General features: G+C 47.5%; 1 protein-coding gene across 2 annotated transcripts; it reads right to left on the bottom strand.

Annotated features, from left to right (window-relative positions):
* Positions 1-34,126: 34,126 nt before the first annotated feature.
* LOC116949321 (protein Wnt-7b-like) lies at positions 34,127-70,685 on the bottom strand. 2 transcript variants are annotated; one of them, XM_032966476.2, is made up of 4 exons: positions 67,096-70,685; positions 53,777-54,003; positions 40,855-41,129; positions 34,127-38,173 (listed from the first exon to the last, which is right to left on the bottom strand). In XM_032966476.2, exons 1-4 carry the CDS (start codon positions 67,164-67,166, stop codon positions 37,694-37,696), a joined length of 1,053 nt encoding a protein of 350 aa, XP_032822367.1. In that variant the 5' UTR covers positions 67,167-70,685; the 3' UTR covers positions 34,127-37,693. The 2 variants fall into 2 exon arrangements, with proteins under 2 accessions (XP_032822367.1, XP_032822368.1); XM_032966477.2 differs by having other exon boundaries at positions 40,855-41,126; positions 67,096-70,676.
* Positions 70,686-72,089: the final 1,404 nt, after the last annotated feature.

The following is a 72,089-nucleotide window of genomic DNA, read 5'->3' as shown; positions in this document are numbered from 1 at the left end:
CAGACTCTCCAATTAAACCAAAGGTGTAACACAATCAAAGGCGCGGTCCTGCAATGTCTTGCGCATGCTACTGAAGGCGCGACGGAAGAGTGGGCCAAATATCAACGAAAGGGAGCTTTCGAGAGCCCCTCGAGTGGATAATTCGCCTACTCCTCCACGCTGGCTGGACGTTTTGAACGAGGTGGGAGTACCCACACTTGAACCCACCACGCACGCCCTGCTATGAACACAGCTACCCGAGTTCGATTGCAGGCACATGGCAAACATCAGTGGTGAGTGACAGCCGAACCGGTCCTGGGCACCCTCCTCCATCAACCCGCATTGACCAGCACGATAAATAATGGCCACAAAGACAAAAGGAAAAATATCCCCCGTATAGCCTTAACATACTACTGGGGCAAGTGCTGTTAGCGAGCACCTATGAAGGCCGGAACGGTACACGAGGGGGTGGGTGGCCAGCACCACGCCCGACCGCCTTTGTCTCCCCAGTGGCGATGATTTTACACACCGCACCAGGAACTCATTGTAGGCTGAGTCGACCTAGGAAAGGCCCAGAACCGGTTCAGACAATCGCCACTGGTGTTGGGCCGTGAGCGGGAATCGAACTCGGGTCGTCGAAGTTCGTAGCGCGGTGCAGTGCCAACCGCCGCACACAACCCACAAGGCCGACGCGGCTTCGGGGAAGCTTCGTCGTCCGTCGGTGCGTTCACAAAGGGGCGCAACAGCAATCACATTGTCCATCATGCAACACATTGTCCATCATGCAACACATTGTCCATCGTGCAATACATTGTCCATCGTGCAATACATTGTCCATCATGCAACACATTGTCCATCATGCAACACATTGTCCATCATGCAATACATTGTCCATCATGCAACACATTGTCCATCATGCAATACATTGTCCATCATGCAACACATTGTCCATCATGCAACACATTGTCCATCGTGCAATACATTGTCCATCATGCAATACATTGTCCATCATGCAACACATTGTCCATCATGCAACACATTGTCCATCATGCAATACATTGTCCATCATGCAACACATTGTCCATCATGCAATACATTGTCCATCATGCAACACATTGTCCATCATGCAACACATTGTCCATCGTGCAATACATTGTCCATCGTGCAATACATTGTCCATCATGCAACACATTGTCCATCATGCAATACATTGTCCATCATGCAATACATTCTCCATCATGCAACACATTGTCCATCGTGCAATACATTGTCCATCATGCAACACATTGTCCATCATGCAACGCATTGTCCATCGTGCAATACATTGTCCATCATGCAATACATTGTCCATCATGCAATACATTGTCCATCATGCAATACATTGTCCATCATGCAACACATTGTCCATCGTGCAATACATTGTCCATCATGCAACACATTGTCCATCATGCAACACATTGTCCATCATGCAACACATTGTCCATCATGCAACACATTGTCTATCATGCAACACATTGTCCATCATGCAATACATTGTCCATCGTGCAATACATTGTCCATCATGCAACACATTGTCCATCATGCAAAACATTGTCCATCATGCAACACATTGTCCATCATGCAACGCATTGTCCATCGTGCAATACATTGTCCATCATGCAATACATTGTCCATCATGCAATACATTGTCCATCATGCAACACATTGTCCATCGTGCAATACATTGTCCATCATGCAACACATTGTCCATCATGCAACACATTGTCCATCGTGCAATACATTGTCCATCATGCAACACATTGTCCATCATGCAATACATTGTCCATCATGCAACACATTGTCCATCATGCAATACATTGTCCATAGTGCAATACATTGTCCATCATGCAACACATTGTCCATCATGCAATACATTGTCCATCATGCAACACATTGTCCATCATGCAACACATTGTCCATCATCCAACACATTGTCCATCATGCAATGCATTGTCCATCATGCAACGCATTGTCCATCATGCAACACATTGTCCATCATGCAACACATTGTCCATCATGCAATGCATTGTCCATCATGCAATACATTGTCCATCATGCAACACATTGTCCATCATGCAACACATTGTCCATCATGCAACACATTGTCCATCATGCAACACATTGTCTATCATGCAAAACATTGTCTATCATGCAACACATTGACATCATGCAACACATTGTCCATCATGCAATACATTGTCCATCATGCAACACATTGTCCATCATGCAACACATTGTCCATCATGCAACACATTGTCCATCATGCAATGCATTGTCCATCATGCAACGCATTGTCCATCATGCAACACATTGTCCATCATGCAACACATTGTCCATCATGCAATACATTGTCCATCATGCAACACATTGTCCATCATGCAATACATTGTCCATCATGCAATACATTGTCCATCAAGCAACACATTGTCCATCATGCAACACATTGTCCATCATGCAACACATTGTCCATCATGCAATACATTGTCCATCATGCAATGCATTGTCCATCATGCAACGCATTGTCCATCATGCAACACATTGTCCATCATGCAACACATTGTCCATCATGCAATGCATTGTCCATCATGCAATACATTGTCCATCATGCAACACATTGTCCATCATGCAACACATTGTCCATCATGCAACACATTGTCCATCATGCAACACATTGTCTATCATGCAACACATTGTCCATCATGCAACACATTGTCCATCATGCAACACATTGTCCATCATGCAACGCATTGTCCATCATGCAACACATTGTCCATCATGCAACACATTGTCCATCATGCAACACATTGTCCATCATGCAATGCATTGTCCATCATGCAACGCATTGTCCATCATGCAACACATTGTCCATCATGCAACACATTGTCCATCATGCAATACATTGTCCATCATGCAACACATTGTCCATCATGCAATACATTGTCCATTATGCAATACATTGTCCATCAAGCAACACATTGTCCATCATGCAACGCATTGTCCATCATGCAATACATTGTCCATCATGCAACACATTGTCCATCATGCAATACATTGTCCATCATGTAATACATTGTCCATCATGCAACACATTGTCTATCATGCAACACATTGTCCATCATGCAACACATTGTCCATCATGCAACACATTGTCCATCATGCAACGCATTGTCCATCATGCAACGCATTGTCCATCATGCAACACATTGTCCATCATGCAACACATTGTCCATCATGCAACGCATTGTCCATCATGCAACGCATTGTCCATCATGCAATACATTGTCCATCATGCAATACATTGTCCATCATGCAACACATTGTCCATCATGCAACACATTGTCCATCATGCAACACATTGTCCATCATGCAACACATTGTCTATCATGCAACACATTGTCCATCATGCAACACATTGTCCATCATGCAACACATTGTCCATCATGCAACACATTGTCCATCATGCAATGCATTGTCCATCATGCAACGCATTGTCCATCATGCAACACATTGTCCATCATGCAACACATTGTCCATCATGCAATACATTGTCCATCATGCAACACATTGTCCATCATGCAATACATTGTCCATCATGCAATACATTGTCCATCAAGCAACACATTGTCCATCATGCAACACATTGTCCATCATGCAACACATTGTCCATCATGAAATGCATTGTCCATCATGCAACGCATTGTCCATCATGCAACGCATTGTCCATCATGCAACACATTGTCCATCATGCAACACATTGTCCATCATGCAATACATTGTCCATCATGCAATACATTGTCCATCATGCAACACATTGTCCATCATGCAACACATTGTCCATCATGCAACGCATTGTCCATCATGTAATACATTGTCCATCATGCAACACATTGTCCATCATGCAATGCATTGTCCATCATGCAACGCATTGTCCATCATGCAACACATTGTCCATCATGCAATACATTGTCCATCATGCAATACATTGTCCATCATGCAACACATTGTCCATCATGCAACACATTGTCCATCATGCAATACATTGTCCATCATGTAATACATTGTCCATCATGCAATACATTGTCCATCATGCAATACATTGTCCATCATGCAACACATTGTCCATCATGTAATACATTGTCCATCATGCAACGCATTGTCCATCATGCAATACATTGTCCATCATGCAATACATTGTCATCATGCAACACATTGTCCATCATGCAATACATTGTCCATCATGTAATACATTGTCCATCATGCAATACATTGTCCATCATGCAACACATTGTCCATCATGTAATACATTGTCCATCATGCAATACATTGTCCATCATGCAACACATTGTCCATCATGCAACGCATTGTCCATCATGCAACACATTGTCCATCATGCAACACATTGTCCATCATGCAATACATTGTCCATCATGCAACACATTGTCCATCATGCAATACATTGTCCATCATGCAATACATTGTCCATCAAGCAACACATTGTCCATCATGCAACACATTGTCCATCATGCAACACATTGTCCATCATGAAATGCATTGTCCATCATCCAACGCATTGTCCATCATGCAATACATTGTCCATCATGCAACACATTGTCCATCATGCAATACATTGTCCATCATGTAATACATTGTCCATCATGCAACACATTGTCTATCATGCAACACATTGTCTATCATGCAACACATTGTCCATCATGCAATACATTGTCCATCATGCAACACATTGTCCATCATGCAACACATTGTCCATCATGCAACGCATTGTCCATCATGCAACGCATTGTCCATCATGCAACACATTGTCCATCATGCAATACATTGTCCATCATGCAATACATTGTCCATCATGCAATACATTGTCCATCATGCAACACATTGTCCATCATGCAACACATTGTCCATCATGCAACGCATTGTCCATCATGTAATACATTGTCCATCATGCAACACATTGTCCATCATGCAATGCATTGTCCATCATGCAACGCATTGTCCATCATGCAACACATTGTCCATCATGCAATACATTGTCCATCATGCAATACATTGTCCATCATGCAACACATTGTCCATCATGCAACACATTGTCCATCATGTAATACATTGTCCATCATGTAATACATTGTCCATCATGCAATACATTGTCCATCATGTAATACATTGTCCATCATGCAATACATTGTCCATCATGCAATACATTGTCCATCATGCAACACATTGTCCATCATGTAATACATTGTCCATCATGCAACGCATTGTCCATCATGCAATACATTGTCCATCATGCAATACATTGTCCATCATGCAACACATTGTCCATCATGCAATACATTGTCCATCATGTAATACATTGTCCATCATGCAATACATTGTCCATCATGCAACACATTGTCCATCATGTAATACATTGTCCATCGTGCAATACATTGTCCATCATGCAACACATTGTCCATCATGCAATACATTGTCCATCATGCAATACATTGTCCATCATGCAACACATTGTCCATCATGCAATACATTGTCCATCATGCAATACATTGTCCATCATGCAACACATTGTCCATCATGTAATACATTGTCCATCATGCAACACATTGTCCATCATGCAATACATTGTCCATCATGCAACACATTGTCCATCATGCAATACATTGTCCATAGTGCAATACATTGTCCATCATGTAATACATTGTCCATCATGCAACACATTGTCCATCATGCAATACATTGTCCATCATGCAACACATTGTCCATCATGCAATACATTGTCCATCATGTAATACATTGTCCATCATGTAATACATTGTCCATCATGCAACACATTGTCCATCATGCAACACATTGTCCATCATGCAATACATTGTCCATCATGCAACACATTGTCCATCATGCAATACATTGTCCATCATGTAATACATTGTCCATCATGTAATACATTGTCCATCATGCAACACATTGTCCATCATGCAATACATTGTCCATCATGCAATACATTGTCCATCATGCAACACATTGTCCATCATGCAACACATTGTCCATGATGCAATACATTGTCCATCAAGCAACACATTGTCCATCATGTAATACATTGTCCATCATGCAACACATTGTCCATCATGTAATACATTGTCCATCATGTAATACATTGTCCATCATGTAATACATTGTCCATCATGCAACACATTGTCCATCATGTAATACATTGTCCATCATGTAATACATTGTCCATCATGCAACACATTGTCCATCATGTAATACATTGTCCATCATGCAACACATTGTCCATCATGCAACACATTGTCCATCATGTAATACATTGTCCATCATGTAATACATTGTCCATCATGCAATACATTGTCCATCATGCAATACATTGTCCATCATGCAACACATTGTCCATCATGCAACACATTGTCCATCATGCAATACATTGTCCATCATGTAATACATTGTCCATCATGTAATACATTGTCCATCATGCAACACATTGTCCATCATGTAATACATTGTCCATCATGTAATACATTGTCCATCATGCAATACATTGTCCATCATGCAATACATTGTCCATCATGCAATACATTGTCCATCATGCAACACATTGTCCATCATGCAATACATTGTCCATCATGCAACACATTGTCCATCATGTAATACATTGTCCATCATGCAACACATTGTCCATCATGTAATACATTGTCCATCATGTAATACATTGTCCATCATGTAATACATTGTCCATCATGCAACACATTGTCCATCATGTAATACATTGTCCATCATGTAATACATTGTCCATCATGCAACACATTGTCCATCATGTAATACATTGTCCATCATGCAACACATTGTCCATCATGCAACACATTGTCCATCATGCAATACATTGTCCATCATGTAATACATTGTCCATCATGTAATACATTGTCCATCATGTAATACATTGTCCATCATGCAACACATTGTCCATCATGTAATACATTGTCCATCATGCAATACATTGTCCATCATGCAATACATTGTCCATCATGCAATACATTGTCCATCATGCAACACATTGTCCATCATGCAATACATTGTCCATCATGCAACACATTGTCCATCATGTAATACATTGTCCATCATGCAACACATTGTCCATCATGTAATACATTGTCCATCATGTAATACATTGTCCATCATGCAACACATTGTCCATCATGCAACACATTGTCCATCATGCAATACATTGTCCATCATGCAACACATTGTCCATCATGCAACACATTGTCCATCATGCAATACATTGTCCATCATGTAATACATTGTCCATCATGCAACACATTGTCCATCATGCAACACATTGTCCATCATGCAATACATTGTCCATCATGTAATACATTGTCCATCATGCAACACATTGTCCATCATGCAACACATTGTCCATCATGCAATACATTGTCCATCATGTAATACATTGTCCATCATGTAATACATTGTCCATCATGCAATACATTGTCCATCATGCAATACATTGTCCATCATGCAACACATTGTCCATCATGCAACACATTGTCCATCATGCAATACATTGTCCATCATGTAATACATTGTCCATCATGTAATACATTGTCCATCATGCAACACATTGTCCATCATGTAATACATTGTCCATCATGTAATACATTGTCCATTATGCAATACATTGTCCATCATGCAATACATTGTCCATCATGCAATACATTGTCCATCATGCAATACATTGTCCATCATGCAACACATTGTCCATCATGCAATACATTGTCCATCATGCAACACATTGTCCATCATGTAATACATTGTCCATCATGCAACACATTGTCCATCATGTAATACATTGTCCATCATGCAACACATTGTCCATCATGTAATACATTGTCCATCATGTAATACATTGTCCATCATGCAACACATTGTCCATCATGTAATACATTGTCCATCATGTAATACATTGTCCATCATGCAACACATTGTCCATCATGTAATACATTGTCCATCATGCAACACATTGTCCATCATGCAACACATTGTCCATCATGCAATACATTGTCCATCATGTAATACATTGTCCATCATGTAATACATTGTCCATCATGCAATACATTGTCCATCATGCAATACATTGTCCATCATGCAACACATTGTCCATCATGCAACACATTGTCCATCATGCAATACATTGTCCATCATGTAATACATTGTCCATCATGTAATACATTGTCCATCATGCAACACATTGTCCATCATGTAATACATTGTCCATCATGTAATACATTGTCCATCATGCAATACATTGTCCATCATGCAATACATTGTCCATCATGCAATACATTGTCCATCATGCAACACATTGTCCATCATGTAATACATTGTCCATCATGCAACACATTGTCCATCATGTAATACATTGTCCATCATGTAATACATTGTCCATCATGCAACACATTGTCCATCATGCAACACATTGTCCATCATGCAATACATTGTCCATCATGCAACACATTGTCCATCATGCAACACATTGTCCATCATGCAATACATTGTCCATCATGTAATACATTGTCCATCATGCAACACATTGTCCATCATGCAACACATTGTCCATCATGCAATACATTGTCCATCATGTAATACATTGTCCATCATGTAGCACATTGTCCATCATGCAACACATTGTCTATCATGCAAAACATTGTCTATCATGCAACACATTGACATCATGCAACACATTGTCCATCATGCAATACATTGTCCATCATGCAACACATTGTCCATCATGCAACACATTGTCCATCATGCAACACATTGTCCATCATGCAATGCATTGTCCATCATGCAACGCATTGTCCATCATGCAACACATTGTCCATCATGCAACACATTGTCCATCATGCAATACATTGTCCATCATGCAACACATTGTCCATCATGCAATACATTGTCCATCATGCAATACATTGTCCATCAAGCAACACATTGTCCATCATGCAACACATTGTCCATCATGCAACACATTGTCCATCATGCAATACATTGTCCATCATGCAATGCATTGTCCATCATGCAACGCATTGTCCATCATGCAACACATTGTCCATCATGCAACACATTGTCCATCATGCAATGCATTGTCCATCATGCAATACATTGTCCATCATGCAACACATTGTCCATCATGCAACACATTGTCCATCATGCAACACATTGTCCATCATGCAACACATTGTCTATCATGCAACACATTGTCCATCATGCAACACATTGTCCATCATGCAACACATTGTCCATCATGCAACACATTGTCCATCATGCAACGCATTGTCCATCATGCAACACATTGTCCATCATGCAACACATTGTCCATCATGCAACACATTGTCCATCATGCAATGCATTGTCCATCATGCAACGCATTGTCCATCATGCAACACATTGTCCATCATGCAACACATTGTCCATCATGCAATACATTGTCCATCATGCAACACATTGTCCATCATGCAATACATTGTCCATTATGCAATACATTGTCCATCAAGCAACACATTGTCCATCATGCAACGCATTGTCCATCATGCAATACATTGTCCATCATGCAACACATTGTCCATCATGTAATACATTGTCCATCATGCAACACATTGTCTATCATGCAACACATTGTCCATCATGCAACACAATGTCCATCATGCAACACATTGTCCATCATGCAACGCATTGTCCATCATGCAACGCATTGTCCATCATGCAACACATTGTCCATCATGCAACACATTGTCCATCATGCAACGCATTGTCCATCATGCAACGCATTGTCCATCATGCAATACATTGTCCATCATGCAATACATTGTCCATCATGCAACACATTGTCCATCATGCAACACATTGTCCATCATGCAACACATTGTCCATCATGCAACACATTGTCTATCATGCAAAACATTGTCTATCATGCAACACATTGTCCATCATGCAACACATTGTCCATCATGCAACACATTGTCCATCATGCAACACATTGTCCATCATGCAACACATTGTCCATCATGCAACGCATTGTCCATCATGCAACACATTGTCCATCATGCAACACATTGTCCATCATGCAATACATTGTCCATCATGCAACACATTGTCCATCATGCAATACATTGTCCATCATGCAATACATTGTCCATCAAGCAACACATTGTCCATCATGCAACACATTGTCCATCATGCAACACATTGTCCATCATGAAATGCATTGTCCATCATGCAACGCATTGTCCATCATGCAACGCATTGTCCATCATGCAACACATTGTCCATCATGCAATACATTGTCCATCATGCAATACATTGTCCATCATGCAACACATTGTCCATCATGCAACACATTGTCCATCATGCAACGCATTGTCCATCATGTAATACATTGTCCATCATGCAACACATTGTCCATCATGCAATGCATTGTCCATCATGCAACGCATTGTCCATCATGCAACACATTGTCCATCATGCAATACATTGTCCATCATGCAATACATTGTCCATCATGCAACACATTGTCCATCATGCAACACATTGTCCATCATGCAATACATTGTCCATCATGTAATACATTGTCCATCATGCAATACATTGTCCATCATGCAATACATTGTCCATCATGCAACACATTGTCCATCATGTAATACATTGTCCATCATGCAACGCATTGTCCATCATGCAATACATTGTCCATCATGCAATACATTGTCATCATGCAACACATTGTCCATCATGCAATACATTGTCCATCATGTAATACATTGTCCATCATGCAATACATTGTCCATCATGCAACACATTGTCCATCATGTAATACATTGTCCATCATGCAATACATTGTCCATCATGCAACACATTGTCCATCATGCAACGCATTGTCCATCATGCAACACATTGTCCATCATGCAACACATTGTCCATCATGCAATACATTGTCCATCATGCAACACATTGTCCATCATGCAATACATTGTCCATCATGCAATACATTGTCCATCAAGCAACACATTGTCCATCATGCAACACATTGTCCATCATGCAACACATTGTCCATCATGAAATGCATTGTCCATCATGCAACGCATTGTCCATCATGCAATACATTGTCCATCATGCAACACATTGTCCATCATGCAATACATTGTCAATCATGTAATACATTGTCCATCATGCAACACATTGTCTATCATGCAACACATTGTCTATCATGCAGCACATTGTCCATCATGCAATACATTGTCCATCATGCAACACATTGTCCATCATGCAACACACTGTCCATCATGCAACGCATTGTCCATCATGCAACGCATTGTCCATCATGCAACACATTGTCCATCATGCAATACATTGTCCATCATGCAATACATTGTCCATCATGCAATACATTGTCCATCATGCAACACATTGTCCATCATGCAACACATTGTCCATCATGCAACGCATTGTCCATCATGTAATACATTGTCCATCATGCAACACATTGTCCATCATGCAATGCATTGTCCATCATGCAACGCATTGTCCATCATGCAACACATTGTCCATCATGCAATACATTGTCCATCATGCAATACATTGTCCATCATGCAACACATTGTCCATCATGCAACACATTGTCCATCATGTAATACATTGTCCATCATGTAATACATTGTCCATCATGCAATACATTGTCCATCATGTAATACATTGTCCATCATGCAATACATTGTCCATCATGCAATACATTGTCCATCATGCAACACATTGTCCATCATGTAATACATTGTCCATCATGCAACGCATTGTCCATCATGCAATACATTGTCCATCATGCAATACATTGTCCATCATGCAACACATTGTCCATCATGCAATACATTGTCCATCATGTAATACATTGTCCATCATGCAATACATTGTCCATCATGCAACACATTGTCCATCATGTAATACATTGTCCATCGTGCAATACATTGTCCATCATGCAACACATTGTCCATCATGCAATACATTGTCCATCATGCAATACATTGTCCATCATGCAACACATTGTCCATCATGCAATACATTGTCCATCATGTAATACATTGTCCATCATGCAATACATTGTCCATCATGCAACACATTGTCCATCATGTAATACATTGTCCATCATGCAACACATTGTCCATCATGCAATACATTGTCCATCATGCAACACATTGTCCATCATGCAATACATTGTCCATAGTGCAATACATTGTCCATCATGTAATACATTGTCCATCATGCAACACATTGTCCATCATGCAATACATTGTCCATCATGCAACACATTGTCCATCATGCAATACATTGTCCATCATGTAATACATTGTCCATCATGTAATACATTGTCCATCATGCAACACATTGTCCATCATGCAACACATTGTCCATCATGCAATACATTGTCCATCATGCAACACATTGTCCATCATGCAATACATTGTCCATCATGTAATACATTGTCCATCATGTAATACATTGTCCATCATGCAACACATTGTCCATCATGCAATACATTGTCCATCATGCAATACATTGTCCATCATGCAACACATTGTCCATCATGCAACACATTGTCCATGATGCAATACATTGTCCATCAAGCAACACATTGTCCATCATGTAATACATTGTCCATCATGCAACACATTGTCCATCATGTAATACATTGTCCATCATGTAATACATTGTCCATCATGTAATACATTGTCCATCATGCAACACATTGTCCATCATGTAATACATTGTCCATCATGTAATACATTGTCCATCATGCAACACATTGTCCATCATGTAATACATTGTCCATCATGCAACACATTGTCCATCATGCAACACATTGTCCATCATGCAATACATTGTCCATCATGTAATACATTGTCCATCATGTAATACATTGTCCATCATGCAATACATTGTCCATCATGCAATACATTGTCCATCATGCAACACATTGTCCATCATGCAACACATTGTCCATCATGCAATACATTGTCCATCATGTAATACATTGTCCATCATGTAATACATTGTCCATCATGCAACACATTGTCCATCATGTAATACATTGTCCATCATGTAATACATTGTCCATCATGCAATACATTGTCCATCATGCAATACATTGTCCATCATGCAATACATTGTCCATCATGCAACACATTGTCCATCATGCAATACATTGTCCATCATGCAACACATTGTCCATCATGTAATACATTGTCCATCATGCAACACATTGTCCATCATGTAATACATTGTCCATCATGTAATACATTGTCCATCATGTAATACATTGTCCATCATGCAACACATTGTCCATCATGTAATACATTGTCCATCATGTAATACATTGTCCATCATGCAACACATTGTCCATCATGTAATACATTGTCCATCATGCAACACATTGTCCATCATGCAACACATTGTCCATCATGCAATACATTGTCCATCATGTAATACATTGTCCATCATGTAATACATTGTCCATCATGTAATACATTGTCCATCATGCAACACATTGTCCATCATGTAATACATTGTCCATCATGCAATACATTGTCCATCATGCAATACATTGTCCATCATGCAATACATTGTCCATCATGCAACACATTGTCCATCATGCAATACATTGTCCATCATGCAACACATTGTCCATCATGTAATACATTGTCCATCATGCAACACATTGTCCATCATGTAATACATTGTCCATCATGTAATACATTGTCCATCATGCAACACATTGTCCATCATGCAACACATTGTCCATCATGCAATACATTGTCCATCATGCAACACATTGTCCATCATGCAACACATTGTCCATCATGCAATACATTGTCCATCATGTAATACATTGTCCATCATGCAACACATTGTCCATCATGCAACACATTGTCCATCATGCAATACATTGTCCATCATGTAATACATTGTCCATCATGCAACACATTGTCCATCATGCAACACATTGTCCATCATGCAATACATTGTCCATCATGTAATACATTGTCCATCATGTAATACATTGTCCATCATGCAATACATTGTCCATCATGCAATACATTGTCCATCATGCAACACATTGTCCATCATGCAACACATTGTCCATCATGCAATACATTGTCCATCATGTAATACATTGTCCATCATGTAATACATTGTCCATCATGCAACACATTGTCCATCATGTAATACATTGTCCATCATGTAATACATTGTCCATTATGCAATACATTGTCCATCATGCAATACATTGTCCATCATGCAATACATTGTCCATCATGCAATACATTGTCCATCATGCAACACATTGTCCATCATGCAATACATTGTCCATCATGCAACACATTGTCCATCATGTAATACATTGTCCATCATGCAACACATTGTCCATCATGTAATACATTGTCCATCATGCAACACATTGTCCATCATGTAATACATTGTCCATCATGTAATACATTGTCCATCATGCAACACATTGTCCATCATGTAATACATTGTCCATCATGTAATACATTGTCCATCATGCAACACATTGTCCATCATGTAATACATTGTCCATCATGCAACACATTGTCCATCATGCAACACATTGTCCATCATGCAATACATTGTCCATCATGTAATACATTGTCCATCATGTAATACATTGTCCATCATGCAATACATTGTCCATCATGCAATACATTGTCCATCATGCAACACATTGTCCATCATGCAACACATTGTCCATCATGCAATACATTGTCCATCATGTAATACATTGTCCATCATGTAATACATTGTCCATTATGCAATACATTGTCCATCATGCAATACATTGTCCATCATGCAATACATTGTCCATCATGCAATACATTGTCCATCATGCAACACATTGTCCATCATGCAATACATTGTCCATCATGCAACACATTGTCCATCATGTAATACATTGTCCATCATGCAACACATTGTCCATCATGTAATACATTGTCCATCATGCAACACATTGTCCATCATGTAATACATTGTCCATCATGTAATACATTGTCCATCATGCAACACATTGTCCATCATGTAATACATTGTCCATCATGTAATACATTGTCCATCATGCAACACATTGTCCATCATGTAATACATTGTCCATCATGCAACACATTGTCCATCATGCAACACATTGTCCATCATGCAATACATTGTCCATCATGTAATACATTGTCCATCATGTAATACATTGTCCATCATGCAATACATTGTCCATCATGCAATACATTGTCCATCATGCAACACATTGTCCATCATGCAACACATTGTCCATCATGCAATACATTGTCCATCATGTAATACATTGTCCATCATGTAATACATTGTCCATCATGCAACACATTGTCCATCATGTAATACATTGTCCATCATGCAATGCATTGTCCATCATGCAATACATTGTCCATCATGCAATACATTGTCCATCATGCAATACATTGTCCATCATGCAACACATTGTCCATCATGTAATACATTGTCCATCATGTAATACATTGTCCATCATGTAATACATTGTCCATCATGCAACACATTGTCCATCATGCAACACATTGTCCATCATGCAATACATTGTCCATCATGCAACACATTGTCCATCATGCAACACATTGTCCATCATGCAATACATTGTCCATCATGTAATACATTGTCCATCATGCAACACATTGTCCATCATGCAACACATTGTCCATCATGCAATACATTGTCCATCATGTAATACATTGTCCATCATGTAGCACATTGTCCATCATGCAACACATTGTCCATCATGCAATACATTGTCCATCATGCAACACATTGTCCATCATGCAACACATTGTCCATCATGTAAAACATTGTCCATTATGCAACACATTGTCCATCATGCAACACATTGTCCATCATGCAATACATTGTCCATCATGTAATACATTGTCCATCATGTAACACATTGTCCATCATGTAACACATTGCTCACGACCCCTGAAGTTTTGCCACCTCAAGCGTTTTTTTTTTGCTGGAGGCCGCTGGGCCCCCGGGCCCGTCAGGGCCGCGACCGGCGCGAGAGCGTCGTGGGGTTCGCAGCTCAATCGAGCTCAGGGTGCCGTGACAACCCCCTCCTCTCCCACCCCGAGTGGCAATCAAAGGGCGAATGTCTGCGGTGCGTGGGATTGAGTGGCGGCCCACGGCGCAGAGAGGGTGCGTTGGCAGACATCGAGAGGGCTGTTGTTTGACGAGCGCCGGGGCTCACCCCTGCGACTTCACCGAGGCTCAGAGCCCAGCCCCAGGGGCCACGTTAGACCGGGGGCAACGTGCTGGCAGTCGTCACTGGCAACGGCGTTCAACCCGTGCGGCAAATTGGTACGGCAGAGGCGTAGGGTGACAGAGATGTGGCCAACGCAAACACGGCTTACTGCTGCCTAAGCTGCGCTGCGTAGCTCTCGGATGTGTGTTTGCTAGGGTGTAATGCGTGTTGTTCGGATCGTTGTCCGACGGTTTGACTCCACGTCCTGCAAAGAGTCGAACATAGCGCCGAACGTCGTGCGGTACAACGCAAAAAAAAAGAGTTTACTGAAGAGAGCGTTTGATGAATGAATGAAGATCGGTCTGGAGAGCACGCAACCTGGGGTAGTCACGTGACTGCCGTCTGTGATGACAGTGGAACTGAGTTGTCATTCCTGTGGCCAGATCGCTTCTGAAAAATAAGCTAATAGCTCAGTGGGCTTTACTTGGCAAGATTTTTTTTTAAATATATATAGTTTAGTTTTACGTGGATTTTTGTTTGTAAGTGCTTTGTTTATGTTTCCTATACGTTGCACGGCTGTCGTGTTTTTGTATGATGGGTTGCCGTAAGGTTCTCACCCGGTGCCCCTTACTGGACATCTGTGCACAAAGAGCCGTTATAGCCCATCGGATTCCTCCGGTATAAATACAGATTCTGACCCAGTCGTCCGCCGAGCAGAACCGGCGATCAAATTTCTTCCCAATGGCAACAACCACAACAACAACTGCCAATGGCTCGGCAAACCATTATCTGGCGACGGATTGCTCTGAATTGTAACCCCCCCCTCCCCCCCCCCGGTGCACCGCGGCCTTTGCGAGCAGAGCCCAGGGAGGGCACGCACGCTACAGGGTTGGGGATGGGGGGGTGCAGGGATGGGGTGGGAGCGGTAGCGTGGGGAGGGGAGGGGGTCACTCGTAAACACGAATCGTAGAGAGGACGGTCTCGGAGCGGGCGGGGTTCGGGCAGGCGGGCGAGCCCGTTAATGTGCGTGCTGGGATGTGGCCAAGACACCTGCCTGGCACTCCCAGGCCCCGCAGGTTTGTTCCACACATGCCAGGTGCATTACAGAGTGCATTTTCGTTAACCACAGGCCAGGCGTAGAGGAGGAGGTGGTGGGAGGGGGGGGGTGAAGCAAAAGGAAATAGAGGATGATTTATAAAACATTTTTTTTTTCAAACGTAAATCGCATAGCTCTCAGAATGTCAGCAAATAATTTAAATGTCCTCCAACGGGGCACGTTCAACACGACTTGATTTCGTTGTGCTTCTGTGCGCGGGGAGTTGATTGAGCTTGGCTGCGGCTTGCTTGGAGGCATCAGTTTCTGTCTTAGACGTGCCCAGTGGAGGCCCATGCTCTCACCGGACCCTGGGCGAGCGCAAATTGCCTCTCTTTGTTAATTTAGAAAATAAAAATATTACCCTATTTATACAGTAATGCGCTAAGTTAATGCCTTTAATTACAACATGTATTTCTCTTCGGTCGCGTTTAATTATGGGAATGTATTTTTTTTAAGTGCTCTGCAGAATGTGATTTATTACTTTAAATAAACGTTTTGGCAATGTATACGTGGTGGCGTTTCTAAAAATTGCACACACACGCACACTCACTTTGCCAGTTTCTATTTCATTTCACTTTGAACGTGTCAAATTAGTCTTATTTTCTGTATATTAGTTCGTACAGATTTTTAATTAAACTTTATTAAAATCAAATTTTTGCATTTGACGTGTGATGTCAGTGTTTTATATTGGTGCACTCAGATTTTTAAAGAATAAAAATTGCGGCATTTAGGCAACTTGTAGGAACGGTAATACTGCTTAACATTGCTTAACATTGTCACTACACAAGCAATATACAGTATCGCGATCCATTACATTTGCCGAGTACTATGTGTTGTGTTCACTACGAACTTCGCGAGCGACACGAGTTCCATTCCTGGCCATGGTCAACTTCAGTGGCGATTGATATTTGACATTGTAACCGTTCCTGGGGGCCTTTAACAGCGATGGCTGACCAACGTGGTAAAGTCTAGTCAAACAAGCCCCATGACCAAGATGGCACATGGAGACCTTCATCCAGAAATGGATGAGAAAGCTGGAAATTAGAAACCAGTTTAAATTATTATCATTATATTACATTTTCCTGTATCGAATGGACGTTTAAACTCCGTTCATCTCTACGCCTACCACCAGTTCACCACTTTTCCCCTGTCTGGTCATCGGATCTGGAAAGCTAAGCAGGCAGTTAAGCAGGGTTGAGTCAGGTTATCGTTGGGATGGGACACTGCCTGCGAATGCCAGCTGTTGTAGGTATGGGCTCTGAGTTGGCCTAGAGATGGCAGCACAGCAGTTGATTCATGAGCCTATCTGTGTGGAGCTTCGAGCGTTACCTCCGTAATACGCACGGTGATTTTTTTCTGGGTATGCCGGCTTCCTCTGGCATTAAGCAGTTCAACAGCAGAACTGGCCAAACAAATTCCAACGGGGCAGGACCCTTCTGTAAAAGGGTCTTGAGAATCACCGAGGCCTTCTTTGGTTAAATCAAGGGTATTACTGCAATTAGCACGGTTGGCTAAGTGCGGTGCGAAGTAAGTTAAACAAACATACCATCTGTCCACATGGCACAGTCGTTGCGTTCACATCGAGACGACATTTCAGTCGGCGCATCAGTTCGGTTCAGTTGCATCATCTCATCATATGTACCATGGTGGAGGATGGAGGGGAGGGGTGGACCAAGGGTAGAAAGTAACAGAGGAGGAGCAACAATCGTTATTATGAACAGAGTTGGGAACCACGAGTATGGAGAGCGCTTTGCTGGTAGGGATTGCGAGCCCCTGGTCCCCGGTAAGGTGATGGATCGTCACGATCTCAGGCTGCAAATCACTTCGAAAATTAGTTTTCACGCGTCCAATTTGAACCGCTTCTTGTGTTGTTTCTCTCTCTCATTTGTGCAGTTGAGTGCTACATTATTTGAAGCATGCAATGAACGTGTTCTGAAAATAGTATGAACACGGTGTCCCAAGATAAACATGCCAAAGAGAGAGGTGAATGGTTTTAATGTCATTCGAGATACTGACATGAATTTTAAATGAATATATGCATTTGACTTATAAGTTTTAGTTTGTTGCGAATATTGATTGGTACTTTATTTCTGTCTCAGGATAAACCCTACCGGTTCACCGACTTAACACCACTCATAAACCAAGGGACCTTGAATAACTTAAACATCTTATTGCTGATGCTGTCATCATACATCCCTACAGTTGTGTTGGAAAATGTTTTCTCAGAGTTTGAACGCCGAATTAGATTGATTGGAAGCTTATTAATAATGTTAGCATATCTAATCAATACCATAACAAATTAAATAAACTGAAAATTATCATAATATTACATGTATTCGTATTCAATGTATGTCTGTATCTCGAATTTGTAACAAAACTATTTAACGTTATTTTGCTATTTTCATGTTCGGACACCCTGCATATTTAAAACGTGCACAGAGTACTGGCAGGTGGCCAACACCTCTAGAACTGCCCCCAAGCTCATCACATCTGGGAAGCTCAACAGGCTTGAATCTGGATAGCGCTTGGATGGGTGACTACCATGTACAACTAGATATAGGCTGCAGGGATGCCACATGTTTGTATCTCTGTTATCTCATCTTTCGTCTCATGTTCTATTTTTCTCTTATCTCGCGACATGTCTATTCATTCTGTAATCGCGCTAGGAGTTTATAGATGTGAGGTGGCACAGCACTGGCTGCTGACGGAGAAGGGGATCTGCGGCGTACGGCAGTCTGGACGTCACCAGGCCAGGTTATACACAAGAGGGGCATCTCGGGGAAAGGTCACAGAAGGGGCACACCAGGAACCCGCTGGTAGGTTCTAGAGAGGGGGCGTGGCCGGGGGCGGAGCCAGGCCACGCTGACAGTTTAAGAGGGGCCGCTGTAGGGGACCTCGGGGCTGTTGTTGAACTGGGATCCCCGTCGTGTTGCTCAAGTTCTTCGTCGCCATTCTGCTCGTCGTCTTGACCATTCTTCTCGTCGTCGTCTCCATCTTCAGCATTTCGGGCGCCATGAGTCAGGCAGCCTACCAACTGTCCTGACTGAGTGACGTCGCCGACAATAGACGGACTTATTCAAAGTGTTAACCCCGATGGTGCTCGTGAATAAAGAAGTGCCTCCAAGTCTTAACTACATTATCAGTGACGTAGTAACTACATTATCAGTGACGTAGTAACTACATTATCAGTGACGTAGTAACTACATTATCAGTGGCGTAGTGGCTACATTATCAGTGGCATAGTAACTACATTATCAGTGGTGTAGTAACTACATTATCAGTGGCGTAGTAACTACATTATCAATGGCGTAGTAACTACATTATCAGTGGCGTAGTGACTACATTATCAGTGGCATAGTAACTGCATTATCAGTGGCGTAGTAACTACATTCTCAGGGGCGTAGTAACTACATCATCAGTGGCCTAGTAACTACATCATCAGTGGTGTAGTAACTACACTATCAGTGGTGTAGTAACTACATTATCAGTGGCGTAGTAGCTACATTATCAGTGGCGTAGTAACTACATTATCAGTGGCGTAGTGACTACATTATCAGCGGTGTAGTAACTACATTATTAGTAGCGTAGTAACTACATTATCAGTGGTGAAGTGATTACATTATCAGTGGCGTGGTAACTACATTATCAGTGGCGCAGTAACTACATTATCAGTGGTGTAGTAACTACATTATCAGTGAGGTAGTAACTACACTATCAGTGACGTAGTAACTAAATTATCAGTGGCGTAGTAACTAGATTATCAGTAGTGTAGTAACTACATTATCAGTGGCGTAGTAACTACATTATCAGTAGCGTAGTGACTACATTATCAGTGGTGTAGTAACTACATTATCAGTGGTATAGTAACTACATTATCAGTTACGTAACTAAATTATCAGTGACGTAGTAACTACATTATGAATGGCGTAGTAACTACATTATCAGTGGCGTAGTAACTACATTATCAGTGGCGTAGTAACTACATTATCAGTGGTGTAGTAACTACATTATCAGTGGCGTAGTAACTATATTATCAGTAGTGTAGTAACTACATCACCAGTGACGTAGTAACTACATTATCAGTAGTGTAGTAACTACATAATCAGTGACGTAGTAACTACATCATCAGTGACGTAGTAACCACATTATCAGTGGCGTAGCAACTACATTATCACTAGTGTAGTAACTACATCATCAGTGACGTAGTGACTGCATTATCAGTGGCGTAGTGACTACATTATCAGTGGCGTAGTAACTACATTATCAGCGTGTAGTAACTACATCATCAGTAGTGTAGTAACTACATCATCAGTGACGTAGTAACTACATTATCAATAGTGTAGTAATTACATCATCAGTAGTGTAGTAACTACATTATCAGTAGTGTAGTAACTACATTATCAGTAGTGTAGTAACTACATTATCAGTAGTGTAGTAACTACATTATCAGTGGTGTAGTGACTACATTATAAGTGGAGTAGTAACTAGATTATTAATGGCGCAGTAACTACATTATCAGTGGAGTAGTAACTACATTATCAGTGGAGTAGTGACTATACTATCGGTGACGTGGTAACTACATTATCAGTGGAGTAGTAACTACACTATCAGTGGCGTAGTGATTACATTATCAGTGGCGTAGTAACTACATTATCAGTGGTGTAGTGACTACATTATCAGTGGTGTAGTAACTACATTATCAGTGACGTAGTGACTACATTATCAGTGACGTAGTAACTACATTATCAGTGGCGTAGTAACTACATTATCAGTGGTGAAGTGATTACATTATCAGTGGCGTTGTAACTACATTATCAGTGGCGCAGTAACTACATTATCAGTGGTGTAGTAACTACATTATCAGTGAGGTAGTAACTACACTATCAGTGACGTAGTAACTAAATTATCAGTGGCGTAGTAACTAGATTATCAGTAGTGTAGTAACTACATTATCAGTGGCGTAGTAACTACATTATCAGTAGCGTAGTGACTACATTATCAGTGGTGTAGTAACTACATTATCAGTGGTGTAGTAACTACATTATCAGTGACGTAACTAAATTATCAGTGACGTAGTAACTACATTATGAATGGCGTAGTAACTACATTATCAGTGGCGTAGTAACTACATTATCAGTGGCGTAGTAACTACATTATCAGTGGTGTAGTAACTACATTATCAGTGGCGTAGTAACTATATTATCAGTAGTGTAGTAACTACATCACCAGTGACGTAGTAACTACATTATCAGTAGTGTAGTAACTACATAATCAGTGACGTAGTAACTACATCATCAGTGACGTAGTAACTACATTATCAGTGGCGTAGCAACTGCATTATCACTAGTGTAGTAACTACATCATCAGTGACGTAGTGACTGCATTATCAGTGGCGTAGTGACTACATTATCAGTGGCGTAGTAACTGCATTATCAGCGTGTAGTAACTACATTATCAGTAGTGTAGTAACTACATCATCAGTGACGTAGTAACTACATTATCAGTAGTGTAGTAACTACATCATCAGTAGTGTAGTAACTACATTATCAGTAGTGTAGTAACTACATTATCAGTAGTGTAGTAACTACATTATCAGTAGTGTAGTAACTACATTATCAGTGGTGTAGTAGCTACATTATCAGTGGTGTAGTAACTACATTATCAGTAGTGTAGTAACTACATCATCAGTGACGTAGTGACTACATTATCAGTGGTGTAGTAACTACATTATCAGTGGCGTAGTAACTATATTATCAGTAGTGTAGTAACTACATCATCAGTGACGTAGTAACTACATTATCAGTAGTGTAGTAACTACATCATCAGTGACGTAGTAACTACATTATCAGTGGCGTAGTAACTACATTATCAGTGGCGTAGTAACTACATTATCAGTGGCGTAGTAACTACATTATCAGTGGTGTAGTGACTACATTATCAGTGGTGTAGTAACTACATTATCAGTGACGTAGTGACTACATTATCAGTGGCGTTGTAACTACATTATCAGTGGCGCAGTAACTACATTATCAGTGGTGTAGTAACTACATTATCAGTGAGGTAGTATCTACACTATCAGTGACGTAGTAACTACATTATCAGTGGCGTAGTAACTAGATTATCAGTAGTGTAGTAACTACATTATCAGTGGCGTAGTAACTACATTATCAGTAGCGTAGTGACTACATTATCAGTGGTGTAGTAACTACATTATCAGTGGTGTAGTAACTACATTATCAGTGACGTAACTAAATTATCAGTGACGTAGTAACTACATTATGAATGGCGTAGTAACTACATTATCAGTGGCGTAGTAACTACATTATCAGTGGCGTAGTAACTACATTATCAGTGGGGTAGTAGCTACATTATCAGTGGTGTAGTAACTACATTATCAGTAGTGTAGTAACTACATCATCAGTGACGTAGTGACTACATTATCAGTGGTGTAGTAACTACATTATCAGTGGCGTAGTAACTATATTATCAGTAGTGTAGTAACTACATCATCAGTGACGTAGTAACTACATTATCAGTAGTGTAGTAACTACATCATCAGTGACGTAGTAACTACATCATCAGTGACGTGGTAACTACATTATCAGTGGCGTAGCAACTACATTATCACTAGTGTAGTAACTACATCATCAGTGACGTAGTGACTGCATTATCAGTGGCGTAGTGACTACATTATCAGTGGCGTAGTAACTACATTATCAGCGTGTAGTAACTACATCATCAGTAGTGTAGTAACTACATCATCAGTGACGTAGTAACTACATTATCAGTAGTGTAGTAACTACGTCATCAGTAGTGTAGTAACTACATTATCAGTAGTGTAGTAACTACATTATCAGTAGTGTAGTAACTACATTATCAGTAGTGTAGTAACTACATTATCAGTGGTGTAGTGACTACATTATCAGTGGTGTAGTAACTACATTCTCAGTAGTGTAGTAACTACATTATCAGTGGTGTAGTGACTACATTATCAGTGGTGTAGTAACTACATTATCAGTAGTTTAGTGACTACATTATCAGTAGTGTAGTGACTACAGTATCAGTGGTATAGTGACTATATTATCAGTGGTGTAGTAACTACATCATCAGTGACGTAGTAACTACATTATCAGTAGTGTAGTAACTACATCATCAGTGACGTAGTATCTACATTATCAGTAGTGTAGTAACTACATCATCAGTGACGTAGTAACTACATTATCAGTAGTGTAGTAACTACATCATCAGTGACGTAGTATCTACATTATCAGTAGTGTAGTAACTACATCATCAGTGACGTAGTAACTACATTATCAGTGGTGTAGTGACTACATTATCAGTGGTGTAGTAACTACATTATCAGTGACGTAGTGACTATATTATCAGTGACGTAGTAACTACATTATCAGTGGCGTAGTAACTATATTATCAGTGGTGTAGTGATTACATTATCAGTGGCGTTGTAACTACATTATCAGTGGCGCAGTAACTACATTATCAGTGGTGTAGTAACTACATTATCAGTGAGGTAGTAACTACACTATCAGTGACGTAGTAACTACATTATCAGTGGCGTAGTAACTAGATTATCAGTAGTGTAGTAACTACATTATCAGTGGCGTAGTAACTACATTATCAGTAGCGTAGTGACTACATTATCAGTGGTGTAGTAACTACATTATCAGTGGTGTAGTAACTACATTATCAGTTACGTAACTAAATTATCAGTGACGTAGTAACTACATTATGAATGGCGTAGTAACTACATTATCAGTGGCGTAGTAACTACATTATCAGTGGCGTAGTAACTACATTATCAGTGGTGTAGTGACTACATTATCAGTGGTGTAGTAACTACATTATCAGTGACGTAGTGACTGCATTATCAGTGGCGTAGTGACTACATTATCAGTGGCGTAGTAACTACATTATCAGCGTGTAGTAACTACATCATGAGTAGTGTAGTAACTACATCATCAGTGACGTAGTAACTACATTATCAGTAGTATAGTAACTACATCATCAGTAGTGTAGTAACTACATTATCAGTAGTGTAGTAACTACATTATCAGTAGTGTAGTAACTACATTATCAGTAGTGTAGTAACTACATTATCAGTGGTGTAGTGACTACATTATCAGTGGTGTAGTAACTACATTCTCAGTAGTGTAGTAACTACATTATCAGTGGTGTAGTAACTACATTATCAGTAGTTTAGTGACTACATTATCAGTAGTGTAGTGACTACAGTATCAGTGGTATAGTGACTATATTATCAGTGGTGTAGTAACTACATCATCAGTGACGTAGTAACTACATTATCAGTAGTGTAGTAACTACATCATCAGTGACGTAGTATCTACATTATCAGTAGTGTAGTAACTACATCATCAGTGACGTAGTAACTACATTATCAGTAGTGTAGTAACTACATCAGTGACGTAGTATCTACATTATCAGTAGTGTAGTAACTACATCATCAGTGACGTGGTAACTACATTATCAGTAGTGTAGTAACTACATCATCAGTGACGTAGTAACTACATTATCAGCTCAGGGGGTGCAGAAATCGGTCATATGTAACCCCAATATCTGATTAGTCTCACACAGTCGCACCTAGCATCTCCTCTTGCCTAATCACATCATCATTCCGCTAGCAGCGTCGAACATTTAACGCTGCAAGGGGCGCTCCCTCTCCGCAAAATGCAGCCACTGCAGCTGCGTAGTAGTAGCAGTACCTCTTTGCCGTATAATTGACGCGTATCTAATGAAGTAAATATCCGAAAAACGGAGTTCCATGCCCAATGTTCTTTTTCTCAAGCTATATGGTGGTGATCAAGGCGGGGGGTGGTAGGAGGGTTCAAACTCGTAGCTTTGGCCACCAGGAGGGGGGTGGCGGATAGGCACCCCCTGGCCCCTATGCTCCTTACGCTACTGGGCAAGCCCCCACGAGCGATTTCTACGTCGGGCCCCCCAGCGGGCCGGCAGCCCCGCACTGCCCGCTGACTCCCCGTTACAGGGGGCAACGCCAGGCAGCAGAGGCGCGCCGTGTAGCCCGGCATCACGGGGGGCAGGGGGGTGTGGAGCCAGAGAAAATCGGGGAGTTGAGGGGGGTGGATGGCGCGTTCATTAGGATGCCCCACGTGAGGGCACGCCGGCTTTTCCGCGTCGGGAAGTCCCGCACCGCGTCGCCACCACCACCACCACCACCACAGAAAGACAAAGATGTCACCCCCCCCACCCCCGCCGTATGGCCTTTTACAGACTGCTGGGGCAAGTGCTGTTAGCGAGCACCTATTAAAGGCCGGAACGGTACACAGGAGGGGTGGGGGGCCAGCACCACGCCCGAACCGCCTTTGTCTCCCCAGTGACGATGTTTAATACACCGCACCAGGCACTCGTTTGAGTCTAAGTCGACCTCGGGGAGGCCCAGGAACCGGTTCAGATAACAATCGCCGCTGGTGTTGGCCGCGAGCGGGAATCGAACCGGCTTCGCCGGGTTCGCAGCGCGTGCAGCGCGCTGACCGCTACGCCACCACCACCACCGCTCCCCGCCACCACCGCCACCACCACCACCACCGCAGCCACCATCAGCCATTTGTGCCTTTGTCCTCATTCGCTCTGCGGCCGCCCCGGAGTTCTCAACAATTTACGCCGCCCTCCTCCATTCTGCGCGGCGTGAATGACCTAAACGGCCGAGAGGAGGGGCGGACGCGGGGCGGTGGAGACGGTGGAGACGGAGGGGGGTTGCGCCGCTTTGGAGACGAAGACACTGAGACAGAGCCATGGGGGGGGGGGGGGGGGCTGAGACTTGGGTCGGTGAACATTTTCTTTTTTTATCCCACCCACCAATAGTGAATGGATCAGAGAAATGCACGGTGTCACAAAAAAAGGGGGTCAGTGAGAGTCGGGGGGGGGGGGGAATGGTGGGGTGGGGGGTGCGGTGGGAGGTGAACCCAGATTCCAGAGGTAAAGGGATCCCAGCTTGAGTTTTCACACGTCTGTCAAAGTGGTGACAAGCGAGGCTGCCCAGTGGCTATGACAAGGATGGCCCCGCGCTCGGCCGCATCACGCTAGCGGGGAGTCAGCGAGCGGTCCCCTCACCCTGGGCCCCGTCTCCCGTCTCTTCGCCCTGTCGTTAAAGCGGCTCATTGAGGGGAGGGGGGGGCTTGATTGAATTCCCCACCCCCCCACCCCCCCCACCGTGAGACATTTGGGACGGATTGTCGTTTAGCGAGCTCACTTTTCACACATTTTCAGCAAACATTTTCGTGCGAAAGATTGCTTGGCTTCTCTTTTTTTCGTGCGGCTTCGACGGGTTTGGAACTTTTGTTTTGCCACCGAGCTAGGAATAATCGTACGGTTTGCAACGTTTATTTTTGCCAATTGTGTGGTCGGTTTTTTTGGCCGAGATGCCAACGGTGAATTTCCACTTCGCCGACTGTGCGGCGTGGAACTGTTGATGTCCGTCGCTCTCACCGCGCTCCTTTGGGCTGCGACGGCGATAGTTAAACGAATTATGGTAAATTTTCTACGCTTTAAGAAGCTTACAGCGCTGCTATACCTCTATGGATTCACCACCTCCCCCCCCCCGCCGCCCGCCATAGCACACCTGAAAGGTCTCAGAGAATAAAACACATATCGGTGGCATCTTTTGTAAAGCACGCGGTTCCCTTGAGCAGCACAAATTACCGCAGGTGCTCGGGTCGACGCCTTTGAAATGTGGGCAGCTCTTAGTGCGGCGTAAGCTGGTAATATTACAGGACAGGCGTTGCGGCTTTTGATTTAAAGGCCATCGTCATTTTCAACATTTGGAAGATCAATACTACTCACTTTTGAAGTGGGGAGTGCTTCGTTGGGACGAGACAGCCACTCTCGGTGATGCGCGCTTGCGATTAAGAGGGACGCGTGCTCCAGACAGGTCCCCCGTGAGCTGAGCTCTGAGAAGCTGCGGCCGGATTTTGCTCCATGGCCAAGTTTCTTGAAATGGGGAACCAACGTACCAGGTGTGCGTCGCGAAGGCACTTGGGGCGACCCCCACCGAGAGAGATGAAGATTAACAGATTTAGAGGTACGCGAGAGAGAAAGATAAACAAGAGATAGACGTGTGGACAGTAGCAGATGAGATGCAGATTATTGAAATATGAGAGAGAGAGCCAATGTAGGTGAGAGAGCTCGGGGCAAGAGACACTATTTAGTGAGACGAAAGAGTTAGCAGAGTTGGGAAAATGTAGACAAAAGATAGAGATTAGTGAGATGAAAGGGAGATAAACAAGAGCTGAGTGAGCTCTAGATGAGAGATACAGATTAGCGGTCACATGCAAAGCCGTTGTGATCTCACAACGCCATGTGGCCTAATTAACGCTCGTGCACGTGGCAAGGTGATGTCGCGTGGTCTGCCCGCACACAATAATCTTACCATGTGGCCTGCTGGAAAAAAATAGTTGAAGAATACTGTTTCGCACAATTCGTTTTTTGTGACGCCTTTTGAATATTGTTCCTATTTTTTAGAAGCAGACTGAACATTTTTTGCTTTCCAGAATCCCCCTTTTGGCAGCAGGGGAAAACCAGGCATGAATACCCAGAGGTGACGTCAACAAATCTATCCTAATATCCAAATTATCCTTCAATGACCTCTATGATCACATTCACAAGAATTCACTCTGTCATGCCCTGTATTTCACTGCACAGCTCACTGGGTTGATATCAGTTATAAACGTGTCACTCATTAGAATCTGAGTTCATGTCGTATAAGGGCCCAGATTTCAGATTCCTGATCTCATAGGTGGTGGCTAATTCCACATCAACACAGCCAGTGGGAAGTGTGCCAGCCAGCTGCACACAAAACTATAAACTATTTTTACTTTACCAGGTAAGGCCTACTGAGCTATATAGCTCTTGTTCAGAAGCGACCTGGCCACAAATGATAGCTCAACGGAGTGGCTTTAAACGTGGCAATGCATCGGAGCTAAATACTCTAAACGCGTGTTTCTAAATGCGGAAGGAAAAACCAGAGAACCCGGAAAAATTCACGCGACTATGGGGAGAACGTACAAACTCTACTTATACACCAGGTGTCAGGGTCGGGATCGAACCATACGACTTCCTGCACACCAGGCGAGGGAGTTAACATCTCGCCACCGTTGAATCGGACAGACGGAGGGCCCCACAGAAACCCGGCCTCCAAGGCTCGCTCGTCCACCTGTGACGCACGCCGCTTTGAGTTGGATCCAAGCCGGGGCCGGTCGGATCGACCCCACGGGGGTCAACGCGAGAGAGCGAAGCTACACGCTGTGACGTCGCTCGCTTGGCTTCTCAGCCTCGGTCGTGCTCAAAACCTATCCACAGCTATGTTACACTCCTGACCTCTGACCCGCGGCTATTGAGGGACCCGATTGGGAGTGGCTAGGGGTAGAGAGTTTCCCAGAGGCAGACTTCGCAGCGGTGAGCATTGGTGACTACACTGTATCTGATTAGTTCTCGGAATGACGAAACTGCTCCACAGTTGCCTCTGTGCCTCACTGCTGTCAGTCGGTGGCCTACGAAAAGAGGACCAAGAAAATGCAGTTCTTCAGGAACGTTTGGCGGTTTTCGCGTTATGCACAAAGGCTGTGTGCTTGTTCCACACGTCTGTGTGTGTTGTTTGAAACTTCTAGAGAGACGGGTTGCTGGGCCCATGGAGCCTCGTGGGCTCATGGCTTCATTTGGACTGATGGTATTAGTTGTCGCCCAGATCCTGGCCATTGCTGGACTAGCAGAGGACGCTTACCGGCGGTTGCATTGCTCTGCGAGAGACCCGAATAGATACTCTGTACTTCATCTCGGAACGTGATGCCAATAGCAACGTCGGGATAGCATTGGGCAAATGTACTCAAGTAAAATAAGTGTGCTTTTTTTATTGAAAGTGTTTTGGAGTGTATATGGGATGAATTAAAAAGTGACTCTATTTAAAAACAATAACTACTTGCACGGAGCATTAAAATGTACACGTCTTTCATAAATACATTGTAATAAATGCCTTTAAGTAAAGCTTCTGCGACGGTTTCATATATTCACAGTTGTTATCAGGAGGCCACTGTAAAATAAATGCCCGAATCACAGCACACAATGCACAGCGGTGGACGTTATAAAAATATAAATCAACGTTTATAAAACTCTAAGTTCCTCAACTCATCCGAAACGAAACAAAGCAATCTTGAACTTGGTCAAGTTTAATTACTTATTTACTTACCCTTCTCTGGAACGGTCAACCCAACCCACTGATCAGCTCTCTCAGTTCTCCACTCGTCACATCCGGCAGCGCCGTTCGGTTTAAAGCGCCCGCACGGCGTTCACGGGCCGGTTCGTTGGTGGGGATTCCCGCCCATTGCGTCGGCCCCTGCACAGAGGGTCCCGTTGCTGAGCCGAGCAGAGCTGAGTTGGTCTCGCCACCGGCTCAGCAGACCCCGTGGCGGTCGGATCACGCGTTCGTTCATTCGTTTGTCGCACGTAGCCAGCGAAGGACCGCTGTGCCACACGATGTGATCTCGTGCCACCGCATGCGCACGGACTGCCCTCGCTTCCCATACGCCGGCGCGTCTCGAGTGATTTGTTTGATCCGCCCATCACGGCTGGGGTCGACAACGCGGGCGACACCATATCCCTTGAGGGTCGCGGTCCACCTCTGCACGCCGACCGCCAACCTCAGTTGCGCAATTTGCTGGAGTTTGCGCATCTGGCGCGGGGGCGACGTGCCCCAAAGCGCAGCAGCCGTCCGCCTCGAACCGAGCTCTCGAATCGCGAGGAGACCCGCAGCGGACGCAACGGTCGCATTTCGGACGCAGTCGAACCGTCGGACGCCAAGAAGGGCGCCTTTGGCATCGCGCGTGGCAAGCGCTGCGTCGCAACGCTCCAAATGAAGGACGCGCGGAGGCGCTCCAAATCGAGGGCAAAACACGCGAGGAAATACTTCAAGGAGTGCGTCCGTTCCTCATGTGCCGCGACTGCGGCCCGGCCGCACGTTGCAGCGCCGACGGCGACCGACGCAGAACCACAGCGGCATTCGCGTCGAGTCGCACGCCGGGCCGCGGGTGAAGCTCTGCGCCGCGTGTTAATAGTCACCCAGCGTCCCGTTGGCATTGTTGCGTCTCTCTCACGACTGGGCTGGCGGATTCAACTGGGGCCCATTATGCCGGATTACAGAGCTGTCTCCCGTGTGATGCTCCATTCGAACGTTGTTCCGAGTGTGTGCCGTTGCTCTTGAGTGCCAGGGGATTTTGTAGCTTACGTGTGCCAGGTATGTGTGTGTGTGTGTCGAGCGGTAGTGGAACGGTTGACCGCGCTGCGCGATCCGAGATCGATTTCCGCTCACGGCCAACACCAACGACGATTATCTGAAGCGGATCTGGGCCTCCCCGTAGATTGACTCAGCTTTAAATAAATACCGGGCACGGTGTGTAAACATCGTCACTGGGGAGACAAAGGCGGCCAGGCGTGGTGCTGGCCACCCACCCTCTCGTGTGCCGTGCCGACCTTCATAGGTGCTCGCTAACAGCACTTGCTCCATAAGCATGTGAAGCTATACGGGGGATCTTTGTATTTGTATGCGACATAGGCGATGTGTGTGTGTTTGTGTTTTGTATGTGAAGCTATTTTTGAATATAAGCGGATCCTATGTTATCAGCGAAACTAATTTTGTTCTTTCTGGCAGTAACGTTTTGGTGCCCAAAATGGTGAATGTTGTTTTGCGGCAGCAGGTTTTGTCCAACATCTATTAGCTTCAGTCTCGAACTCAATGGCAGGTGGGTTAGTTGGTTCACTGATAACGGGGATCGTGTATTCGTAAGTGTTTAGCGCGAGCCTTGAAACAAAACAAACCTTGAGGCTGACCCTGCCCCCGGAGTGAAATTGAGAATCGTTTTTTCTGACTAAATTTGGTGGGTCCAGATACAAACAATTTCATTTCACTATCGCATCGTTATAATGTCAACAAGCACTCGCAATGTTACATTTGCCAATGAAATTAATTATACAGTATTTGGGTTTTCCGGAGACTCGCTGCCGCCTCCCTCCCATGTCTCTTTACTCTCCTCCACGCACGTTCTGCTTCAGCAGATTATTGAGATTATTTTTTGCTGCTCTAAATTTCCACGCGATAAGTCACTTCGTTGAACAGTCACTTGTGGCGAGGTTGCTTCTGAAAAAGAAGCTGATAGCGCAGTGGGCTTTACCTGGTAAGATAAAATAGTTTCGTTTTATTTATATATTTCAAAGTGGTTTGCTTACCTTTCCTCTACTTTGCACTCTGAACGTGTTTTTGTATCGTTTGTTGTTGTATCGTTCTGACCCCTCCCGCAACTGGACATTTGTGAAAAAGAGCTTTTCAGCTCATCGGATTCCCTTCAGTATAAATGAAGATGCTGACTCCGTCCAAGCCTTCAGCCTTCGCTCAAGGGAGGTGACTCATTCTCTCCTCTGCTGCCTTCACAGTCAGAAACTCTCTTCCCCCCAGCCATCCTTGCTCACGACCCCCTGCCCAAGTTCAAATTCAGACTCGGAGACCTTCCTTTAAAACAAAAACTCTGCCTATGACTGACTGCCTCTCTCTCGCGACCAATATAAAATAGACTTTGCCAGTTTCCCCACGGCGTCTTGCGAGATTCTCGCATTTAGACGCGAGCGATATACATTCAAATTGCATTGTGGTGCGTGTGCCGTCATCACGGTCCATGGGCAGATAGCCCGTCGGTGCCCCACTGCACATTTCATCGCTTGTTACCACTTTCCTCTGTCTTCTGCCAACATGCACAAGTAGTGCCACATCCTTCTGGCACCATTGTTTTACGTCGTCAAACCATTCTCTGGTAGGTCTTCCACTCATGTGTATTCACGTGAATTAAAGAGCAGCCCTGACGAAGGGCAATTGCCTGGAACATCGGGCTATTGTATATGTTTCTGGTGCAATGCGGTGTTTGTGATGGACTATGCGAGGTCTTATTACTCAGGCCTGTGCAGCACTGCCAATGCCGTCCCTTAGTTTTGTTTTTGTCACCATATTTTATTAAATGTTTAATATTCTGCGATGTCGCGAACACACGGGACCGCCTGTTGAGGTGCCCGGCGCGATATAAAACACACGTGGTGTGTTAGTGGTGTGTGAAACTGCACACAGCTGGCAGTACCAGCGTGACTACTGCCACGCACAGGGTCCCCGTGTCTTATGGGCCTGGCTCAATTTCAGCCGGGTCTGTAGTGCAGTATAATATTTCCGAACCCAGTCGCACCACATCCAGTACACCCCTCACCATGCCTGTGACTACTAGTCACGTGCCACCTACCGCAGTCACACCACATCCAGTACACCCCTCACCATGCCTGTGGCTACTAGTCACGTGCCACCTACCGCAGTCACACCACATCCAGTACAGCCCTCACCATGACTGTGGCTATTAGTCACGTGCCACCTACCCCAGTCACACCACATCCAGTACCCCCCTCACCATGACTGTGGCTACAAGTCACGTGCCACCTACCGCAGTCACACCACATCCAGTACACCCCTCACCATGGCTGGAGGTCAGGTGGGGGTGCGTGCTCGTGCTGACCACGTGCGTCTTGACCTTTGCGGCGGCGGCGGCGTCTCGAGCGGCGAAATGAAAACTCGTGAGGCGCGCGGGTTCGTGACATCGCTGCTGTTTAATGGCACTCCGGGGGGGGGGGGGTCGATGCTGCTCGCAGCGAATCCGAGGAAAGAACGGTCGAGGGAACGCATCGAGACGACCCCTCGAGTGAATTTTACAGCGGACAGAGACGGCTGCAAGCTTCCAACGCACAATTATCAGCAGCAAATTGAAACATTTAGGGTTTAGTGACATCGACCAGAGACGATATGTTTCGAAGAAAATACATAAAAAAAAACAAATAACAGCCCCTTACTAGGTGGGCAATCGTTTTTCTTTTTATTTTCCTTTTTATAGAAAGACGCAACTGATGAACGCACAAATGTGCTTTAATGTGACCTACACACTTTATTCATTTTGAGTCACTCGCTTAGCGTTCCTGTACTTTGCACTCCGATCGAGTTTTTTTTTTTTGATGCATCGTTTGCTGTTGAAACGTTCCGACCCGCCCCTACTGGACATCCGTGACAAAGAGCTTCATAGCTCATCGGATTCTTGCAGTCTTAATAAAGATCCTGACCCTGATTCACTCCCGACTCGATCCTCGAGATTTGGACGGTGACCTGGCTGTGTGACTCGAGCGTTCGGAGGCTTCAAGTTGACACCAACGGATGCTGCACTCTGGGACCCGCATTGCGTGATGCAAAATTAAAGGCAGGTTTCTCGTTTAACGCGGGACTTATGAAACTCCCCTCCTCACTTCCCACCAACGTACAGATGTTTTCGACGTTTCCAAAGCATCGGGTGTGTGTAGTGTGCGCGTGCTGAATTTAGTTTGTTTGTTTTTTTTTCACTGGAGAAGATTGCCAATTGTGAACATGGTGGGTCATGGAGTGTGACGTTTGAGAAGTCCCGTTTAAATGAAATTGTAAAACGACGAATTACATATTTTTATTCGCCTGATATGTTCGTTCATTGTTGCCATTTACGTCGACACCGCGCTGCCACGGTACATGGTATGACTTGTTTAAAAGCTGTAGTGTAATTTAAACGATTTTTTATATTTTTTTCAATTAGTCTCAAGTGCCATCACTGGCAGGAGCAGGGTCATGGAACGGAGGCGGGGGGGGAGTGGGGGTGGAGGTTGGGGCAGTTTGCCCTGAGACTGAGAGGTGGCTTTCATTCGGCATTTTCCACAGGGGCCCCACTAAAAAAAAACACACCTCAATAGCCCAGATCGCAAGTTGTTGAACCCGGGTCCCCAAAAGGTTTCACGAAGCGACGTGGCCAACGGCTGCTGAGAGAACCGGCTCGGGCCAATGTCCTTTGACCTTCAAAGCAGATATCAATACGGAAGGGGGAGACGGGTTCCACTTCAGGATAATTGCAAGCGGGCGTCTCCGGTAGGAGGTGGAATCGGCAGCGCGTCAGGTGGCAACGTCCCACTGGAATCAGCCCGTCAAAGCGCCATCGTGTGCGCAAAACGAAGCCACCTTCGGGCGGCCTTTTGTTTTTGCTCGCCGAGAGTTCAAAATCCAGGAGGGGCGAGTGGGTGCGTGGCACGGCGGGGAAGAAGGGGTGGGGTAGGGGTAGGGGTGGGAAATTAGAGGACGAGGAAAAAAAAAAAGGTATAAATAAAATATTTATATAAAAATATTCTCTCGCTAAATATATAATTACATCGCTAGCGTGGAAAGGTATCTTACAGTAGCCCTTTGTAAGTACGGACAGATGACCATTTTGTGCAAGTGGTATCACTCTGCAGGCCGCAGACACAAGCCACCCTGTACCGCTTAGACTTCAAACATATAAATTACAAAAAAAAGCCCTAATGAAAAAATCACAAAAATCCAAAGCGCCCACGCCAGCGCTCCGCCCCATTTTCAAGCCGATAAGAACCATGACGATGGCACATTTTTTGTCGCTTCGTCGCCGGGTTAGTCGGTCCGCGCTCGCCGCTCAATAAATCATCCAAACAAGAAAATATATAGTTACGAATCATAAAAAAAAAGCGTTGGCTTTTTCGCAATCGACATGCAGACTGCGATTTTTTTTATATCATAATAAAATAATAATCTCGAGCGCAGACAAATCATTTGCAAGTGTGTTTTTTTTTATCGCGGGGGGCGGGCGGGTGGAGGTGGGGGGGGGGTCTACACGTGTCCAGGATCTCCGTGACTTACAGTGTTCGTTTTTCAAACTTTGACGTGGCGCGAGCGGTTTTAATAAATTAACCTAACACGAGCAAGAGATTATTAGCAAAAGTCCGAAGACGCAAACTAAAATAACATTTACATTGGGACCCCCCCGCCCCCCCCCCCCGCCCGCGTCTCGTTTTTAATCAGTAGCATAACGTTTCACCGTTTTTTATCGATACAAAATGCCTCATGCTGTGGTCATATTTATCCGCGACGAGCGACGTTTTGTTCATTCAAATCTCCTAAGTAAGTCAAATGAGCAACATTTCAATAATCATAAAATAATTATACATTTCTTTTTAGAAAACAATCTGTCAAGAATTAGTAAGTCGCAACACGTTATACATTACACGCTTATAATGTGTGTTTTTTTTCTTTCTTTCCCCCTAGCCGACAAACGATAGCTTTGTATCCAACACCAAAACGACCCTCGGGCTCAGCGATTGGAGCCGTGGCCTGCTGCTTTTTCTCGCCATCGCGCGACGCAAAGGTCGTCAAGGTCGGCGAATCAATTTTCCCACCACGGCAGGGCCTCCCGCTCGCCTCTGGCAGTATTTGGCACCCCGCGCACGGCGAAACCGCCAGGGCCACCGCCGGGCAAGCGGTTCGCTCGTTACCCGGAGCTCGGCTTCTGCGAGCGCCGTCGGTGAGGTGTGCAAATCAAAGGCCGCGCTTCCTACGATCACGACTGTTGCCCTCCTCCCGTTTCCCAAATGAGGGCATCTCGTCTTTGACGATGCCCTTCCGCGTGCGCACCTTCCCCTGTTAAAACACTCGACGGACGGGTCCACCCGTCTCCCCCGTGTTCGAAAGGCTCGCAGGGCGGGGGGGGGGGGGACGCTGGGAGACACCGGGAGATGCTGCGCTCTGGGCCGGCGACATACAGAATTTGTGGGTCCTCGTGGGCAGCAAATATGAGTGGGAGAAGCGGCATGTGGTTGGAGGGGCAGTGGTGATGGGGGAGGGCACAGTGAGCGATGTGGAACAGTCGACGACTCCTCACTCTCCCATCATGCTGAGATCTCAGTGGCCACTTTGTCCCAGGCTCGGGAGCCGATTGCAGAGCTCACTCTTGCAGGGACCCGCCTAGCCCCCCAGCCCCCCCTGTCGGCAATCACGCAGGGTGGCGGTGGGTGGGGTGGTGAGTGGGGTGGGATGAGTGGGGTGAGGGGGGGGGTGGGGGTTTAGGGCAACTGCCAGGTGCGGAACGACAGCCGTCCCATCGCGCAGCGACATCCGCTGCCACTTTTGTCCGGGAGCGATTGTTGCTCAAGATCGATTCTCCTGGGGGGGGGGGGGGGGGGGCGGGGGTGAAGGGGGGCACAGCCGACTATCGACAGGGCGAGCGATCGAGCCTGCGGGAGAGTCGGGGCCAGCGTCCCAGCGAGCGAGCGAGCGAGCGAGCGATCCGCCGCCGCCGCCGCCGTCACTTGCACGTGTACTCCTCTGTCCTCTCGCTGCACGTGCTGCAGCGCACGTAGCAGCACCAGTGGAACTTGCAGTTGCACTGCCACGCGCGCGTGTACTGGTGCGTGTTGTAGCCGCGGCCGCAGCACAGCAGGTCGCAGCCGTCGGCGTGCGGCGACGTGCGGTTGCAGAGGCGGCCGCGCGTGCCCACGCTCCCCGTCAGCTGGTCTTCCTCGCAGTAGTTGGGCGAGCGCTCGGTGAACACGAGCTCCGTGTCGAGCGGCTTGCGGTAGGCGCGCGAGCGCTTCACCTTGAGGAAGACGGGGTAGCGGTAGCGGCTGGCGCGCACCGGCTCCACGTGGACCGCCTCGTCGTACTTGTCCTTGAGCGCGTAGCCCACCTCGCGGAACTTGGGCAGCGTGGTCCAGCACGTCTTGGTGGTGCACGAACCCGACACGCCGTGGCACTTGCACTCCAGCTTCATCTTCTCCTCCAGCACCTGGCGGCCGCGCGGGGTGGAGAGAGATCGGAGTCGGGGTGGGGGGGGGAGAGTGGGTGGGGACATGTGGACAGAGAGAGAGAGAGGTGAGCGGTGAAGGCATCGCTTATAGCGGCGTCACTCGTACGAGTGAAGGAGAGGGTCAAACAAATGTTTTGTTGTGTTTCTTACAAAACCGCTGTTGGTGTCGACCCTCTCTGATCCGCTTTGTGCCGGCTAAATGCTGCGGAAAACATAGGCATTGTGCCGAAAAAATGACGAGGGGAAGAGGTAGGAGAATGGGGGGGGGGGGGGAGAGGTCAAGCGAGGGAGTGTGTGTGAGGGGGTCCCGCACGCGGAGGGGTGGGGGGAGAGATGGAGACGGGTCGTGTTTTTGTTTTCACCCCCAAGACATTTCAGCACCTGCGTTGGATTGGATCTGGAGGAGTGCTCGGTTGGGGAAATCGCCTGCAGAGAAAAAAGGGCCCCACAGGCGTCATTATAATTCCCTGCATGCCACGCGAGCGCCTTCATTCAGATATGGGCCTGCAGGTGTGATAAGGGGGAGAGGAGACCCCTATCGAGAGCGGTCAAGGAGCATAGGGGCGAACGAGCTGCAAGGGCAGCAAAGTGTCGCTGTCTCACTAGGAGGTGGGTGGGTGGGTGGGTGGCCACCTCCATCCCCGTGGTCGTGCAGGCGAGATGAAAGCACCGGGTGAGTTCCTATTAGGCTGCGCTGACCTGGAGGACCTCGGAGGGAGGAGGTCCTCAGTGGAAATGTTGCCACCAATGTCAGGTGCAAGGAACAGGCAAAGGTGCAGCCCTGCAAACCTGCTTTGTCGCACCACTGCTGTCAGAAGGTCCTCCACTCGAGGGAGCTCTAGAGAGCCCCCCCCCCCTCCCCCCCATAGAGGGCATGTGCTCTACTCTCGCACGCTGGCCAGACGTCTGGGAAGAAGTGGGGCAACCCCCACACTTTACCCCAGCGCACGTGACCCGCCAGCCGCCCAACTGCGGCGTTGCTCATGTTTACTGCCGCAATTAAACGATCATGCCTCCCCGGGAGACCCAAGCAAAGACTTCTGTCTTGCTGACCCGTTACACCACCGCCGCACCCCCTTACGGTATCGGTTCATCAGTAAATGAAGTCGTTCCACGTCAATGATTGACGTCAACCTTTCCTATTCAAATAGGAGAGTGAGATCTGTCGTCGTCGTCGTCTGCGACCCACGTGGTGCGGAGGCGGCTGATTGAAAGGCATCGTGGGAAGACGAAGAGCAAGGTGGTGCTTGAGTGATGTGTTCAATTAATGCTTGACATCGTAAATGCTATCTCCGAGTCGAACCGGGGTTTGGTTTAAGACGGGGTCTGTCCACCACATCCAGTTAACACATCTAGGCTATGGCTGTGGCTTTTGAGTTGCATGCCTGCTCCAGTCTATCTACGACCCGGGATGTATTCAGTGAGAAAATTAAGCCCGGTCGTGCGTGTGTGCGTGCGCGCGTGCGCGAGTTTGACGTACCGTATTTAGCAATCATCAGGCGCGTGCGGCGTGCGACCATGATGTGCGTTTGAACGGACTAGATTGGTGAACATCGATGGCAGATCGCGAGCTCTCGTCTATATGTTTTTGGAACGAAACAAATAAACCCACAACCCACTCAGCCAATCAACAAGGGTTTAATTTTTAGGCAGGAGCTGTCCGGGACTGAGCTCCGAAAAATATATTCCCCCCGCCACCCCCCACGCACCCCCCCCCCCTCCACTCCAGCCCTGCCCCCCTTGGAAAGTCGACTTCCACGTACAAACAGGTACTTGTCATCTTGTCATTGGGTTTGCGGGGACTACTTGGTAGGCGGGAGAGGACAATTCAGCCCAAAGCATGTATGTTGAACTTCTTTCGCACCGTACGTTGCCAACCGCCCTAATCGGAGGTGCGGGAGTAATTAGTGCAATAAAGCGATGGTTACACCGCACTTATTTGCTTCCACATCCACGTAATCTGCCAGGTGGCTCAACGGTATGGCAAAGACAAAGATCCACCCTGCAGCCTTGAAGGGACTGGGCAAGTGCTGTCAGGGAGCACCTTGAAAGGTCGACGTGGCACACGAGGAGGGGCTGGGTAGCCAACAGCGTCCCTGATGTGTTCCGTGTCTCTGAATGCCCTTTAAAATTCGTTTTTTTGGTGCGCGTTGCACATTTGTATTAATACATTAAGGTCGTTTTACACACCACACCAGGTAATCATTTCAAGCTGAGTCAACCTCGCGGAGGCACAGAACCCGTTAATATATTCGTCACCGAAGCTGTCCCGTGAGCAGGAATCCACTGCGTCACCACTACACAACCCACTGCGTCACCACTACACAAACAAAGACTCCCCCTCCCCCCGTGCAGCCATTAACAGACTTTTTTTGTCCATAATAACGGTTTTTGGGTTAGATCGCGTTATTTATAAATGTGTCGTAACCCTCCACCACCCGACACGGCCAAACGGTGGCGACTGCTGTTAGCGAGCACCTACGAAGACCCGCGCGACGCACGATGTGTGGAGGTGTGTGACCAGAGCCACGCTACACAGGCAAAGATCCCCCATCGTAGCCTCACCGAACGTCTGGGGGGGTGGGGGGGGGGTGGGGGGCAAGCGCTGTTAGCGATCACCTGCAAGTAAACCACGCACGAACGCGCACACAGCCACGCACCTTGCGCCCTGCGGCGTTGTTGTGCAGATTCATGAGCGTGCGCGCGTTCTGCTTGACCTCGCGCGCGTCCACGAAGAGTCGCGAGAACTCGAGGCCGTAGCGAAGGTCGGCAGAGCAGCCGCCCCAGCGCCAGCCCTCCTGCGCGTTGTAGAAGCCCTGCTTGGCGCGGTCGCAGCCGCACTCGCTCAGGTTGCCCTGGCTGCACGCCGCCGTGATGGCGTACGCGACTCCGGCCGAGAGCACCGCGTGCGTGAAGGCCGCTTCTCGGCTGCCTGCTCGTGTCGGGGAGGTAGCGGGAGGGGGGGGTGGGCGGTGGGGTCGTGCAGCAGAGACGCGTGGGAGGTAGCGGCGGGGGTGGGGGGGGATGCGGGGTCGAAATGATGGGGAGGATGGGGAAATGGGATTTGGATGGGAGGCACAGATACACACACACATACAGAGACAAAGACACAGACGACACACACACAGACGCAAAAGACAAACACACACAGACACACAAGCACGAAGACGCGCACACAAACACACACACACTATCATCCACCGCAGGTGGCGAGAACTGGGCTGTATGTAGTGTCGGCAGTGATGATTATGATTATGACAGTTATTATTGACGATGATTACATCGTGATTATTTACGATCACCTTGCTCATTTAGTGAAGGTTATTCACCATCACTATGATAATTATATTTAAATACACTGATGATGATTATGGTGGTGATAATATATGGCTGCCACCTATTTTATATTTCATAACATCACATTGCTAAGCCATTTGTCAATCTGCTGATAGGTAAAAACCTCCGTGAAGGTTACGAGCTGGAAGTCTGGAGGCAGCGGAGTTCAAGATGGTGATAGCGATCGACAAAATCACGATGACATTTACAAAAAACGGCATTCAGATTTTCCCTTCACAGAAACAATCGTTGTGTAAACTAACGTCGTATTAAAACGGGGCGTAGAGTGTGTAGAACACAATCATCATCAAAAACATACATGCACACAAAGACAAAGATTCCCCGTATAGCCATAACACACTGTTGGGAGAAGTGCTGTTAGTTTAACACGTAGGCTTTCGCGACCAACATCATCCATTAAACACGTTTTTTGGGTTAGATCGAGCAAATATATAAATGTGTCGTTAAACCCGCCACCACCCGATACAGCTAATTAGTAAGGGTTGCCACGTAAACAGAACATGCCAATTCGTGACTAGTACAGCACACCGGTGTGTTGGAGAGCCAAGCCACAACATTTACAAAGTGCTGTTAGCGAGCACCTATGGAGGTCGTCACGGCACACGAGGGGGTGGCTGGCCAGCGCCACGCCCAAGCGAACTTGTCTCAACAGCAGTGATGCTTACACACCGCACCAGGTACTCATTTGAGGCTGAGTCGACCTAGGGGAGGCTCAGGACCGGTTCACAAAATCGTCACTGGTGTTGGCCGTGAGCGGGAATCGAACTCGGGTCTTTGGGTGCGTAGCGTAGCGCGCTAACCGCTACACTACCGCTCCCCATCATCATTATCATACCACACGCACAACACACACGCGTGCATTCTCTGATACTCAGAAACGTCAAGCAATACTTCGTTGTTTCTCTTACGCAATACATCAATACAAACTGATGGCGCGCCGTGCCCACGTTTCTCTTCCACTGCGTCCGTGTGGCCGCAACGCACGCGGTGCCAGGCCGTCGTATTTGTTTACATTGCTCACAGCCAGGGTTACGTGAAGTGTCTTCCTGTCTCCCCCCCCACACCCCCGTCTCCCTCCCCCAGCGCTTTGAAACTCGACACCGCGCCTCCTCAATCGGTGCGCGAGCCACCGGGGCCGTGTTTCAGTTTGTTATCACTGCACCGTGACAGCCGTCGTAACAGCCACTGCGACACACGCTGTGACACACGCCGTGACACCCACCGTGTGACTCACCGTGACACCCACCGTGACATCAACCGTGACACCCACCGTGACACCCACCGTGACATCTCGGGCCAGGAGCATGCCACAGGTTTTGCTCCCCAAAAAAAAAAAAAAAAACCGCTCGCCCATCGTTTCTGCTCCCGATAATCATTGTCGTTCTTACGTGATGAATGGCTTTAATACGGGGGATGCGGCCGTCGTTGTAATGGTCAGCACGCTCTGACTTTCAGGCCGCAGATCGCAGGTTAGATATCCCGACGCGGCCACTGGAACCCGCTGGGCATGTTCACCCATCGCGATACACACACACACATCACAGAGCAGTCAATCGACAGGCGCCGCGTGATGTGGGGTAAAAGTGCGCGTGCACCCGCCTCCTCCTCCGAGACTGTTTGGCGAGTGTGGAAGAGAAGGCCAAATATTCTCAAGAGGTGTTCTCTCGAGCGCAATCGGTGTGGAGGTCTTTTGCGGTGTTCGTGAGAAGTAAATTGGAGGGCTGCGCCTTTGACGACAGTCCACGGTTAACGAAGGTAATTATTCAGGGCTTAATTGAAGACGTTTATTTTCCGAGTCGCTCGGAGGCTGATGTAGACACGTGGCTATAGTCATGGCGAGAGGTGTACTTGATGTGGTGTGCGCAAGGTGCGGAATTATTTTCCACCAGGACAGAATTGGCTGAAGTTAAGCCCGAGTAATCACGGGTGATGCACAGTGTACAGCCCCTGCTGTCAATCCACTGCTGGATGAAGGCCTCCCCAGAAATCCGCCGCCATCTCCGATGATCTTGCTCCTGCAACGATCCAACGCAGCATCTGCGCTCGAGCTGAATTCATCGTTCCTCCATCTCTTCGGAGAGACGTCATATTAATACGTACTAATTAAAAAGGCTCCAAATGTATACCTCGCGCTGACAAATATAATGCAAATGAAAATCCCACGATGAGATGAGCGCGGCACAATTGCGTCGTCGTAGTAGTTGTCGTTGTTGCTCAAAGTCGCCGAGGTTGAGCGGTCTGTCATGGAGAGTTATCGGGACTCCCCGTGACGCTTATGGGTCGGACCAACAGAGACACAACGAAAACTTCCCCCAGACCACAGCGAGAGAGAGGCGAGTGCGCCCCCCCGCCCCCCACCATGTGCTTGTGAGCGCAGTGGGAGCGGTGGTACAATGGTTAGCGCGCCACCACCCCCCCCCCTCTTCTCCCTGTGCTTGTGAGCGAAGTGGGAGCGGTGGTACAATGGTTAGCGCGCCACCACCCCCCCCCCCCCTCTTCTCCCTGTGCTTGTGAGCGAAGTGGGAGCGGTGGTACAATGGTTAGCGCGCCACCACCCCCCCCTCTTCTCCCTGTGTTTGCGAGCGAAGTGGGAGCGGTGGTACAATGGTTAGCGCGCCACCACCCCCCTTCTCCCTGCGCTTGGTACAATGGTTTAGCGGGCCGCGCTACGAATGCAGCAACCCGAATTCGAGTCCTGCTAACGACAGATATTAAGTGACAGCGAGTATTTGGAACCGGTCCCGGGGCCTACCCCTAGGTCGACTCAGCCTCAAATGAGTACCTGCATGCGGTGTGTAAACACGAGGACCCGGGGGAGACCGAGGCGGGCAGGTGCGTGGTGTCGGCCACCCCACCTTGCTGGCGCGACGTGCCCACCTGCGCAGGTGCTCGCTAACAGCAAGCACTTGCCCCGACTGTCCGCTCGAGGCTATACGGGGGATCTTTGTCTCGGCGGGTGCGTTGCCCGACGCTCGTCACAGCGCGCATTGGCGTCAACGGTAGCGTCACCCCGCGTGATCCGGGACCGGAGTGGAGAACCCCGTCTGGCGGCGTGTTCGTCCCATCGCGGCTCCCCCCTACAGCTCCACCACCCACCACCTCGTTCATTATGTCCTTTCGCACGATGACCATTCGTCCAGGAGCCTCATTCCCACAGTCTGTTAGCCACGACGAGAGGGCTTCAGCAAGAGAGAGAGAGAGAGAAAGAGAGTTCGTGTCGTTTTGATAGTCCTCCTCCTCCTCCTCCATTGAAGGAGCGCAGACTGCGGTGTTTTACGATAGGGTCCATCGTTTGGGTTGCTTGGCCACAATCGCGTTACTGTGGCTTGTGGACGAGATGTGCTCGTGTCGGCCTGGCGACGTCTTGATGCGGTTGATGGTTACACCACCGCCACCGCCGCCGCCGGTTTCATCGGGGGGAATGCCAACGCCAGGAGGTTGCGACGTTTGGGTCTCGGATGAGGGGTCCGTTGGTCTCGACGTCCGCGTTTGTTCGGGGCGCAACGAACAGAAGGAAATGCACGGGCGAGTGCCCTCTCGACACGAAGCCACCGTCGAGTAAGCGAGCGGCGACCGCTCGCTTACTCGACGTGGACTGAACGTGTTTCTATTTGGCGATGCTGCCGCTTCGGCAGTGGTTGTGTTTACGAGCACAAATAAGCAACGACAAAACTCAACGCATTCGTCAATCAAACTGCCTTAAAAATTATACCAAAGGCGACGTTTCGGGCAATGGTCCTTCTTCACTCATAGCACGTGAATCTATGTGCGCATACACCAACGCGCTATGAAGAACGGACATTGCCTAGAACGCCGCCTGTCGTGTCGATTTCCTTTCAAGGCCGCGGTGTCATCTTTATGCATCTGTAACGCACTCGCCAAAACGGCGGAAGAGCCGGTGGGTTGGGTTCTCAATGTGCGTGGAATTGCCCTGACTCCAGTCCTCGTGTCCCACCACGACCACCACTACCACCACGACTGCCACCTTCCACCACTACCTTCACGACTACCACCTCCGCTACCTCCACCACTACCACCACCACTACCAACCACCACTACCGCCACTTCTACCACTACCACCGCCACCACTACCACCACGACTGCCACCTTCCACCACTACCTTCACGACTACCACCTCCGCTACCTCCAACACTACCACCACCACTACCAACCACCACTACCGCCACTGCTACCACTACCACCGCCACCACTACCACCTCTGCCACTGCCACCACGACCACCTCCACCACCTCCACCACTACCACCACCACTACCTCCAACACCACCTCTACTACCACCACCACCACCACGAACAGTAACACCTATGTCCGATGAGAGATAAACGACTGTCTCCACGTGACTTGGGGAACTCTGACCGAAGTTAAGATTGAAATCGTGCGTGTTGGTGAGTGTGTGTGTATATGTCTGTTCGTATAAGGGTGGAGCGGTGACGCAATGATTAATGTATTGCGCAATGCACCCGGAGGCCTTATCAGTTTGGCTCCCGGTCACGGCTAACATCAATTTCCGAGTGCTCGCCAAACCACTGCCTCGTACGCCGTGCAGGCCTTGGATATTTGCTCGCTAACGGCACTTGCCCCTCAACCGTAACTTAGAGGCTATACGGGGGATATTTGTCTTTTTACGTGTGTGCACCCAGCGATGTAGCACGCGTTCTCGATTTAAATGAGCGCTCTCCCACGTCTCCAAAGTCACGTGGGACGCGTCTGGCAACTATCGGGCACGTACAGCGTGTGTGTCTGTGTGTGTGCGTGTGTGTCTGTGTGTGTGCGTGTGTGTCTGTGTGTGTCTGTGTGTGCGTGTGTGTCTGTGTGTGTTTAACGACCTATATATAATTAATTTGCATTCGATCCGAGCGAGAGCATATCGGTCGATCTGAGAAGACGTGGCAAGGCGCGCACTGTGGTGCGTTGCGAGTTCTGGAATTTAGAGAGAGAGGACGTAAAACAACCCAACCGTGCTTGCCCTAACATGACCGCACTTGTGTACAGGCGCGCATCTCGCTCCCTCTCCCTCTGACTGTCGTTATCTTCACGTGTCGATGCTGACGATTAGCCCAGCTCAAGCTACCTTGCCGAAACCTCTCCCACTACCAAAGACGATGCCCTCCCCCCGTATAGCCTATTAACGAACCATTGGGGCTATTAGCGAGCAGCTGCTGCTGCTGCAGTGGCTTCTTAATATCGGAAGGAAGAGCGTTCCAGACGGCCGCAGAGGCGCATCTGAATGCGCGCCCATGCAATGGCCGTCTTTGTTGTCTGGCCAGCCACAAGCCCGTTGAGTGTGCATCGTGTAAGCATGTCGGGGACAGGCAAGACGAGCAACATGAATGCATTGCGGGCAGCAGCAGGGTTAGACAACGAGAAACATGTAAGAGAGTAATGCGAGAGAGGCGAGTTACATGTCTTTGAGATCTCATGGGAAAACAAGAGACTGAAATATGAATGCGGTGTTGACGGCGGTGGGGGGGGGGGGGGAGGAGGGACTTTGAAGGTACCCCAAGAGGCCGGGGAAAGACTGCAAGCGAATCAAGACGCGCGGTGAGCAATCTTCTTGAACGGTGTTGGGATGCTTCAAACTGTGAAGAGATTTCGAGGGCACAGTTCTTGAGTCAATCTCGTGGAGAGGCCTGGATGGAAGGACGGCCTTGATCACCATCGTATTTCAGATAGGACACGCCGCATGCACAGTATAGAGGGAGAGAGATATATACGGTATATATATCTCATATGCATTCGCATGATGTAATTCTTGCGTAAGGATATTGCCTTGTTTCCGCAAGCGCGGATAATTAGACTGACACGTGATTACCGTAATAATGTTTTTTTCTCTCTCCGGATTATTAGACGAACTTTCCTCCCTTGTATTTGAAAGTAAAAGGTTGGGGCAGGGGGTCCTAGAATCCGGAGAATAACATTGGTCTTCTCGGTAGACGGTTCCCCAGAGCGATTCGATATGAAACGGACACAGAGGACAAGATACTATCAGCCCTTCTAAAATCGCGTGGATTTTTTTTCTACAGGCCCACCGGTTTTTCCCTCCAAATTTAGAATCAACATTCGTTCAGATTATTTCGGTTAATTTCGCTCATTATGAAGGTCTTTGGGTTAGATCGCGTTATATATAAATGTGTCGCAAACCCTCCACCACCCGACACGGCCAATGAGTAAAAAATATGTCACGTTGGCAAAAGACAAATAGTTCACTACTTTAGCCCAACGGTGTGTTGAAGAGTGAATCCACACCATTTAAAAATTTTGAGTACGCCGTTTCGCTGGTAATTACATCCAGCACCATCGGGCAATTTGCCAGAATAGTGAAGCCCTCCACTTGCTCCCGGTCTAAAATAGAGCAGCAGGGTGACGTCATCATTTAACCCAATCAGGTGCAGAGATCAGAGGCGGAGGGGGGGTATTGTAATTATAGAATAGATTAGTAATCAGTTAATTGTTATGATTAGTAATCAGTTGTAGATTAGTAATTAGTTGTAATGTGTCTTATTTAATAACTGAACCCAATCACTTTACCCAATCATGTGCAGAAATCAGAGGTGGCGGAGGGGGGTGGAGGGGCTTATTGTAATTATATACTACGTTAGTAATCAGTTAATTAGTATGTGTTTCCTCTATAAGGAATTTTTATTGTAATATGTATTAGTTAATAATACGCTTCCAGGCCGCACTAAGCCTGTAGCTGTCAGAGCGATTAAAGTTATTTGTATTTCTCTCAATTTGAATTTTGCTGCTATACATTTCCACACGATAAGCCACTTCGTTGAGCTATCGTTTGTGGCCAGGTCGCTTCTGAAAAACGAAGCTAATAGGTCCGCGGGATTTCCCTGATGAGATTTTTTTTAAGTTTCGTTTTGTTTGCACATTTTAAAAGTGATTTGCTCAATATCCCTATACTTTGCACATCTATCGTGTTTCCGTTTACTGTTGTAGCGTTCCGACATCCCCCGACTGGACATATGTGAAAAAGAGCCTTATAGCTCATCGGATTCCTCCGGTATAAATATTCTGATTCTGAATCGTCTTCTGGAAGACGGCTCTGTCCATTGTACAGCATTCTCCCTCTTAAAAGAAACGCCGCTTACATTGCATCGGTGGTACAACAAAACGAGCCCTCGTTCGCCACTGAGTGGCGATGACGTCGCCGCAGCGCTTGTGCCAGGCTAGGTGCATCGGTGGTGCACACATGTGCAACACACACTCGCAAGACATCAACACGCACACGCACACACAGAATATCTATGTTAAGCGAATCAAGGCTGTTTACGCCAAGTGGAACATGTTTAACAATCATCAGGCGCGTGCAGCATGCAACGACTTAATTCGGGAAAGATCACTTTGGTAAACGTGTCGTGTTGCGACAACGGGAAAGAAGTATGGCAAAATCCGTGATGTAAAACGTTCGATTCTTCTGAATAATAATGATAATACCTTCAACTCGTATTAGCCAATCAGCCTGGCTGCACAACTACAAGAGAGCAGCTGATTATTATACACGGTGACTTATGTTTTGTACAATTTCACGTCCAATTGGGGGCCGCATATCGTAAAGGGAGGGAGGGTCCACCATGCCTGCAAGATCGCCAGTTCACCACCGTTGATTGAAGCAAGCCCCTGACCCTGCTGACGAGACACCGATTGTCGAAACCGTTCCGGAGTTTGCCCGTCTTGAAACAATGCTGCTGACATGACGCACTCCCAGAAGTCCGTGCGGCTGACGGGATGTGTAAGAAGCACGTTGATTTTTTTTCATGTGGAGAGACGGACATGTGGAGACGTATTGCCCACTCAACATTCCCCCCTTCCCCCCCCCCCCCCCCCGAATCTATTACGTTCTGGGTCAACATTTTGTGAGACCTAATGTCCTGCAGAGACATCGCGCAAACCGCCAGGGAAGGTTTTTCACGTTTTTCTTGCCAACGACAATCGCCCACCCTCTCATCAACCAAGACCTCAGCATCTTCACCTCGCACACTGGCTACTCAGGTACAGATCCCCCCTCCCCCTTCTGGGATCGCGCTGCTGCCGCCGCCACCGCCGCTGTCACCATCCCAGAATCCCAGCACCCAGATCCGGAAGAAGGCTGGCGAACGGGAGTGGAACAACGCCGACGCGGAGAATATAAACACCGCATTCGAGACCCAAACGTCACACCACCTCCTCCCGGCTTTGACACTCCTCCTTCGCAAGGACACTGACCGTCAACCGCATCGGAACACCAATGGGACGACGCGCGCATCTCCCCGATGAATGAGAAATGAATGACGGTCCTCAGAAGTGCGGCAGTGGCCCTGCAAACCAAGCTATGGGCCATAGCAACAACATCCACCGTAGGCTGCAATCCTCCCAACGGATGGGGAACAGACAAACTACAGGAACTCTCTCACAGTCTCTACGATGAAGCCCTCTCGACATTCGCATTCATCTCGTGAACATATTGCCAAACGCACGCAATAATATATATACACATTGTGTGTGCATTATTTGTTTGGCTTAACGTCTTCCTTTAAGGCTCGGGATGCAATTACAAAGTGTCTGGCGTATCCGCGAGCGCGATGACGACAGCGAGAACAAAGCCGCCTCAGTTGAGCGCAGCGCGCGTCTTCGAGGGAGCGTGTGAGCGACAAGACTTCCCAGTTTTCTCCGCGAGAGCCTTTGTCTTGACTTGATTGAAAGCGATGCGCGTGCGTCCGTGGCATGCGAATGGAACCCGAAATTGACCTCACGGACACCGACCACCACCACCACCACCATCGGCACAACCACCACCACCGGCACAACCACCACCACCACCAGCCGAGGAGTAGAAGCTATAGGGGGCTCGCCAAAAGTGTCAACCAATCGTGACCACGTGGAGAGGAACTCGTATGGGCATTGTAGGGCCATAGCACCAGTGCTGAAATCTCGGTCCGGAACAACGTTCCCGAAAATAGTTTCGGCACGCCGTATCCATCTCACTCTCATAATCATCATCATCATCATCCTCACCACGACCCATGGGGGCAGATAGTCCGTCGGTGCCCGCTGCACATTTCGTCATTGGTTTCCACTTCCGTCTGCCTTGTGCCAATTACTCAAGCAGTGGCCAGATCTTTCGCCGCCGTGCGCCAGAAACGCGAAGGCTGAGAGGCGCAGTAAAGAGGCAGGGAGAGGTCCGTGCTTGGGATTGCATTGAGGGATAAGAAGAGGAACACGTGGATGAGAGGACAGACTCGTGTTGAGAGGCGTCCTATCGAAGGTGGGCTAGGCAGGGATGATGGGTGACCAGTTGCCGAGTCTAGCAACTTAGAGGTGGCTAAAGAAAGGGACGTGCCCGAGAGTACGTTCATCGCGGAGACGGAGCGATAAACATCGGTTTGTGTGCCGGTGCTAAACGTGGATTGTTGCGTCGCAAGACCACGATGGATGTCGGCGGCTTGGGGAAGTCCTTCATCCAGCAGCGGATAGATATAGATCGTGGTTGATGATGAAGATCACATCTGCGATCCCCGCGTTTCTGCAGTGTAAATGTTTAACTTATGAAGTGAAAGGCTGGTGCCTCAGATGTTGTCATGGATGAAGACTCATCGTTTTCTGGGAACGATGATGGATCATGATGGATCATCGTTCCCAGATGGATCATGATGGATCATCGTTCCCAGTTGTGATGCCCGCATGCGTCATGCACACGTTAGAGTGGGGGGGGGGGTGGTCTATGCACTTCACGAGTACATATTTTCGTTGCGTTTATTTCGATGAAAAACTCGATTTTGCGCGGTCGGTAATCGCAATTCTTGTTTGTTTTAGCGCGCCGGCAGGGCCCCGTCTTATACAGGAAGTGCTCTTACCAACAACGTTCGGTACACCAGCGGTGTTTGGTTCGCGAGCCTGACTGCTTGATGAGACCCGGGACGTTGAATTACTGTCCAAAGTCTGCACGACATTTTGCTGCTGGTGAATCCGTTTGCTCGGCTTGGCGAGTGACCTTTGGCGTTCGCCGTCGTCACGGAGGGACCGGCGGATGACCCAGTGGGGCGAGCCGAGGTGCAGAGTGGCAGCCAAAGGATGGAATTCGTCCGAGAGGAGGGCCCTGCCGGTGGAGATGGAGCCACGGAATAAGGTCTGGTGCAGGTGCGGATCACGATGAACTCCTCACGTTATTGTATTCAAATGCGGGTCACCTGAGCTGTGTGATGTCCGAGTTGACGTCCGTCAGCATCATATTCCGACAGACGTAGCTTAGCCCCGCTCACAGACGGGTAACTCGGCAAGCTCAGTTGAGATAACGGAAGATGCGCAAATAATTAGTTGCGTTAATTTTAAGAAATTCCGTGATACTTTAACAAATTATTTCATCGATTCGAGCTATCAATTTCAATTATTCCACCGCGCCTACCGAGTAAAGTAACTCTGGAGTGGACGTGAATATGGAAATGCACTGAACCTTGTGTTCCCAATACCACTGATAATGACCGTCGTCATCGTCATCACCAGCCATGGTCAATCCCCTGCCAGTCGAAGGCATCCCGCATGCCGTCGCCGCCTCTCACGGTTCTCGCGATGCCACAAATACACCTCGCGCGAGCTCGCCTCGCCGCTCCGTCTCCGAGCTACGGACGTCCTCTCGGGGATGTGCGTTCCCTCCTTTGGGTTGCACGCAACGCAACCTTCAATTCTGTAGATGTTTGTTGTTGTTGTTGTTCGACAACCTGCTGAGCGTTGGCCCTGGGCCTCCCGGGGGCGTTGACAGCCTGCGGCTCGGAAGCCGCGAGCCGTGGCTCTTCAAGGACTGCTTCGTCGTGGCGTCGTTCATCAAGGACCCTACCGTCTCGTGTTCACCACTGTGCTTTGCGGCTCTTCAAGGACTGCTTCGTCGTGGCGTCGTTCATCAAGGACCCCACCGTCTCGTGTTCACCACTGTGTATTGAGGCTCTTCAAGGACTGCTTTGTCGTGGCGTCGTTCATAAAGGACCTCACCGTCTCGTGTTCACCACGGTGTATTGAAGCTCTTGAAATTTTGATGTTTTTTGTTTTGTTTTACCGAATTGGAAAAAAAAATGCCTTTTCTTGTTGTTTTGGTTTCGGATCCTTACCCCGGCCCAACCCCACCGCAATTCACGTACAATAATTAAACAATCGTTATTATCGCTGTCCCCCATTACTCATTGGCTCAGACCAAGTATTTAACTCGATGGTGCCACCATATATGGCATGGTTGTGGTATAGGTCTTATCAAATCAGTGCGGTTATCACGCGATTGAATTTTAATAGCCAAGCATAGAATTCTGGACCACTAATTTTCAAATAAAAAAACGAAAGAGTCCACGTTACCGCTGCCGTACAATTACAGAGTTAGTACGAACTCGCCATCGTCGCCGTGATGTAATGCGTGCACGGCAGGCGATGGGCAGGAACAGCGGCGCAGCAGCGCAGGGGCGGGGGAGGAGGGTACCTATCGCGCTTGGAACCCTGAGGTTTCATTCCCGGCTATGTGCTGACAACAGCGGCGAGAGGATTGCGAAGGATTACCCCTGGAACTTTTCCTGACCACCCCAAGGTGCGGCTGATGCGCTGAACGCGGCCCAGCGGAGGCGCGTTTCTAGCCGCTTGTCGCAGAGGTTCACGGTTTGATCCACAGCGGCTGCCCTGATTAATGCTGCGGGTATAACAACAACAAAACACCACGCGCCGTCTGCTTTACGGTGGGCGTTAAAGATCCCGTGACGCCATTCGCGCCATTGTGTGCCGGCGTTATGATGTGGCAAAATGTACCAAATTGGAATCTAAAAAAATACACGCAAATTCTTCAACTTTGATTTCGCATCGCAATCACCGCCCCCACTATTGCGAACACTTGGCAGGATCCTCTTTTTAAAAATTCACGAGACTCAGTGAGCCATTCCCCGTGTATATAAGCGGAACAATAATAACAACAAAACAATAACAATGGTCAAACGACAACAAAAACAACAACAACAACATCCCCCACAACTCGCTCGGAGTGGGGAAGACCCCTCGTGCATCCGTTGATCGTCGACAGAACGCGCCGTGCGGTACACACACACGACGCACGCGCGCGACACGACGCACGCGCACGACGCGCGCGACACACGACGCACACGCCCGCGCACGCACCACCACGGTGGCAAGCGCGGGCAACCGCACACCGCGGGTGGACTCCTCCGCCACAATGACGCCGAGTTGGGGCGCTTACCAACTTTGAGCTCCTGGCCGAACACCGTCTTCTCACCCAGCGCCGAGCAATTCCAGCGGCCGAATCGGAACTGGTGCTGGCACTCGCTGATTCCCAGCTGCGCGCCCTCGCCGATCACGATGATCGCGTCCGGACGGCTCTGGCACAGTGCCCGCTGCCGTGGTGCCAGTCCCGGGATCTTGTTGCAGATGATGTTGGCGCCCAGTGCCATGACCGTGGAAAGTGCCCTGCGGCGATCGGTCAAGGCAGGCGGGACGGACGCACGGACCGGACAGACACGCGGCGTGATGTTTGATGGTGCATTCTTGAAATTATACATTCGTTCATTACATTTTTCGTTCGTTCGCAAAGCGTGCAGGGTTAGGGTGGGTGCAGCCCTGTAATAGCTCGATCACTAGAGGGTGTTCTCGAGAGACAGTCTAGAGCAATGCGTTGGCAACCTGCAGCGACGGAACCCCACGCGGTGGCTCTTTAAGGACTGCATCGTGACTCATTCATTAAGGACCACCACCGTCTCGTATTCACCACACAGCGCTTTGGCGGCTCTTGAAATATCTAGGGGTTTTTTTTTAATATATACTGATTTCGAAAACAAAAATGTCGGTAGCCGGCCCCTGATCTCGAGGGTCAGACGTCCCACGTGAGGTGGCCACACACTTTACCCCCACGACACGGGACCTGGCGATCAACTAGCTGTGGTTGCACCCAGTCATACATACACACAGTATATATATATAGACTGTGTGTATGCCGCACCGGGACATCGAAGTCGGAGATATTTAAATTGCGAGTCCCAATGCTGCCAGCCAATGCCACCACCGCACCAGCATCGCCTGGTGCTGAAGGCAATTGACAAAAGGGTAATGCGTTTGGAAAGCCGGTCATGAACCTATATGGTGCAGGATACTGTCGTCTCGACGGCTAGAGGACGTTGTAGTAGACGTGGTACTGACGAGGAGAGAGGAACCAACAGTCGGGAGAAACACGTCGACGGACATGGAAATCACCAGGGTGAAGATCGAGAGGCAGGCATCGACAGAATCACCGTGATAGGTGGTTCCGAGCGGTGATGATGAATGACTTTGGGGTGGACGTGGAGATGATGGCCAAGTACACGAATGAGTGGAGAAAGGAGAGGCAGGAAGAAGGAACGTAAGCATAGCAGCGAGCGGACTTCGTAAACAGAATGTGCCAATTCGTCACGAGTACAGCACACCAGCAAAGCCACAACATTTACAATCTGAGTACGACGTGTCGCCAGTAATTACAACTAGCATCATCAAGTGACAACCATATTTGTGGCTGTACTAGTAACGAATTGGCTACGTTCTGTTTAAGTGACAACCCTTACTAATTGGCTGTGTCGGGTGGTGGCGGGCTTAACGACACATCTATATATTTACGCGATCTAACCCCTCAAAAAAACCTTCTATTATGGCATGATATTGGTCGTGAAAGCCGACTACGTATTAAACTTAATTTATTCCTTGACTTAAAGCTTTCGTGACTGCAGGAATTCATATTCTTTGGTTCTTTCGGTAAAGTCACGTAGGTAAAAAAAAATAAAAAATGATAAGTTTTTTCTACCTACGTGACTTTACCGAAAGAACCTAAGAGTATGGATTCCTGCAGTCGCGAAATCTTGAAATCAATATGAATTTATTCCATTCGCACTTAACGCTCTTCCGCCTCGAACGAGGGGTGGGCCACGAGTTCACATTGAGTATCTGATGCACATCATGCGCCCTTCACCACTCGAGACAAAATCAAGAAGGCGAGTGCCATGTCGTCCCACGAGTCCATTCCTTGCTTCGCTCGTCGTGCGCACACGGTTTCGACATTCGGGCAGTCAAACAGCGAATCCACGTGTTGCCTCCTCTGTTGCAGGGTCTTGAGATGCGGTTGCATTTCCTACGCTCCGTCTATATATACGTAATATATATATATACACATACACGTATATCCGCGTAATTGACAAGCGTTGGAATGAGATACTCAAATGGTTGGCGATGTGCTCACGGAAGAGATACCTCGCAGCGAAGTTGCGTAGCGAGGAGGAAAATGGTTCAGGAACATCGTCAAACTTGCCTACACAGTATTCTCCGAAATAAAAGACACTTGTCTCTTTGAATCTCCTCCATTTTAAAGGCAAACGGCGTCTTGGGTTGCGTCTCATAATGCGGCACGTGGGGGCTTGGTGTGACCAGATTTGAACCATTTTTTTTTTACATCTGGCGCAAGTTTGTTTGCGCGCCTCGTGTCCCCGGAGCGTGTTATAACCCGGAGCGTGCGACACTTTACTTACAAACACCGTGATTTACGTCTTGTGTTCACGGAGCGTGTTATAACCCAGAGCGTGCGACACTTTACTTACAAACACCGTGATTTACGTCTTGTGTTCGCGGAGCGTGTTATAACCCAGAGCGTGCGACACTTTACTTACAAACACCGTGATTTACGTCTTGTGTTCGCGGAGCGTGTTATAACCCAGAGCGTGTGGCACTTTACTTACAAACACTGTGATTTACGTCTTGTGTTCACGGAGTGTGTTATAACCCAGAGCGTGCGACACTTTACTTACAAACACCGTGATTTAAGACAATGCGCCGTTAGTCCCGTCGTGCGGGCATAAGCTCAATAGATGCGTGCGCGTGTTCGCGAAATATGTTGAATAACCGATTGCAGGCCTGACTGTGCGATTTCACTGGACATCTGTGAAAAAGAGCTTCATAGCTCATCGGATTTCTCCAGGATAAATAAAGAATCCATGCACCGTATCATCTACGATGTAGACATACGCATGCACAATACAATGATTTAGTTTACAAATACACGTGGGACATTTATGAGCAATTGTATGACTATAATTTACGATCTTTGAATAATTGTAACAAAACAAAAAACACACGCGTGAATTTGTGAACTTTTACGGCAATGTGTGTAGAGACATTCAATAAGTATAATCGGCCACGTATATGTGTGTGTGAATACAAAGACAAAGATCCCCCAGTATAGCCTATACAGACTCGTGGGGCAAATGCTGTTAGCGAGCACCTATGAAGGCCGGAACGGCACTGTATATTGAAAACAAAGACAAAGATCTGCCGTATGGCCTGAACAGACTGTTGGGGCAAGTGTTGTTAGCGAGCACCTATGTAGACCTCACACGAGAGGATGGATGGTCAACACCACGTCCGGCCGCCTTTGTCTCCCGAGTGGCGATGTTTACACACCGCACCGGGTACGCATTTGAGGCTGAGTCGACTTAGGGAAGACCCAGGACCGGTTCAGAGAATCGTCACTGGTGTTGGCCACGAGCGGGAATAAACCTCGGGTCGTCGGTTGCGTTGCATAGCACAGCGCGCTAACCACTACACTACCGCTCCCCTTATATACAAAGACAAAGATCCCCCATATAGCCTTAACATACTGTAGGGGCAAGTGCTGTTAGCGAGCACCTTTGAAGGCCGCACACACACAAACACGCATACCATGTATGCGCGCGCGCGTGTGTGTATATAAATGCACACACGATATGCCTACCAAGTTCGATTCCCAGCCACGGCTAACACCAGTGACGAATTGTATCTGACCCGCTACCAACCGGCACTGACCAGGGTGGTGAAGTATGGTTAAACAACTCATGTATACACTGCGACGGCGTGGTCGGGCCTTTCACGCCAGCAGTTGATTGACACGTGGTTTTTTTGACACATTAATATTATTAATTTTCAACGTTGTTTACGCATAGGTATAAGTGTATATGTATTTATATACATACACACACGCGCGCCGGGGCTCAGCCACGCGTTAAATGTGATTACCGTTAAGTTAAACATTAAACGCAAACAGTGCACAGTGTCCATCAAGTCTCAGCTGGGGATGTATTTAATTGTATAGGTCAGTAGGTCAAACGGAGCGTTCTCTTGTAGACCGGAACAATGCACGTGACGGGCGAATTAATGAATTTGAATGATTCTGTAAAAGAAGCAATTCACGGCTCTTTGTCAATGAGTCCCCTGCTGCATGGAGACCTTTGGCGATCCGGATGGCAACAAACATTCACATTAAAACGATGTTACGCAGTTCAAAAATGTTACGCACAATTACAGGTGTTTTGGGTTACATCGCGTAAGTAGAGATGCGTCGTAGCCCACCACCACCCCACACAGCCAATCAGTAAGGTGTGTCACGTAAACAAAACGCGCCAGTTACTTACGACTTCAGCCCACCGGTGTGTTGGAGAGTAAATCCACAACGTTTACAATTTGAGTTCCGTGACGTTCCGCCGGTGATTATTGTGGGTTTACTCTCCAACACACCGTTGGGCTGAAGCAGCAACTAACTGGCACGTTTAGTTCACGTGACAAACTTTACTGGTTGGCTGTGTCGGGTGGTGGCGGGTTACGACACATTTATATTTACGCGATCTAACCCAAAAAATAAACTTTTTACGTATAATATTGGTAGCGAAAGCCTACGCGTCTAACTTTTATGCATTTTTTTTTTTTACAATCCTCCACCTAAACGGTTTCGTTTGCAACATCGTCGAATGCCGACTCCGGCAGTTCACGTTGAAATTGCGGTGCATTCAACGGCACGTGGAGCGCGTGGGGCAGCGGTTAGCAGCACGACGCCACGGCTAACATCAGTGGCGAGCGACGTCTGAACCCGTGGCTTTGCCACGATCATCCAGCGGTGGACGGCATCGACACAAGGCCCCATGCGTCGTTGTGTCGAGCGCGGAGCGGTGACGCGGTGGTTGACCCACTGCGCTGTGAACCGGGCCACTCGAGTCCCATGCCGGGCCACGGCTAGCATCAGCTACGAGCGATATCTGAACTCGTCCTGGATCGATCATTCACGAACGCCTTCCCTCGCCGACCGGTGTCGTTGGGAGTATGGTCCAACAACCTCCATGGCTGCTCGGGGCGTGGGGAGACCTGCACCATAATCACCAATGACTAAACGTTTGTATGATTGCAGTGCTTGCACGTGTATATATATATTTGTGTGTGCGTGACTTTACAAAGCCAAATTCAGAATCACACGCCGGAAAAATCCCATCCAGTCCGTCTGGGATGTGGTAGCGCGCTAATCGGGACAACAATAACACGCCAACTCAACACATTCACCTTACAAGAAAAGCAATATAACACACAATATACAATTACTGCAATATATAATCGCCTACGTTCCGTGCAATAAAGAAACGTTGCCCGAAACGTTGCTTAATATATATATTTTAAGGCCACACTACTATTGAGGAATGCGTTTGAATTGTGTTTGTGTGCACTGCGCTTGTCAACACAGCTGCAGCGGCACACAAAAATAATTCAATTACCCAAGACGTGTGTTTGTTTATTCACTATACGGCAGCTCAGTATATTATTTACATGTCTGTTTTTTGTGTTCGTTTAAGTGGAGAGCGCTGGCTCAGTGGTTCGCACGTGGAAGAACCCCCAGCCACAGTTAGAGGATCGCATGAACAACACGTCCAACACACACACACACACACAACACACATACAACACACATACAACACACATACAGAGACAAAGATCCTCCGTATAGACTTAGCAGACTGTTGGGGCAAGTGCTGTTAGCGAGCACCTATGAAGGCCGGCACGGCACACGAGGGGGTGGGTTGCCAACACCAGGCCCGGCCGCCTTTGCTTCCCCAGTGGGGATGTTTACACACCGCACCAGGTACACATTTGAGGCTGAGTCGACCTAGGGGAGGCCCAGAACCGGTTCAGATATTCGCTATCACTGGTGTTAGCCGCGAGCGGGAATTGAACTCGGGTCGACGGATTCGTAGCGCAGCGCAGCGCTAACCACTTACACTACCGCTCCAACACACACACATACATACAACACACACATACATACAACACACATGCAACACACATACATACAACACACATACATACAACACACATACATACAACACATACATACAGCACACAAACATACAACACACACATGCATACAACACACATACATACAACACACATACATACAACACACAAACATGCATACAACACACACATACATACAACACACATACATACAACACACAAACATTCATACAACACACACATGCATGCAACACACATACATACAACACACAAACATGCATACAACACACATACATACAACACACATACATACATACAACACACACATGCATACAACACACATACATACAACACACAAACATGCATACAACACACATACATACAACACACATACATACAACACACATACATACAACACACAAACATGCATACAACACACATACATACAACACACAAACATGCATACAACACACACATACATACAACACACATACATACAACACACATACATACAACACACATACATACAACACACATACATACAACACACAAACATGCATACAACACACATACATACAACACACAAACATGCATACAACACACATACATACAACACACAAACATTCATACAACACACACATGCATACAACACACATACATACAACACACAAACATGCATACAACACACACATGCATACAACACACATACATACAACACACAAACATGCATACAACACACATACATACAACACACAAACATGCATACAACACACACATGCATACAACGCACATACATACAACACACACACACATGCATACAACACACAAACATGCATACAACACATATACATACAACACACAAACATTGATACAACACACACATGCATACAACACACATACATACAACACACACACATACAACACACCCACATGCATACAACACACACATACATACAACACACACACATACATACAACACACACACACACATGCATACAACACACGTACAGACGTACATTAAACAACACACACGCACCTACGTACACCGAGTCAGCGTGCCTGCTGCTCGTGTCCCGTGTGGCGGCGGAGACGCATTCCACGCAGGTGAATCGGGGCGTTCAGGGCTCAGAATCGGGGCGTTTTAATCACCGCGACTTGAGTGGCGTTTGTTTTTTTTGAGACAGAGAGGGGAGGGGGGCAGAAGAATCCTTTCGAGACGACGGCGCTCCGAAGCGGCGCCCTCTTCGTGTCGGCCTCTCGATTCGCGACACTCCGAGTATTCAGTTTTCAAGCAATCGATCCCAACACCTTTCGGTTGCGTCACACTCTGTTCCTCCGAATGGCCCTATCGACGTGGCGTCGGTCACGGCGCCAAGAGCGGCGTGTTCGAGAACGCCTCGCGGAAGCAATTAATCACCGAACTTATTTTGGGAGAGAAAACTTGATTTGAAGCTTTCGTGACTGCAGGAATTACTCGTTGGTTCTTTCAGTAAAGTCACGTAGATAGGAAATAAATTAAATAATATAATACGCCGTTTCGATTGCAACACAAGCAGTCGTCATCAGGTAGAACTCAATTTGAGAGAGAGAGAGAAAAAACACAGACACGGAGACACAGAGACAGACACACAAGCAGAGAGAGAGACAACACAGAGACACACTGAGAGAGACACACACAACATAGACAACACAGAGGGATATCCCTTTCCAAAGTGAGCGTGTTTGGGCACGCATGTCTTCTCCTTGCGAGCTCGATAATTTTGACGTTAATTCTCTCGCAATTTCGTCGCGCAGTCCCAAGACCAAGAATCCAGTTATGGGGCCCTAGGCAGTAGTAGCGCTACCTCTCGGCGTGCTATGGAGAACGGCGTCACGGAAGCGGATATCACAGAACTTGTTGTGAGATGCCTCCACGTGACCTATATAATGTATCCATGCACACACCGGGGAGCGCGTCGCTTCGTACACTTCATAGGCACTTCCTCCTTCTTAAATAACCTCAGCGTTATTACATCATGCTCCTTCCTCCGTGCTTGCAGCTGTAATGAATTGATGATCTATTGGGCGCGATTGCGTGGTTACACATGGCACGCGAGCGAATCTGCCCAACAGCCACGGACGCTATCCGTGCTTCGATAAAGCCTTGCGAGAGAGAGAAAGGAGAGAGAGAGAGAGAGTTCACGTGAACCTGGCTACTGGGCGTTCGTGTCGCGAGACAAGAACGAAGGTTCATCGCTTTGCCGTATCGACTTGCGGAGAGAACGACGCTGCTTAAACTGCTGCTGCTGCAGTCATTCAATTCACCATTCGTTTCTTTCCGACGGCCAATTATGTAAATGTCCCTCCTTGGCGCGGGCCCAAATTCGCATTCCTCCCCGTTATCTCGAGATGCAACTGGATATGCGGCTACCTGCATGCGTGCGCGCGCGCCAAGGCATGAGCCAACTTACATTGCGAAAAGATCTAAAGAATGCGACCAACCACCACCACCACCACGACAACGGCGGCGGCGATGATGATGATGTGTATATCGCAGTTCAATCCGACATGCATCCTGGTTGCAATAAATTAAACTGAATCGCCCTCTTGAAAATCATACCACCCCCACCCCTCACCTCCACCCCCCCCCCCTGCTCTCTCAACCACCTCGCCACTGTACGTGAGTCGAGTCGAGGCGTTCGAATACCAAAGCGGTCACCTGTAGCCGACGGCTTTAGGGTGCGTTGCGTGTCTCCGCTTTCATTGCGCAACGCAGCCTCTGGGACCGATTCTTAGAATTGACAGACACGCTTTTGCTTTTTCTCCTTTTCTCGAATGCATTTTCGTCTCTCCAACTTAAGTGTGCAAACGCTCATGCGCTAGGGCACTACTCCGTCCGCCCGTCCGTGATTGGGCGCGACGATGGAGAACGCGCCGCGTTCTCCATCGTCGCGCGGCTCGCGTTTGGGGAAAGCAAGAGCCGAAATGTTACATCGAGGTGCCTGATGGACCGGATGATGCCTGTTCCAGAAGGAGTAGCGAGATGGCGACTCGTCGCCGTGATGATTGTGATGATGATGATGATGATTCCTCCCTCCTGAGTATTTCTGTCCTCGTGTAAACGGACTCGATTAAAATCACTTTAGTTTGGGCGCGAGTGTAAGTTGAGAAGGTCGCTGCTGTCGTTATTATTACGTTTATTTTTTTTGCTTGTTTATTAATTATGTTGATTGTGAAATCATTTGATTTCGTCTGCCGACCGAGTTCCCCATTAAAATAAAACGAGAGAGAGAGTCTTAGCTCAACGGGCTTTACTCTGGAAATAAACTTCTCATTCTGATGTGTGAATGAGCAGGTTGAGTCTATGTCGATATGTCCCACGGTTCTGTTCTGGGCTATGACCACAGTCTCCACGCACTCCAGCAGAGATTGTAAATTTTCATGTGTGCATCATCATCATCATCAGGTATCCACACCTGCTGCTGCTGATGCCATGGGTTGTGTGCGGACCAAGCGGTTTCTGGGGCTCCTGGCCCCGTGAGCTTCACGGACGATCGAACCCAGGGATATTGTGCGTCGTTTGTTATAAAATAGCATTAATCAAGACAATAATTAATTAAAATCATCCGGGGTTAAAGCAACATTTTTAGAAAACGATATAAAATCCATGCGTACGCGCGACTTTTCTTGTTTACTGAAAGCATTCGACAGCCAATTGGTGGCCACTTTCCGTTCGCTTCCCAAGCTACTCGCTGCGCGACTTCGCTGTGACCTCAACAGATTTACTCTGAACGCGAACCGAATCTCGTCGGATCTTTGCAGCGCGGTGACTTCGGCAAGCTTCGAGCCCGGTTGCTTTCTACAACGAGCACTGCGACACCGACGGGGAATAGCTCGCGTCGTAGACTCGCGATGCGAGGTCGCCGGATGTGGTACGGCAGTGGATTCTTGAATCTATTTTGTGCGGAGTTTTGAGCTTCACACTCTCTCGCGTAACAATGCGTGCAGCAGTTGCACAGTTATATTTTTTTTTATATATATACACATTCGTACATAACGCTTTCTTAAAAGCAAAACATCCGTAATAGGTGACGTTTTGGGTCATGGACCTCCTTTATAGCACACGATATATCCGTACGTATATATGTATAATCAACTTTCCAGTCGTAGGGTTTCTACGGACACTCCCCATTTCTTCTCACATACGTCCAAACGCTCATTAACGAGACTCATCGAAACATCCAAATCTTGGCGGGACCTTCCAAAAACAAGAGTGCTGAGACTCGGCGAGGCATTCGTTTGGAAACTTTCTAAACAGTCAACCCTGTGCACTGGTTAGCGCATGGCGCGATGGACCGGCGACTTGGGTCCGATTGTCGGACTCGGTTAATAACGGAAGCGCTCTCCTATCCCCTTTAAACCCTTTAACACGCGCTGACTAGCGCGGTGAAGTATAGTCAAACACCCCCTCCCCGACCGACAGAGGTGTACATTCCACTGTCATTCGTATCAGGTATCATCAGCGCGCTGGCTGGCCCTTGGAAGGAGCTTCTCTAAGGGCAAATCGCAAGCGTTGCCTGCAGGGCCATATAAGTTAACGAGACCGCGCGGGCGCGCGAGGACGCTCAGTTATGTGGTCAGTAAATGTTGACGTTATCTCAATGAGTTGGGATGAGGAGGGTGTTTGCAAAAAAAAAAAGGGTGGGTGGATGGGTGGGTGGGTGGTGGGGCGAGAGAGAGAGAGACACGGGAGCGTGGTGTGGGGTGTGGAGTTGGCTGGCATGATGGCAGCAGCAGGCACTCGGGTGTTTATCTCCGAGCGCAGGTTTCGGGCGTGCAGGTGAAAGTCGGTGGGGCCCGCGTGCATGCGGCTCATTAGCGGGGGTGTTGCGCGCGGTGCTAATCGCTTTAATTGCTGTTAACTATCCGGGCAATGTGCACATTTGTGAGGCTGGTGGCAAAGAAAAGTTCCGACCTCCTGATTGACATTCTTTTTGACTGTTACAATTTGAGACGTTTTTTTATTTACTTTAAATGCGTGCTTTGACGATGTATTTTGCACAACGGAGGACACAAAGGCGTGGCTATTCACGACGTCCCATTGTTAGCGATCGGGACATTGGTTGGCATCTCGATTTCGCTCAAAGTAATTGACGAAATGATACACTGTGGTACAGAGTTAAGCACGAACGATTGGGTCTGTTAGCATGCGCTATGTTATCGCGACCTCACTGATGTCGGTAGAATTACGTCGACACACGCACACAAACAATGTTCACTTCTCGTAGGAGGAAACCTTAAATCGACACATGCCAATATCACCTTTTCACAATGGCTCAGGCGATTGTGAAAAGGATTCACGTCGACTCGCTTGAGTCGACGTGAATCCCGCGCATGTGAAATAACTCAACCGCGTGTTGAGAGTGTCTGGACTTCATGGTCAAAACCACAGCTTACAGCGATATAGACCATGGGCGAGAGTGAGGGGGAGAGGGGTATCTACCCATCGCGGACGAGCTGAAGGAAAAGTCGACTCACATTGCGAGCGGGACAAGAGAAGGGAGGAAAAGGACATCGGATGAAAGGTGACATGTTGATGATGAACACGGTGAGCACCGGGACAGAGACCGAGAAAAGAACATCGGATGAAAGGTGACAGGTTGATGATGAACACGGTGAGCACCGGGACAGAGACCGAGAAAAGAACATCGGATGAAAGGTGACAGGTTGATGATGAACACGGTGAGCACCGGGACAGAGACCGAGAAAAGAACATCGGATGAAAGGTGACAGGTTGATGATGAACACGGTGAGCACCGGGACAGAGACCGAGAAAAGAACATCGGATGTAAGGTCACAGGTTGATGATGAACACGGTGAGCACCGGGACAGAGACCGAGAAAAGAACATCGGATGAAAGGTGACAGGTTGATGATGAACACGGTGAGCACCGGGACAGAGACCGAGAAAAGAACATCGGATGAAAGGTGACAGGTTGATGATGAACACGGTGAGCACCGGGACAGAGACCGAGAAAAGAACATCGGATGTAAGGTGACAGGTTGATGATGAACACGGTGAGCACCGGGACAGAGACCGATAAAAGGACATCGGATGTAAGGTGACAGGTTGATGATGAACACGGTGAGCACCGGGACAGAGACCGATAAAAGGACATCGGATGTAAGGTGACAGGTTGATGATGAACACGGTGAGCACCGGGACAGCGACCGAGAAAAGAACATCGGATGAAAGGTGACAGGTTGATGATGAACACGGTGAGCACCGGGACAGAGACCGAGAAAAGGACATCGGATGAAAGGTGACAGGTTGATGATGAACACGGTGAGCACCGGGACAGAGACCGAGAAAAGAACATCGGATGTAAGGTGTTGAGAGTTGAGAGTGATGATGAACACGGTGAGCACCGGGACAGAGACCGAGAAAAGGACATCGGATGTAAGGTGTTGAGAGTTGAGAGTGATGATGAACACGGTGAGCACCGAGACAGCGACCGAGAAAAGAACATCGGCTGTAAGGTGTTGAGAGTTGAGAGTGATGATGAACACGGTGAGCACCGGGACAGAGACCGATAAAAGAACATCGGATGTAAGGTGTTGAGAGTTGAGAGTGATGATGAACACGGTGAGCACCGGGACAGAGACCGAGAAAAGGACATCGGATGTAAGGTGTTGAGAGTTGAGAGTGATGATGAACACGGTGAGCACCGGGACAGAGACCGAGAAAAGGACATCGGATGTAAGGTGTTGAGAGTTGAGAGTGATGATGAACACGGTGAGCACCGGGACAGCGACCGAGAAAAGGACATCGGATGTACGGTGTTGAGAGTTGAGAGTGATGATGAACACGGTGAGCACCGGGACAGAGACCGAGAAAAGAACATCGGATGTAAGGTGTTGAGAGTTGAGAGTGATGATGAACACGGTGAGCACCGGGACAGCGACCGAGAAAAGAACATCGGATGTAAGGTGTTGAGAGTTGAGAGTGATGATGAACACGGTGAGCACCGGGACAGCGACCGAGAAAAGGACATCGGATGTACGGTGTTGAGAGTTGAGAGTGATGATGAACACGGTGAGCACCGGGACAGAGACCGAGACGCAAGGTCCACAGTGGCCGAACGAGGATGTGAAGGCTCGTGGGGTGTCTGCGGAGTTTCATGGCCCACGATCAGGAATGAATGGAGACAGCAGAGCAGGAATGCAGCACAGACCACCAGTCGTGACCGAGACGAGTGAACACATCAGCGTGCAGACTTTTCCGCGTCCAGTCTCCCTTTACGATCTTCACACCGATGCGTTCTGATTCATTTATTAGACATCATCATCATCATCGCGCAGTGGCGCAGACGTCGCGTTCATGAGCGCGTTCGCGCGTGCCCACAGACGCTTCATCATCGCAGCCTCGTCACAACACCGCGCAACGAGCCCGCGTTTTTAAACGAAAGCGAGCTCTTACCCTATGCGAAAGTAGAAGACCGCAACAGTCAGGAGGCAATGCAGTATCCAGCGGCGGATGCGCGCATACATGATGCTGTCCGTGTTGCCGACCAGCTCGCGCGTGGCAGTTCGCGGTGTGTGCTCGCACGGGTCGACTGCTGATGCGAGTTGAGCGTCCGAGGTGTCTTGATGCTTGCTTGCTGCTGATAATGATGCAGCCGGGTGGGTTGTCTCTCGTTGTGCTGCTAAGGGCGCGACTGTGTCCCGGTTCAGTCACGCAGCTCGGCGCTGCTCAAACAGTTTTCGTCCCTCGGTGGAGAGATCGCTCTTCTGTCGTCTCCTCCACGCGCTGTCTCCGCATGACTCGCTGATTGTCGCCCCGGTTCTTTCGTCCGACGTGATCCGCATTCGGTCTGCAGACGCCGCAGCGGCAGCCGCGGCCTCGTATATATAGAGACGAGCGCGCGCAAAAGCGCTGATGTAACTTTGTTAATAGTTTTAAGTCGCTTGTTTTGTAGTACCACCACTGGCACCACCACCACTACCACAACCCACCATCACCACCCGCCGCACCCCCTCCACCACCCCCCCCACCTTCTTTCTTCTACGTCTTGCTTTTTTTTAGAAAAAAAATTCTACTTATTATTCGTCTTCTCCGTCTCTCGGCCGGTGTTTAATAGCTAAACCGTGGCGCGCGCAAAAAACCGCAAAGCCGCGATTGACATTTGTTCTGAGTGGAGTAATTGTGTAAGTGAGCGAGTGTGTAGGTGAGTGTGTGTGCCCGTGTGTGTCTGTCTGTGTGTGTGTATCTCTCTGTGTGTGTGTCCGTGCGCGCGCACGTGGCCAGGTTAATGCGCGCGTGTCCGCGTGTTGCGCGCGCGCGCAGGAGAGCGAACGAGCGAGCGAGAGAGACGACTATATCATCATCATCATCGCTGGCTGTGTGCGCGCGGTGTGTCTGGGCGTGCACCTCAACAGTTGCTCCCGTCCACTCCCTCCCTCGCTCTCTCGCCTCTTCCCCTACCTTCCCCTCCCCACCGCAGCCAGACCACCTGTCAGAGTCGAGAGTGGAGGGGTGGGTGGGTGAGTGAGTGAGCGAGCGAGCGAAAGGGTGATGGGTGGGGGAATTCAGCATCAGCGCAAAAGCGCTGACCACAGTACAGCACGCGTCTCACGAGCCGTTCCGTGTACTTCTCGAGCTCCTTCTCCGAGGATGAAACGTTCGCTTCTCTCGTGGTCGACTAAGCCTCGCCCGAATGATTCGAGAGAGAAGCGCACGGCGCCATCTGTACGGAGTTGTGTACGTTCCCTTTCCTTTTCTAATCGCCAACAATACAAATAAACGCATCGTGAATTATACAAACACGCTAATTGCAGAACCCCTCCTGGAAACCGGTCTTGAGGCTCGGCGCGGTTCATGTTCTGAATCACAGTGATCGAGCACAGCCTGGTGCTCAGTGCTCACCACCGCGGAACAATCTGCCTATCCGTGATTTTGTTTTGATTTCGTTTTGTTCTTCGCTTTGTCCGAATGCGCTGTTCGTATACGCGCGCTCTGCACACTTCGGATGCGTATTCACATGTTGTACATTGTGTGGAGGAGGCAGTGGGAACAGTGCTTCGTGCGATGTGCATTGAACCTAGACCCACCCGAGTTCGATTCCCGACCGTGGCTATAACATCGGTGGCGAACGATGTCTGAACTGGTCCGAAGGCTCCGTGTTCACCAACTCGCAGTGACCAGAGCGGTGAAGTATGGTCGAACAACACCCATGTTTAAACCCGGCGTGCGGAGGAGGCCTTCATCCAGCAGTTGATTGACAAAGGACTGTAACATTCAAACTATTATAATACAAACATAAATAATCATTGTGTACGTGCGCATGCAGTTTGCATACATCCACTGAAGCTTCGTGGCTAATGATGACGCGTGCGATTGAATGCTATGCAATTATTTTAACGGCCAAATGCGTAATAACGGTCCAAAGCAGCTATTTATCTAATAACGTCAATATCTCACCGCAAATTAGTGTGCCTCTAATGACACCCGCGTAAGTCTGATGGCCAGAGTTGTCTCGAATTATAATTTGGCGATCCTACTGCGGCTGCTGCGTTAACAGAGGGCGCACACGCACGAGACTCAACACACCTCGTCAACAAGACCGCCTTAAAAAAAAAGAAAAGAAAACGAACACAAATATGATAGAACGACGTTTGGGGCAATGGACCGTCGTCATGGCGAGATTGTGGTGCGATGGTTAAGCGCGCTGTGCAATGAAACCCGGCCACCCACCTGAGTTCGAGTCACGATTAACACCCAGTGGAAACTGATAGCCCAATGAGCCATGGGGCTTCCCTCCATTTCACCAATCTGTCTATGCTCACGTGGCTCGCTCAGTCGAGTCGACACAACTTCGGGCCGATTCGCTTAAGTCGACGTAGACCCTGCTCAAGTGAGCACGCGCGAACTGCGCAGTTAATTTAGTGTACCTCGACCGCGATGTAAACATTGCGTACAGCGAAATTTTAAAACACGGGCGAGAGGTGGGGGCCTTCATCCAGCAGTGGATCGACAAAGGGGTTGTAGACGGAGACTCTTCACCCATCCCACAACAAAATAAGAGTTGCTTCTACATTGCGCCACCTGAATTTCGCAGAGGGATCTGTTCATTTCCATGGGCCCCAGCAGTGTGCGCGCGTGTAATTAGGACAACCATTCCCTTTGTTGGATGCGTATATATTTTTTCCCCACGAAAGTCTCGCAGAATCTCAAAACTCCTTCGCACGAGGATGCTGCTACAACCGGGATGTTTCGCCAAATGCCGTTGATGAATGCTTGACTGCAAATGGGAGGAAATGGGAATTCCGGGAGAGGGAAAAAAAACCTCCGTCAGCTCACACGAGGGCATGACGCTGCGATGAAAGCCACTTGCTTCAATCGACTCGCTGTACTGCCATCTCCTGGCCACCTCGCGGTAATTTCAAGAGCTCTCAGAAGTAATTCTGTGACACCGTCTTCCGCGGACCATTCTTCGCACTGCACTGCGAGAGAAATGCGCAACTTCGTCTCGTCAAGACGAGAGTTTCACAAATGGTCCGTGATCCACTCACCCCTCGCCTCCACGCCCGGCGTGTGCTGATCGCATGCGCGGTGGCCATGCCATAGGTGGCAATTCATTTAATCTGAAGCTTAAATCAACTGCGCAGTTCGCGCGTGCTGTAATTGTGTTGGCGAGATGGAGAGAATCATTGTCAGGGGATTGTCCTGATTTGGAGTCACACCGCGCACCGCGCACTGGAAATTCAATATGACGTTGACGGAATGTACGCATTTCCAGACTGAACCATGGGTGGAGGGGTTGACGGTCACAGCCCCTGTCACCGATGGCTACACAAAAACATCACGTGGCATTTTGGTGTTCACTTCAATCTGACCACAATGGCCAGGTCCATTTGACTGCCGTGGAGACGAACGTGTTTGAAAGGGGAGATAGTTCGTGTGTGAGAGAAAGAGAGATAATGTGACGATTTGGCTGACAAGGACAATTTGGAATTTATTGGCATATCATTGGAGAGGGTGGGTGGGTGGTGGAAGGAAAAATACAGAGTTCAGATTTATTTTTTTGTGACTGCAGGAATTCATATTCTTTGGTTCTTTCGGTAAAGTCACGTAGATAGAAAATAAAATAAAAATGTAAAATTTTAATTAACATTTATTTTTTAAATATAAAAATTATAAATGTTAAAACCCAAAACTCAATTTTTTTTATTTTATTTTCTATCTACGTGACTTTACCGAAAGAACAAAAGTATATTTAGTTCAGAATTGTCGTTTGTTTTTCTCGGCGCGCACCTTGGTGAACGCGCCACACTGCTCAGTCAATAAGTCCCGGCGAGCTTCTGAAGTCCGCGAAGGCTTTAGCTACAAAGGAGGTGGCCGGGTGGTGCAGCCAGTCGGAGCGCTGAGCCCACACCGCTGAGAACCAGGATTCGAACCCGAGTTTCAGGGCATTCGTATCGAATCCGGGTACTACTCAAGTGCAGCGAAGTTGTGGCCTCAATCCGGTCACTGATGACCGCGCAACAGCAATAAAGGTAACGCGAATCTAGTGTGTTGTTATCGTTGCTCAATTGGTTCCACTTGTTTAATTTTTGCAACGCGTTTTTTTCCAGCGGCGAGAGCTACAGAGAATCACTGTCGCTGACACGAACGTTTTTTTTTTCTGTAGCACAGAGTGTGGGAAAGTGCGCTCCCTAGTGTTGTTTGGAAGGAAAAACAGAAAAGTCGATGCATTTTCAGGAATAGTTCCTTGGTATCTCCTTCCGCAGGCCGTTCTCTGACAAACTCCGGTCCAACGTCACGTGAAACACAGCGTGAAAGGCGCCTAATTAGCGCAAATTATTATGATTAACTGCTTCGCGCGTCACATGGGATGTGTTTAACCATCATCGGGCGTGTGCAGCGTGGAACTGTATAGCTATTTGAAAGGGAAAAAATTGATCAACGCAGAAAGCCGTAGTAGTAGTATTGTATATAATGCTTGTTATCCAGGAAAGCCCCACTGAGTCTTGCGACACTTTCTCAATCCTAGTTGCGTAATTTATAGAATGTTTTCAGCATTGCGATGTTTGGCCAATCCCAGTTACATTGCGTGTTTTACATATACAATATATACCGGAGAACGCTGAGAAACCCAATGCGGAAGTGGGAGAACATACAAACTGCACGCAGAAAAGGTGCCCGAGTCGGGAATCGAATCCAGGGCTCGTCTTTCCGGTGATGCAAAAGTGTTACCATCACTGCGCCACCCTGCCCCATGGTAATAACAGTGGTGATGACAGTGGTGGTGACAGTGGCGGTGAGTGGTGGTGAGTGGTGGTGACAGTGGTGATGACAGTGGTGATGACAGTGGCGGTGAGTGGTGGTGACAGTGGTGATGACAGTGGTGATGACAGTGGTAGTGACAGTGGTGGTGAGTGGTGGTGGTGACAGTGGTGGTGACAGTAGTGGTG

This window comes from Petromyzon marinus, chromosome 36, assembly GCF_048934315.1.
Source record: "Petromyzon marinus isolate PM22_M1 ecotype Great Lakes invasive population chromosome 36, UKy_Petmar_22M1.pri1.0, whole genome shotgun sequence".
In the NCBI taxonomy this organism is placed as follows: domain Eukaryota; kingdom Metazoa; phylum Chordata; class Hyperoartia; order Petromyzontiformes; family Petromyzontidae; genus Petromyzon; species Petromyzon marinus.
Note: the sequence above shows the minus strand (reverse complement) of the source record. Positions and strands in the feature narration are given on the sequence as shown.

Coding starts and splice junctions, on each gene's coding strand:
- LOC116949321 (XM_032966476.2), bottom strand. CDS start 67,166: ATGTATGCGCGCATCCGCCGCTGGATACTGCATTGCCTCCTGACTGTT. Junction 41,130..53,776: donor CGGCCAGGAGCTCAAAGTTG/GTAAGCGCCCCA, acceptor CCCCGACACGAG/CAGGCAGCCGAGAAGCGGCC. Junction 38,174..40,854: donor ACAACGCCGCAGGGCGCAAG/GTGCGTGGCTGT, acceptor CGCGGCCGCCAG/GTGCTGGAGGAGAAGATGAA.